Source organism: Psittacula echo (genome assembly GCF_963264785.1).
Source record: "Psittacula echo genome assembly, chromosome: 2".
In the NCBI taxonomy this organism is placed as follows: domain Eukaryota; kingdom Metazoa; phylum Chordata; class Aves; order Psittaciformes; family Psittacidae; genus Psittacula; species Psittacula echo.
In genome coordinates this window covers 98,252,228-98,324,316 of record NC_137737.1, presented here as the reverse complement: position 1 = coordinate 98,324,316, position 72,089 = coordinate 98,252,228, and the positions used below count along the sequence as shown (strand labels likewise).

The window sequence follows — 72,089 nt, the reverse complement described above, 5'->3', positions numbered from 1 at the left end:
CCTGCTTAGTAAGGTTCCATGGGATACAGCCCTAGAGGGCAGGGGGGCCCAAGACTCTTGGTTGTTATTCAAGGATCACCTGCTCCAAGCTCAGGAGTGTTGCATCCCAACTAGAAGGAAGTGCAGCAGGAGGGCCAGGAGACCTCCATGGATGGATAAGGAGCTGCTCAGTAAACTTCAAAGGAAAAAAGAGGCTTATAGAAGGTGGAAGCAGGGACAGGCGGACTGGGAAGAATACAGGGATGCTGTCCGGGAAGCTAGGGACCAGGTGAGGAAAGCTAAGGCCTAGTTAGAATTGAACTTGGCTAGGGATGTTAAGGATAACAGGAGGGGATTCTATAGGCACGTAGTGAATAAAAGACAGACTACGGACAATGTAGGCCCCCTCCGGAAGATGTCACGAGAACTGTCTACCTGGGATTTGGAGAAGGCTGAGGTTCTTAATGACTTCTTTGCCTCGGTCTTCACTGGCAAAGGCTCTGACTGCACCACCCAAACCTTGGAAGGTAGACGCAGGGACTGTGAGAATGAAGACCCTAGGCCCACTGTAAGAGAGGATCTGGTTCGAGACCATCTTAAAAACCTAAACGTACACAAGTCCATGGGACCTGACGAAATCCATTCACGGGTCCTGAAGGAGCTGGCGAATGAAGTTGCTAAGCCACTGGCCATCATATTTGAAAAATCATGGCAGTCAGGTGAAGTTCCAAACGACTGGAAAAAGGGAAATATAACCCCCATTTTCAAAAAGGGGAAAATGGATGACCCGGGGAATTACAGACCAGTCAGTCTCACCTCTGTGCCTGGCAAACTCTTGGAGCAGATTCTCCTGGAAGGCATGCTAAGGCACATGAAAAACAAGGAGGTGCTTGGGGACAGCCAGCATGGCTTCACTAAGGGGAAATCCTGCCTGACCAATTTGGTGGCCTTCTATGATGGGGCTACGGAACTGATGGACAGGGGCAGAGCAGTTGACGTCATCTACCTGGACTTGTGCAAAGCCTTCAACACTGTCCCACATGACACCCTTGTCTCTAAATTGGAGAGACATCAATTTGATGGGTGGACCACTTGGTGGATAAAGAACTGGCTGGATGGCCACACGCAAAGAATTGTGGTCAATGGCTCAATGTCCGGCTGGAGACCGGTAACGAGTGGTGTCCCTCAGGGATCGGTGTTGGGACCGGTCTTGTTCAACATCTTTGTCGGTGACATGGACAGTGGGATTGAGTGCGCCCTCAGCAAGTTTGCCGATGACACCAAGCTGTGTGGTTCGGTTGATACGCCGAAGGGAAGGGATGCCATCCAGAGGGACCTCGACACACTTGTGAGGAGGGCTGATGCCAACCTTATGAAGTTTAACCATGCCAAGTGCAATGTCCTACACCTGGGTTGGAGCAATCCCAGGCACGGCTACAGGTTAGGCAAAGAAGAGATTCAGAGCAGCCCTGTGGAGAAGGACTTGGGGGTGTTGGTCGATGAGAAAATGAACATGAGCCAGCTTCAGTGTGCGCTCGCAGCCCAGAAAGCCAACCGTATCCTGGGCTGCATCAAAAGGAGCATGACCAGCAGGTCGAAGGCGGTGATCCTGCCCCTCTACTCTGCTCTCGTGAGACCTCACTTGGAGTATTGTGTGCAGTTCTGGTGTCCTCAACAGAAAAAGGACATGGAACTGTTGGAACAAGTCCAGAGGAGGGCCACGAGGATGATCAGGGGACTGGAGCACCTCCCGTATGGAGATAGGCTGAGAAAGTTGGGGCTGTTCAGCCTGGAGAAGAGAAGGCTGCGTGGAGACCTCCTAGCAGCCTTCCAGTATCTGAAGGGGGCCTGCAAGGATGCTGGGGATGGACTCTTCATCCGGGACTGTAGTGACAGGACAAGGGGTAATGGGTTCAAATTTAAACAGGGGAAGTTTAGATTGGATCTAAGGAAGAAATTCTTTACTGCGAGGGTGGTGAGGCACTGGAATGTGTTGCCCAGGGAGGTTGTGAATGCTCCATCCTTGGCGGTGTTCAAGGCCAGGTTGGATGAGGCCTTGGGTGGCATGGTTTAGTGTGAAGTGTCCCTGCCCATGGCAGGGGGGTTGGAACTAGATGATCCTAAGGTCTTTTCCAACCCTAACTATTCTATGATTCTATGATTCTATTGTACAGTAAAATGAGAATGTAAACAGATCACTTGATATGCAGAAACAGGATGAAAATTAGCATCTTGCCAAAGGCACCATGAGGGAAATTTTATACTCATCAGTCCCTACTTTTCCTTCATGACAAAAATCTCATGTTTTTTACAACAGGAGAAGGAAAATCGAGTCCTGGCTGCAAAGCTCCACCAGATATGAGAGTGGAGAAGAAGGGGTGAGCCTGAGCATTGACTGGGACAGTGGTGACACACTAATGAAACACTGGTGGGAGTGGAAAAAAAACAACCATGAATCTGAGCATCTTTGCTTACAAGGTTCCAAGTTTTGAAGAGCTGTATTGAGAATCATAAAAGAAAAGAAGAGACCTGGATAGTAAGATGAGGACGACAGTCACCATATACACAAGGTAGGAGAGGAAACTAGGGGCTGACTGTTCCTGCTGAGGCACCTTGGTGCATCCTCCTGAGGGGCCACTGTGTTTCCCACCCAAATCACATCGCAGTTCTGACCAGCAGCTTGCTGATACACCTGCTTTACCCCAGCGTTTCTCACTTAAACCTTGTTGCTGCCCCTTCAGTGGCATCTTGGTGCTTTCCCCTAAGTGTTTTCCACTCTAGCCCCAGGATCACCTCAGGGCTGGCCCTCAGCCCCTGTGGGCTGCCCAGGGTATATACCTGCCCCTCCATAGCCATGGGGCATTTCCTACCTCAAACCCAATCCGGCTGTGCCAGCGTGGGAGCTGAGGGATGAAGCAGTCCCCATCATTGGCCTGAAGCACCTTTCCTCAGAGTTTCTGCCATTTTCATTGTTCCTTGTAGCTGCACAGTAGGTGCATTGGCTGATCTGCACCACTGTGGTGTTGAAACCAGACAATTTCTCTGATATTTGGCTTGGTTTCTTCATAATATCATTGAGAACAGTACGCTTCGTACTCTTGCACTGATGTACTGTGAATTATGAGGATGAAAGTATGTGTGCACTTCCTAAGCATGCTACAGGAGGGAACTGGATGGAGGAACCATGCCCTAACTTAGCTCTCTTGATTTCTTACCCTCTTAGGTATAAGTGGTATACACAGAAAATTAAAACAGTTTTTCAGCGAGGCTATGAAAAAATATTCCTATCAACCACTCTAACAGAAGAAAAGAATGATATTTCACCAGAGGCTAGTTAGAGCATCATCCCTGGCAGCTCTAACACGTTTTGACTGGTGAAGGTCTCAGCAGAAAACAGTAGTAGATTTGTGCACAAGTGCAAATCTGTGCATGTGTAAAACAACTGATATTTCAGTGAGCAGCATAGCACAAAAGAAGAACAGTGCATGTTATTCCCAATAGTAACACAATAATACTAAAAGGACAAGATGTTACATTTTGGAAAACAGAAAATGTAGACATTACCTTGTAAAAGACCTTGTAATTTTCTGCTACATGCCCCTGTTTGCACTAAGGCTGAATTGCCACATGCTTGGAGATAGCCAAAAAATTCCCTACTGAGGAATACTGTGCAGGTGGACAAGCGCATGAAAGATCATGACACATTTAAGCAGTGGTTAAATATATATATATATATATATATAAATAAATGGAAACTACATGTTGGTAGTATTTTCTCTTTAATAAAGGAACTGGGGACTTTTGCAGGTTAGAAAACACTAGAGTATCAGAAAATTTTCTACTGCCAGATATTAATAACACTTTTCCCATATTCATGAGCCATTAGATTTCAGACAGAAGAAATAGTGCAGTTGTAGTGCACATGGGATTTATTAGAGAAGCAGTTCAAGGACTGTGGCGGCAGTAGGAGCGATAATGGGAAGTTCATATTGTACCAATTATTTTATTATCCATTATTAAAGAAGACATAGTAACATAGTAAGAGACACTCTGTTTATATCACTTTGTGAATGAGGTATATCACCTGCAGCTGGCAGGAAGAATTTGCCCTTTCATTAGGAACAGGCTAAAAATTCTCAGATAAGAATGTTCTGCTCAAGAAAATACTGTTCTACTAGATGGGCTGTATTGGAGTTGTTAGCTACAGCTGCAGGGTACCCAGGAGCATTCGGTGCACGAGCCTTCAACGTAATGAGGGGAGATTTGCTTTCATTAAATAACACTGTCTTTCCTGGTAGTAAAACAGATATACAAAGCAAATACTAATAAACTGCGTTGCAAACGTTATAGGAAAATCACTGGAAAATGAGTATTTATTGGAAGAGAAATTGATCATCACTTCTTTATGTCTCGTACATGCATGTGACTCCTGCAGAATAAACCTGCATGCATCATGTCAGATGCTGAATGTTTCCCCTGCCTGTTTGATATTTCCAATCTCATGTGATACAGACCTATGGCTTGGTCCACCTCCTGGGACATCCGTGGAGCTAGGTAAGAGCCTCACGAGCCTCACTTGCAACTGGTAAGGGTTATTTAAACAGTGTAAAAATGATCTGCATTGTAGCTGAAATTATTTTTGTAAGGCACCAAATACTTGTTAACTTGAATAAAATTATGTGGGCTGTCATCATAGCACTTTAGAGCTTCCCCTCCAAAGAAATACTCTGTGTTTCTGCTTTAGTACAAGCAGTAGAGTCACATTAAACAGAGAACATGTTGTTCTTTTATTTGGATATACTCTGAAAATGGATGTTAGCCTTTGTGCTTAGAGAATGCATGAATTCACTTGATTTCTCTCAAACAAAGCTCAGTATGTGGAGAAAGCTTGGCGTCTTATCTTGGAAATGGACTAAATTGCAGTAGCAATAGCAACCTTAGCTCAGCCTTGCACCATGGTGCCAACATGCTAAGCAAATAGAAATACTGTGTAGCAAAAGATGCATAAGAAGAACATAAACAATTTGGCATTATAAATGATGACACTGTGTACTTGTCAAATAAGAGTGGTAACAGCCTTGCCTTCAGCAGAGTTGCAGGGCCATGCCACCCTCAATGTCTGCTGTGCTGCACCACATCCTTACCCTGATAGCTGAGGGGAAAGCATCAAACAGTGCTCTGTTGTAAATCATGCACAGCAATCATGCTGGTCAGCAAAGCTTCTCCCAGCAGATTTTGACAGAACTTGCCATTTCAATTAAGCCTTTTTCTGCAAAAAGTGACACCAATTTCAGCAAAATTTCCCACAAACAGGAAGAAAATTATAAATGGTGCTTCATTGAATGAAAGTCTATTTCCTTTATGAAACTTGAGAAAACATAGCAAAATAAATTCCATGTTTGGATTATTTGATGCTAACAGTTTACTCTTGTCAGTACTCCTAGTTGGAATGTATTGCCTACAGCTGCCTGCTTGATAAAATAAGTGGCTCTGTGTGAGCAGTAATCTGGGAGCAGGTCAGCCTATCTCCACAATATGACACCAAGAGGAGAGGGGAAGATACTTACTTAGATAATTCTGACCCAAGACCCCACTATACTCAGTGGGACCACTTGCTTGGAGTTCAGCAGAACTTAAAAGGAACCAAGATTCTAAAGTACATAGACATTAATAAATGTAACTAATGTTTTCTCAGTGGTTATGTATTTTTCTCAAGCGCCCACTTCAAAGATTATAAAAGAAAGTCAAGTACTTTGTTAGAAAATATCCTTTCCACTTGCTTGGTCCTTGAATCACTCACTACCACACAAGCATACCAAGAGCTGTGGCAAAGACCAGGTATAGCAGGCAAGCAGCCACAAGTGTTTCAGATACAGTAGATTAATAAAATCTCAGGCGTTGTAGATCTGTTGCATTTTCAGCTCCTTTGTTTGCTTTTGGAATAAACAGGAATTTTTAGGCTTAGTTCTCAGAACCTAAAATCCTGTGCTGGACTGCTGGGTTTTTTTGTGCTGAGCAACCTGTGCATGCAAAACCCTTGAGCCACTTGCTCAAAAAAAAAAAAAAAAAAAAAAAAAAAATTAAGTTTAAAAAATGAAGATAAAACTTTCAGAAGAACAAGTGGCCGTATGCATGTGCTATTTTAGGAGAAAGCTGATAATCTGCTTTTGCAAGTTCTCTGAGGAATTAAACCCCTGGTACCACAGTTTTCTGTTGTGAACATAAAATGCTAGGTGTATTAGCAAGAACTTTGGATTTTAATTTCAAATTAAAAATTCCTCTTTTTCAGTCTGAGGTGAATATACTGATTTTAAGATAAATCCTGCCTGGGGAGAGAAGGCAGCCCACTAAGGAGCACAAGGGATCAGATAAGCATGTTAATAATGCAATTATTAAAATCCAACAAACAATACAGAGTGAGTAAAACGATTACCAAGAGGAGAACAAGCGGACGTTGTTATTTTGCAGCCACAACTGCTGATGATGTAATTCATGTTCACACAAAATTCTTTAAACTGAAAATTGCAGAGACAATTTTGGTGTGAGTCCTAAAAATCTTAACTCTTTACAACATGAGAAGATGATGTACTGAGAAAGAACATCATCAAAATGCCATCTTCAGTCCAATTTTGCTCTCAGCTGGGTTGGTGAAAGACAACTGGACTGGTGGTGCCAGAAGGCAGCAGCATTACGTAGAAGAAATAAGGGCAATGATTTCTGCAAATTGCTATCGAAACTTCTGAATTCTTGACCAAAAAATTAGACATCTGCCCACAAGGCTTCAGTTAGTGAACTGTTACTGCAGCAAACACTGGTACTAGACATGCAGGTAGCAATGCGCGCACACACAGAAACGTTTTGCTTGAATAAAATAGAAAATGCAGAATAATGCTTCATAAATAGTTTTCAGATTACTGCGAACAGCTGTAAAACAAGACACAAGGGAGATGTAAACACATTTCTACAGCTTTGTACTCTCTGCAAGATGAAAGCTGGGATGAATTGAGGCCGTCTTCCAGTTATACTTCCTGCTTGAGGAGTTCTCACGACTTCTCTTCTTTAAAGCATAAATGGTCATAACTAACAGTAAGCCTTGGCTTCCAGTTTTGTTGGGGTTTTTTGTGGTTTGCTTTTTTCTTCAACTTGTTTTTACCTGAAAAAATATGGTAGTGCATTATACAAAAGAGAGAGACACTGCCTAACTTCACAAAAAAAAGCTGGGTTAAAAATAGCACTGGAAATTATGAAGTTATGCTTGCATTACAAATGGAAGTTTGTACTTTTGACAATGAACTGAAGACTATCCATAGTTTCTCTTGCTAAGGAAATATCACTGAGTTACATTGACTTTTTTTTTCCTTGCCATGTCTTTCTGCTATTAGACATTAGATTTAATGGATATAACTAACAAAATATATATATCTTCCCAGATAAAAAGATTTTTAGAGTTTTTAAAACACATCTCTCACTGTTGAAGGCATCAGGATTACAAAACGCTCAGATTATTTTTTTATATTCAAGAAAGTTCCAAGAAACCTCCGGGAGCTCCACAGAGCTGTCTCTCATTTTTTAACTAGTCCTGGTGAGGAAAGAGGAGGGAAAAAAAAGGGAGAATAAGTATTTGGAAATAGAGGATTCTACTGTAAATTTCAATATGATTCTAATTAGCTTTGGATGGTTGGCACCAGTTAGATGCATATCTGAAGGAAGAAAAAGTGAACAGTGAAGAGCATTTACATAAAGAAGCATAGGTCTCTCTCCATATGTTTATACATGCACATTTATAGATTATGTATATATAAAAAAAATTTTGCAGAACCTCATAAAATTGGATAAAGTATACAGGGAGCCAACAGGTTCAGCACAGACAAGTGATTCTATTAGCCAAGTGGAAGAGGTTCATGTGCTGATGTCTTTTGAGTAGTGCTCTTCATTCCAAAGAAATATGTTTATCAGATTTATCAGGACAGCTCAGAGTTAAAAACAAAAGTGAGGAATTAAAGTCTGATCTCAAATTTTCAACATCTCTCAAAAATAACATTTTCAAAACATCAGAACAAGATTCATTATCAGTTTTGTGGGTAGTTAGAGAATTACTGGCAATTCAGTCTCCCCTGAATCCCCCTTGTCACACCCACCTCTTTAATTTGAAGAACTTTGTCCCAGAACATTTTACAGAAACCGATGATTTCATTTGCTTATTTTTGATGAGACTCCAGCTGCAAGCACAGAAGGCGCCAGCAGTTTTTCAGTGATAGAAATAAAGATAATTTCTTGTGCACATAAACAGCAGTATAGAGACATTTTCAGCATTTCAGCTGTCCCAAATAATGCATTTCCTTGACAGTATTTATGAAGACCATTGCTACCATGTTGACACATATTAAAAGAATCAGTTTATGTGGAATTCAAGAAGCTTGTTTTGTCTATTTAAACCAAAAGTAATAGACTGACAATTCTGTAAATACATTTTGGAATAAAAACCATGTAAGGTATCACAGGAGCAAAAAGTAAAATTATGCTATTGCTGATTTTCACATGGATTTGATCAAATCCTAATTCCTTGGCTTTAAACAATGAAGTGTTGACTCTTCAGTGGGCTCTTTTCACTTCTCTCAAAGAATTGAACAAGTACAAAATTATAGAATCTTCTAGGCTGGGAAAGACCTTTAAGATCATCAAGTCTAACCATTAAACTAACAGTGCCAAGTCCACCACTAAACCATGTCCCTAAATGCAGCACAAGCCTGCTCAACCTATGGCACATAGCCTGGGAGTTAGTTGATAAAGTACTTTGTAGCCAGAGTACTGGAGTCAGTAGTTTATGGCTGCTATTTAAAGAGGTTACTCAGTTCGTATGGTAACATTTTGTTGATCAAAGGTTTACCAGTGTAGTTCAGCATCGCTAATTGAACTGTGCTGTGGTCAAACACAGGGCTTCCTCTTCCTTCCAGAAAGATTCCCAAGAGAATGCATAATCTGCATTCTCCAGGGTGAGCTTCCCCTCACTCATTCCTCAGCTGTCTTTGCAAGAGAATGCACAAACCTGGTCACCCATTGCTCTTTATGGACCAATGTAGTCAACCTGCATAAAGAGAGGAGTACATGTATTTGGAACACAAGAAACATTAATTTAACCTGACATAAATTAGGAAGCATACAATTACATGAACACTATTTTTTGGACAGTGTGAGAATGAAAATGGTTTTTATAAAACAGAAGCTGTTTATCAGCAAAAATATCAAGTTCCTTGGGATAGCTTAGAAACAAATGTGTATTGAAAAAATAAAAAAATAGAGAAGAACTAAACAGTATCTTTCTTGGAGAAAGTTTTACCCTCTTTTTAGTGCTTTACTGGAAGTTTTGTGAGTTATCTTCCACATATTTTGGTATGGCTCTGATAGGATTGACTCAAAAACTGAAAAGACAATTCTTTTAATATATACACTGACAGCATATAACTGAGTTCTCACAATTGCAAAAATGAGTTATTATTTGGTATTACTATTTTACAGTTACCCTCCAGAAATAAATTTTGCTGGTAAATCAAGCAAAAAGACTAATCTCAAAGATAGCCCTGTTAATTTGCAGACATCACATTACAGAAGGCAAGCACACAGGGCAGGGAAGCAGTCTGGAATCTATCCTTGTAATACACTCTAATTATAACTTGTGTGTCATCTTTCCAGTAACATGTGTGTTTACAAGAAACTGTCACTGACTTTTGACATATGTGAGAGCAATTGGGTTTTTTAGCCTATGGGAACTGAGGAGTGTCTTTTCTATTTATGTTTTTACTTCTCAGTATGCTGCATACCGTCATTTGCTGTACAGCTCTAACATGGGTGAGTAGTCTAGGTTTTTTTGGTAGTCAGCAGAGAGAGTTGACCTCTGGAGGCTATTTTAGAGTACTTAAATTCATCTTTGTCTGTTGTTTACGTATGGAGCTTAGATTCCCTAGTAAAGGCACATAAATCAGGTAATTTCCCAGCATTAAAAAAATGCTGCATCATTAAGATTTCAATAGTGTATATTGATCTCATCAGTAAATGCAGATATTGGTCAGAACTTGCTTTTAATCTTTTCTGTTGAAGTGTCAGCAGGAGCTTTTAAGCAGCTTTACCTGGTCACAGTATTTTTAATGACTGATTCATATAAACCAAAGAGAATGAGTGATAGAACATAGCCTTGAATACCACCATTCATATAAATTACTGGGAATTTTTTTATATATGTGTCTTAAAAATATTTGCTTTTCTAATCTATTTTACCTGTTAGAGAGACTCACATGAGTAATGAGGTGATGTATAAAGAATTACATCCTTTGCTACTGATTTTGCACTTCGTTCAGATCCAAAGTATAGCTATCATGAGTCAGAATTTAAATTCCTTGAAAAGGAAAGTAAACATGATGGGAGAATTTGGAAGAATCATATGAAGGAGAAATCATATTTTGAACTTTTAAAACTAAAGTCATAAAACCACAGAATTGCTTTATTAATTAATACGAATATTACATAGGTGATGTTTAACTTGTTGAGAAGCTGCCAGGTAAGGTAGGTACTCGGTGAAATTTTCACTTTGTGATTGAGTTCTCGATAGGAGTCTTGACAAAGCAGACAGACCTCTATGGTTGTTGGTTCCTCAGATTTATTTTTAAAAGCTTTTTATACATAAATTTGATTTTGTACTGTCTAGCATCTTATTAACATTTTTTTATCATTCTGCTTAATGTGATCTGAAACATTTCCATTTCCTGGACTGAAAAATAAGGGCACATGGGTGCACACACACGCATAAACACACAGAAACACTCTCCATTCCCAAAACACTAGTGAGGAAAACAAACTGATGAAACTGGAAGTTTCAAAGTTTAGGTAGAGAATCACAGAACTGATTTGACACATCATATTTAGATTCTTTAGCTGTTCTCTAAGATTAAAAGCACCTTTTTTCAAATCAACATTCTCTGAGAAACATGAACTAAGCAAAAGGCAAATAAAATTGGATGTTTTCAAAGAAGTAGTATTCCAATAATAATGAAGAAATTCCTGCCACTCAACGATACTGAGAAGACTGTATCTTATCTTTTCACAGCAGTTGCCTGCAATGCACTGACCTAGAAGGTCTTTTCTAGACCTGAATTTCTTTATATGTCTGACAAAGAAATTAATTTGAATAATTTTCAATTCTGTTCACTAATTCTAAGCATCTTTACAGCATTACAAATGCTGTAAAGGATGTGTGTAAAGGAACGAAGGAAAATATTCTTCATTATTTTAAAAACCAGCCCCACAGCTGCAGCTGATTAGTAATTTTCAGAGAAAAAGTAAGCTTATTGCAAGCCATTATGAGTTTGAAGTAAATAGTATCTGGGTTTATTGCTATATCTCTATTTTATGTAATTAATAAAATTCTATATGAAAGGCCCTGACTTTTAATAACTCATTATGTGAGTCTAGCAATGCAAGAAGCTAAACATCATTATTTCCCACTGAGATGTATTTCTTTAGCACAGACCCTTAAGCGAATTTCAGGGATGATTAATAGGGGGACTCAGGCAAGCACTACTCAAATCTGTTTTTCTTACAAATTTTCCTCTAAACACCACTTCAAATTTTGAAGATTACTGTGATGAAACTGTTTTTATTATGAAAGACTAGAATGGGCTAAGATGACTGATTATTATAATTTTTGACATGTCAAGTAATAGTGTCATCAACTGAGTAAGGATGCAAGTTACAAATTATGCTTCTTTATTTTTCAAATTTCATTTCACTATTTCTCATTACTCTCAGTGAAGGAGATACCAGGGCAGATGCACTGCCAAGTGTAATGCTCATTACCCTAAGCAAACCTACTCAGGAGGGATACCCGGGCTAATGAAATGTCAGCTGTAAACAACTGCTGCTTAAGGGACTGACTTAATACTTATTCACAACAAGCATAGCAACAAAACCTGTTGCAATTATTCTTAGTATAAAACGTACATTTATCCTAAAGGACCTAACTTTGGCCTAAATTCAACAAATTATTTAACCTGTGATTCAGACTAATTACTGCTCTAAGCCAAAATTGTTTTCATCCTGCCTTCAGGCAGCAGTTGCATTTTGGCTGTTATGGAACCAAGTAGACAACATGAAGGGAGCTGGTCAGTCAGACCAAACTCCAATTAAACTGGAGACTCAAACTCTACAATACACACATTTCCAGTGGTTTTACCCTAACCGCACTTCAATCTGGTTGAGGCACTGAATATACATCAGCTGATGCAGGACATGGTGTGTACTTTGGTGCATATCTCGTCCCCAGCTCAGCTTCAGCTGGAAAGCAGCCCTTGGGCTCACCCTGAGTGGAGAGAACTGAAGTAGAGGAACAAGGGTCAGCTGGGGATTTGCCTCATAAACACACTCTTGATCTAAATTAATATGCTAATATAGATATAGCCTAAGTGAACCCCTGGGTTTCTTTGCATTTACCCTTACTTTATGTATATTTTACATCCCTCACTCCTTAATAAGAATTTAGGCAGAAATTATTGGGAATAAATCTTCAGAGCCTAATTTTTGCAGGCTTAAATCTGTGGCTGAACTGTGCCCATAACCTTAGGGCAAATAACCTTATCCAAAGCTATTTGGATTCATTACATTCTACTACAGGGATTCTTCTTTGCACATAATTCTTTAACCAGCTTCTTATCTCATTTAAACTCACTGGTTTGCCCTTCCAACAGCGTAGATCCTCATTGTCATTCAAAAGAATAAACCTTTAAAAAAATACAAAAGACAATTTGTTTTGCAGGGGTTTTAACAATTCTGTATGCACCTGTAAATTCTGCTCAAGTTAATGACTTTAAGGTCTGGTGGAGTTGAAACTAATTCTTTCTTGGTGTGTGCCTGTGAGAGAAATTTAACTCGGCAAATTTGAATCCAGACATCTCAGAGCAAAATATGATTCCATAGAATGGCCGTCATGGAAAGAAAGCAATTTTTAGTGCTTAAAAAATACATTTAAAAGTATGAGAAGTCATTCAGTGATTGTCTGCCTTTGCATTTATGGTGAAAAATAGGAGACCTTGACCCACGTTGATTGATGATTATTAATCGAGCAATGTCACTTATCCTTCAAGTGCTTTTGTACTGCCCTCAACCTGACAGAGTTCAGTTTAGCTTTGCTTTATCTGAAAATTCGCTCATGTTCTTAGATGGAAATGCATGAAATCAAGAGATGGCCAAAGTAAAAGACATTAATTGTGGGGCTTTTATTAGACTATTAGTGCTAATTCTAATCAATTTTGATTAAAAAAGGTTTTGAAACTGTCATATTTTTTTGCATAGTTTGTGACGAGAATTAATGTTTCTAACACAAATTTTAGTGCCCAGTTTGGCATTTAATTCAGTAGATTTTCATTGCTCTGAAAGTATTTTTTGATTCACCACCTAAAACTATTTGAGGTGCTGTCAAGTTTTGCATTAACTACAGTATTATGGCAATTTCTATGATACCTTGTATTTCTGTGTATTTAGTGTACAGCCTTAACAAGATCCACAATGTTAAGGTGGAATGTAGGAATATGGATGCTACTTTTGAAACAACAGATGTCTAATGAACTAACCTGTGGACCAGGGCTAGTCCTGACTCCTTAGTGTGAACTTCTACATATGTAGCCCACAGGCAAAGCAGAATTTAGATCTTTATGAACCGCTATTGTATCTCAGCCAGTTACTCATGTGAAAGCAGGTGGGTTCTTCAAATGGAAAGGATCTTGTTCTGAAAGAATGTGGATTTGATCCTGAGCATGATGGTTTTATGTGGGGTGAAGAATACAAAGTGTCGATGTCACTGTGACTGCTGTTGGGCCTCTTGGCTTGGCTTCTCATGCCTCTAGCGTTGCAGCTCACAGCCTGATTTCATCTGCTGCTGTTACAGATCTTACTCCTGCCTGCTCACGCGTCCCTGCATTGCACCAAATATCCGAAACCAGTAAAGTGATAAATATCATGGTAGGATCAATAATTTTAAGCAACTTCCCTTGTCTTTTTAGAGTTCTTGCTGCTTTATCCTCAAATTTAATGATGCCTTTGAAATCATAATCAATTATGCTTCTTTTCCAACATAAATATAATCTTCTTTGGGTAATCAGTGATGAGAAAAACTTTATCCCAGAGAAACAGTGTAGCAATGTTATTTATATAAGTAAAGGAAATCCCTGAAGAAACAGGTATTTATAGAAATTGTACCTTAAAATTAGAATTTTTTCAGCAAATTACATCTCATTACACTATGTCTTTCTTGGTCAACATGTTCTGAGTTTGAGCATAAAGATGGCAGCTCAAGTATTAAAATCAGTCACTGCAAAGCCATCAGCTTTATCAGTCCTACAAAACATCATCCCTCTCTAATATTATTTAGGTTAATTTACAGAAAATGTGGAAACCATTATAAACCAAATTTTGCATTTGATTCTTTCAAGCAACTTGGTGGAAAATTTTCCCTTTGACTTCAATATTGCAGAATCAAATAACTTTTCTTTTTTGCAGTGCCAATGGCTTATTTACACTGGCAATACCACCTGTGTAGACCTTACAAAAAAGATTCAGGATAACTGATATACTGGAAATCACCCCATGAAATAAAATTCTGACCACTTTCCCTGAAAATTACTTGTGGGATGCTATTTCTTTCGTTACATATATATTTTCTATTGGTTTTGTGGTACTTTAACTGAATGTTATGGTAATTTAGCTGAAGTTCACTGTACTGCCATTTCATGTTTGTCTTAGAAGATCTTAATGAAATGTCACAAGATGGCGTCAGTAAAGGGGTTTGCATTGGACTGAACCTTTAAATCAACCCTAAAGTTTCCCTGTGTTGAAAGATTTTTTGGCAATGGATGCACAGCCATCATCAGTAAGTTGGTCCACAGCCTCTCCTGCTTCGGGTTACATTTCTATGCTCTGCTTTTTTCTCATTTTTGTTTTTTTTTTCTCTCTGGCAGGTCATAATGTCATATGCAGTGCAGACTACTAATGTTCACTGCGTAAGAAATGACCTCACCCCAATCTTTGCTGTGAAGTGGGCCATAATGCTCTTGCTCTTCCAATCACGAAAGGCAACAAGTGCTCTTTTATAAATCTTCCCAAGAAGGCAAGAACTCTACTTCCAGTGGTTTAAATGTCATTAGTGATAAAAGTGTACTGATTGAAAGGAAATTGTTACACTTTTTGGTAGCAATAGCATGCTATTTATAGCAAATTATCCAGAAGGAAAGGAAAAAGAGAATTAAAACCTTTTGATGTTAAGACCTGGTTATTTAGCTTTAGACCAGGGAATGCTTTCACAAAATGTCTTCCAAGGCTTTGGTGGTACTACCGCTTCAGCACATGATTATATGTTCTGCTATTTCTACAGAAATCAGTAAGATATCCTATGATATTCCTATCTATAGGAGCTATATAGCTAGCTACACGTACAAGTATTTTCCACATGACTATCTGAGTACCAACTGAGTATTTGCATTTCCTTTAAACATACAAAGTAATTACATATTGTTTCCTCATAGACACTTGCCAAAATGTTAGGAATATTAACAGTAATTTAACCTTTTAGGAATATTAGCAGTAATTTAACCTTGAAGGATTTTTTTCTGGTTTAGCACAAATAAAACCCATGAGAGTTTTTAGAACTGCTGATAAAAGGCAATTGTTTAGGAGGATCAAATAGCTGCATGTCTGAGTTGGAGCTCAGGGTTTCTATTCTTACTAACTGACTCACTTTTACTTTGTGGGAAGAAAACTATTCTTTGTGCAGTTGTTTTTTGAGAAATGATAACCCACAAGTATGAGCAGGGAACTGATACACAGCTCACTTCACCTGTTGCCATCAGATCCAGAAAGGAAAACTGAATTGTGGCTGTTTTCTGCATTAGGTATTCATATGTCTCTGGTCAGCAATGTATCTGCGCAATTGAAAAACTCCCTGGGAGTAATTTAGTAATAGTGAGGGAGGGGGAGAAAGAATTCCAATTATTTCCTCAGTATAGCATTAAAAACTGAGTCAACATCTCTCAGACCTAGTCTTACAGCTGTAAGCCTTTTCCCAGCTGGTTTCTGGTGTAGCTGGTTTCTTTTTCTGACTTACAAATATACCTAATCAAAGCTGAAGAATCAGTCCAGCCTGCCCTGTTTAGAAAGACAATATAATATATTATACAGAATCTTGCAGGGGATAGCTCTTATATGCAAAATAGGCTGGCTTTTTCCTTCTGTCCTTCAGTTTGAAAGTCCAGTCAGGAACAGAGACTGCAAACAAAAGGAATTACTACTATTCACTCCTGGTTTTTACCAAAAATGTAGAAACTCCAACCACAGAGAAACCCTCAGTTGTGCTCCCGTGCCACTTTGCCATTCTCCAGTACTGGATCTTGTCACATTGTGAAACAACTTATGAATCAGAGAGGCTGTACCATAACACAGAGAGCAGGAGGTTTAGCAAACAGATCTGTTTCTTTCCTGCAATTTTCAAGGCTTGTTTCAGCATGTGAGTCTTTATTCAGTACCTACTGTCCCTCAGGGAATTGCTGAAGAGGCACTATCACACAGGTAACACTGTGTATTGTACCTTTACTGTACTTTTCAGAGGATAAGGTATAAACATTCAATCAGATGTTGGGAAATGAAGATATGGTAGCACATACAAAGCCAATTTTTTACCTCTGAAACAAGCGCAATTCTGCTGATAAATTGTAGTCACATTTCCCATATCATGTAATCACTGTGAGTTTTATGGAGTTCAGCTACTGAGTAGCAGTCAAAATGCAAACACATCCACTCATAAACCATTGAATGCTCTTATGGGGTGTTTTCACTGGATTAGCTGCAACTATAATTGAAATAGTACTTTACCTGATGTTAAATTGGATTATATTACAATTCTTGAAGCAATTATCTCAAATACCAATTTTTTGAGTTATCATGTGATTAAAAGATTATTCAATACCACATCCAGGGTGCAGCCCTGATTGACACAAGAAAAATAAACAGATTTTTATTATACCTTCTACAATTAATGATAATAAAGTAAGGAAGTTAAAGAGTTCTTATTTTCCTTAAAAGTATTTGAAGTGGATGAAGTAGAAAACCTTGATTCACTTTATACTGTATAAAAGTATGGAAAAAGGCAGCATTAATTTCATAAGAAAGCGCTAAAACTCAACTTGCTGGAAAGTGAACCCATACCTTTACACAGGAGAAGCTGGATATGCTGTCAGTGACATTGCTGAATTCTTTACACCATCATCTCAACAAATCAGCTCTTAAAAGAAGCTTTCATTTAAATTATAACCCCATGTTTAATCTATTACTATGAGAAAAAGGCTAATAAAATTATGGTGGATCATTGCCATTTACATTTAGAAATGTAATCCCTTTTTTACACATGCAGATCATAACTGTTTTCAACATATAGATGCCCTCATACACTTATGAAAACTTAAGATTTCAGCTTTAAAATTTAGTCCAGGTGTTTGGTTTAAGTGCTTCCAAAAGCCAAATTATTTTTCTCCTTGTTCCGGTAAACATTTCAATATTAGCAGTAATTTAAAATTGGTTACCCCAAACTTTATTTTACATGCATGTGACCCCAGCAAAATAAAGCAGCCTCTGCCTCCCCTTTCAGCTAGAGAAGTTCATAAACTAGTAGGCTTTCAGTAATGTAGTAGGCTTTCAGTAGTAGAAGTAAACTTCTACTAATGTATTTTCAGCAGTTCACAAAGCACATGATAAAATCAAATAACATTTTGTTTTGGTTTAGCCAAGAATTTTAGGAGACAGTTTTATCTATGTATTCCAGCATGTATTTGCCTTTCTCGTAATAGCATCATGTTGCTTAGTCATGGCTCAGCTTAAAATCCGGTATGATCTCGAGATCTTTTTCTAGAGCGTTACTATCTCACCTGTTGTTCCTCACCTGGGTGTGTGGAGACGCTATCCTGCCTTCTAAGTGGCATCAGTGCTCAGTTTTTCTCAGACCCTTTTGATTTCTAATCCTGCTCTTGAATGTATTGACAATAGTGGTGTCTGCAAATTCACTGAGTGTAGTCTTTATTCTCCAGTCCAGATAAATGCTGAAATTACTGAAAAGGACATGGCTGACCTAAAATTTTTTTGATTACTGCACTTGATACATTAGTTAGTTTTGACATTGGACTATTGTTAAACTGGGAAACTATTCAGAGATGTTTTCACCTATGTATGTTGTAATTTCATTTCTGCAGGTATGCTACCTTAGTTTCTCCAGTCACCATTTTGATATCAAAAGGGTACTACTAGTACCAAATGAAGAAAACATATTTTTGAGTTTTCCAATCTAATGTCTTTGTTGTATATGTTGAATTAAAGGCAGCCCTTATGAGAAGTCAGAGAAATTTATCAATTTTTAAAAGGCATCACTTTAGCTGCTGTGTAATGAAGCACCACTAACTATTTAATTAAAAAAGAAAATAAATGTATTGATGTGATTTAAAGAAATGAGGATGCATCATTTAACCTGCATTACCCTCTCTGGAATTTCAGTCAGGAAACTGTTCAGCCATACGGATTTCATTACTGAAATCAATGGAAACATCACTTTGTGTAACAGCACCTTAAACAGGAACAAACGGCAAGATTAGCTTTCCTTTCTTATATATTTTTTTAAACACTATTTTTGCTTTGTCACTTTCTGCCGTCACTCTCTCTGCAGACTCACCAGGCTCCCTCTGGTGGTTACCTACCAAAAACATTGCTTCGCTTCGGGCTCCATACAAACCCTCAAATTAAAGGCTGATTTCATTGGCATTTCTTGCTCTAATAATAATTAAGAAACTATAAATTTATTAAAGTATAAGGCTCTTTGTAGCCTACTGTTGTGCAATCTAGATCTTAATATGTTTTCTAAGCTAAGAATATTTGAAAAATAAATTAGGATTTTTGTTTTCCCTCAAGATTTTAGGGGTTTGGAAAGTGAGAAATAGATGATACAACTAACCAGTAGGTTAATATCCCATAATATCCGTGTTAATGATCCAAATAGAACATCTAAATCCATTATTTCAGTTAAGTAATTTTTAGTATCTCTCTTTACTCAAAATTCTCTGATACTCTGAATGTGTTTCTCTCAGTGGAAGTCTCTTCTACCTCAGGTGTGGATACAGATTTTCTCCTAATTGCAGGGATATTGAAAATTAGCATAGGAGAATTTCTGACTGAAATCTCAGTAGATGCAGCCCTCTTTTGAGCTGATAGCCAGCCAATTTTAACATTACTGATTATTTTTAAAAGATTTTTTATAATCTTTTTTCCATAATGGACATCACAACAAGTCATCTCAAAAGGCACAAGAAAAAGAAGCTATCTATTTTTAAATTAGAGTATCAGTATTAATAAAGTCTACTTTACCTGCATCACACTTGCAGATGAACAGAATAAGACTAAATAATTTCTCACTGAGGTCAAGCTTCTGACACTTCTTGCCTCTTCAGAGCTTCTTGTGGTTAAAATACCTGTATCTCATATCCAAGAAACAGCTAAGTACAGAGATGATGAAAAATGGATGGATGGATGGATAGATAGATAGATGGATAGATAGATAGGTAGATAGATAGATAGATAGATAGATAGATAGATAGATAGATAGAACAGGTAAATAGATTCATTTACATGTGCACATATATATACTTGGCACCTATTTCATGGCAGCTGCTGTACGAAAAGGCTGGAAAGCACAGTACCCGATGATGACTGCTCATTTATAGGAAATGCCAACATGCCAACACGAGTTTATCAAATGCCGAGAAATTGACTTGTTCTAGACTGAAACATGAGTGTAATTCTTGGAAAAGCATTCTTGAGGCTATAATTGGCCTTGAAGTGTGGCTGCTAGTGATAGGGGATTCAAAAAAAAAAGTAGATATTAAAATGTTCAAAGTTGTCCATAGTCAGTTACTTGACCGAGCTCTTAAAGTATCCACATTCTTGTTAAGCCATCCTCATACATTTCACAGTAGTTTGCCCTCAATACGAAGAAGCTACCTGATCTTGAAGTATTCAAAACAAAAACAGTGGTCTCAAGTAAATTCTGATTGTGTTAGAATAAACCTGTTGCTAGTTCAGTACATCACTGCTGGTGATTCATCACTGTGCAGGTATACAATTTGCTGACGTACAGTCCCCCTTTCTGATGTTTATGATAGTCAAGGTTGTGTGTACAGGCACAAAACTGCTTTACTGAAAGAAACTTACAAATGTAGTTTCACTGACCTTATGTCTATATACAATGCTCTCAGAGAATTTCTGCTTCATTTTTAGTCCTTAACAATGGTACATTGTTCTCTACTTTCCACACATATAGCCAAACTGTTGCAGAAAATAGGTAATGTATTACACAAATTTTGACATTAAATATTTCTGGTTTAGAGATGACTAATAAAGTAAAAATTAAACTATTTATATGACTCATATAAGTCAATGTAAGCAGCCATGAGTTAGTTTCATATTGATTGATTCGAGTCAGTCTATATTAGGTCATGCAGTTTTTTAACTTGATTAGAAATTGTTAAGTAGCTGAGAGAAATGAGAATTTACTGATTTGTTTTCAATAACTTAACATAACAAAAAATTCAAGCATTGCAATTTTCCCTCAAAATTTTTACAAGGAAATAAATATTATAAGAGCCCAGAGCAAATTTATCCTAAGACAGTAGAAATACAAACACATTCTCTTCTATCATTAATGTGTAATACCATACCTCTGAGCCACACATTTTTCTACATACAGTGCTGCAAAGAACTTGTATGACTGCAAACATCTTGCTCTTAGAAAATATTACAGTACAAAATAATAAGGAAATCCAGTAATCACATGAAAACAAATCCCTGAAGTATTTTAGTTTCATTAATATCAATTTGGATAAGCTCTGCTGAAGATTTAGACAGCACTACCCCGGGTTCTTTGCCGAAGAAGTATCTTTTATCTATTGGTTTGGGGTTTTTTTCTACACTGAGAAAATCAGAAAAGTTAATTCTATCTCCAGAAATCAATTGATAGATACAGCTGATAGTGGTCTTGACTAGTACATGATATTTTGTGTGAGAATAGAAAAAGAGCATATTTCATGAATAAAATCATCCTTTCATGACTGAAACAGTTTAACGAACATCAGCACATTCTCATAAAGACGAAAGGAGCTGCAGATTAACTGTATGCATCTGATTTGGAGTGAAAGACCTCAAAAATAATATCACGAAGGGTGTTGATGACTGGAAGTGGTCACAGCTTCTCTTGCTTCATGATAGGGCTGATAACACACAGGCCCGGGCTGTACACAGGACTGACAGAGTGGGACACTTAAAGACAAACTGTGCATACTCCACCGTTGCATCTACTTTCAGTGCTTCTTTAGGACAGCTTGTGTAATCCTTTGGATTCATTAAAAATGATCATTGTACCTCAATGTGCATTGCTGTTTTCCTTCCAGGAGGACAGGCACAGGCAATCTTTGTATTCTGAATCAAACTTTTTCCCTCAACTCCCACTGCCAAGTGAACACCTGTGAATCTGAACTGCTTCCAGCAAGGGCTGCGAGTCTTCAAATATTAAAATGTGCCTGCAAGAGGAAAGAGAATAAACTGTTTTCCATATCCACAGTTCAGAAAGGAGCATGTTTAAATCGCTGCACTAGAAATGTAAGTCAATAGCAAACAGCTTTCTGATTGTAAATGACAGCTGAGCACTAAACCAGAGTGTCTGCGAAAGTGGTGAGGTTTTCATCTGTGGCATTTTTTAACGATAAAAAGGCATTTATGAAGATTGGCTATATATAATGAATCATTCTTCTCTCTGATTTCTGTTTGCTTTCTGAGATGCAGGGCAATTAGACTAGAATATCTTCCAGCAGAATCCTCTTTCATGGTGCTCTGCATGTACCCAGAGAGTCTTGGGTCATGAGGGAAGGTGAGACAACTTCACCTATATTTTTGGTAAACATCAAATAAACTCTGAGTAATAACATCTCACATGAACTCTTAGAACAATGAAAACCAGAATCAGTCCAATGATCTGGACTCTGAACCCTCTGGACCCTGACCCAGAGCAAATTAAAACACTGTACAGCTGTACCAGAATCAATAAGCCCCAACTCAGGTAGCTACCAAAATCAATAAAGAAAAGTCTGGCTCAAACAAAATCAAGCTTAAGCTGCCTCCATCCACTGCAATAAAAAGTTTAACTATTTATCTGAAAGCAAAACCAGTCTCTATCAGAAGAGAAGATGAGAATTAGAACAAAGATTCACCAAAAACCAGACAGCTGACAGCAGCACTGACAGCTTCTGCAAAACCTATGGAAACTATGGAATGATTTTTTCTGTGTTGAATTTGTCATTTTGAGCTCTATATTTTAATGTCCTTTCCTTGAATTCTGACACAAAGTTGTAACAGTAGTAAAGTGATGGGCAGCATACAAACCTGTAAAAGAAGACAGCCTTCTTGTCATCCCTGGGAGTTCATAACTGAATTCTATCAGTTCATTTCATGGGAAGATAGGATGTATGTTTTGTTTCTCTTCCTGCCTCACAATTTATATGATGACTGTCTGCCATATAAAATTAATAGAAATAGAAAACTAGCAGGTTTTGTCTACAAAAGGCTTGGTTTTCTGTATCTGTGCAAGCTATGTATGTGTAGTTGTACCATTTTCCTTGAAACTATAAATCTCTGCTTACATAGCCACCCATATAACAAATTTTTGGTGTTCCAAGAATAATCAAAATCACATGATTTACACAGTTTTTGGACATGATACGTGCAGAAAAATGGCAAAACCCTAATATATATTTTTTTTTCTTGCATAGTTGTATTTGTAGCGAACTCCAGGCTCCTCAGCAATGTGGACAAATTGGGTTTTGCTTCCCTTGCATATGTAAGACTGAGTCAAACCAAATCCAGGATGCTGCTGACACAGAAGCCCTTTCTAAGCAGTTACAGAAAGCCTGAGAAAGCCAAAGTTGCTGATCCACCTGGATGTTGTCATCGAAGTTGCTGTCACCAGGATGGAGAGGAGAGGAGCAGCACCAGCCACTGCTGGGAAGGTTGCATCATCTTTCCTCTGCTGGCTGCTGTCCTCCTACCCAGCCGCTTTCTTTGTCCAAAGAACTGCCCTGGTGACCAAGGTGTCCAAAGCTATGCAGTGTAGCCCTGGCCTGTTTACTTCCATCAGCTTGTTCAATCGCTTTGGCAACTGCTTTCTTATCCTGTGCCTGGAGCTGACCCCAGCCAAAGCAACCTGCAAACTCCCCCTGGCTGCTTTACCAGCAGTGAACACCTGCTTTGGCAGCAGTCGTGCTTTCCAAGTTACCTCTTTCTACTGTGATCTCCTCCAGCGCAGGTAACTTCGATGTTTCCTATGTCTGAGGTATGTTTCTAGCTTGTATTTTATTTTTTCCTATATAGAAACATGAAGATCATTTTACAGGACTTAACTCTTTCTATTCTTGCTCTATTACCTCAAACCAGTCAGATGCCCATTTTATGAAGCTGCTTGAAGGTAGAGTAAGTGTTCATTTAAATGACTTCTACAGGAGTTGTGCCCATGACCTGGACGCCCGCTGCTCTCTCCTGAGTTTTATAAGACCTGCTCTATTGTGCTGTATTGTATTACAAGCTTTCATCAAAGTACTCTTGATTCTGTTATGTCAAGGAATATCAGGTATGGATGCTCTCTGTTTTAAATCAAACACAGCTGTGTTTTTATGCACAGGCAAGATGCTTTTACAGCCAACATTTAAAAGCATCCTATGGGGTAATTGTCACAAAACAAGGAAAGCAAACCAAGCAACCCTTTTCAACAACTTTAAGGCAAGAGCATGTTGCTAGGCCATTGTTAATAGCTTTTGTCATTTTTACTGAGAAGATTGCTGGGCATTGAATAAAGTATGGATACATGCTTTCGTATAGAATTTCTAAGTTGTATTATTAGAATACTAATTTAAAGCACTTAATTGTAATATGAAGTACTGATGTGATTTTGGAAACTATAGCTTCAAATTTAGTTCTCTGCTTTTGACTGCCTGCCCTTTAAAGGCTATTTTAGAACTGATTTTTAAGAACTGGAATAGAGAACTAATAGAAAAATAGTCAACATAGAGAACTAATAGAAAAATAGTCAACATAAACTGTGAGGGAATGACAATGACTCTCAATTGAACAGGGGCAGATGTTCTTTCTAAATGTCAGCAAGGAGCAATAAGCTTAGGTTTCTTAGTGACAACTCTCTGCTACGGAAATCTGAATGTAGTGACAACTGTGACCTCAGGGTTACATTATTCCCAAGAACATAGGTAGAAGGGGGGATTAATGCTTATAGATACTTGACTTTTCCATACTAATAACTTTATAGAAGGTGAATGAAAGGTGAGTTTACTCAGCTTTTCAATGAGATTTAAAGTTCACATCTGCCTTTATAATGCAAATTTCTATTCAAGAAACTTGTCATAAAGAAAAATAATGGGGTATGGTTGATGTGACTATTGTGTCTGATGTTCTTTCACAAATACAAAGAGTCAGTCTTCAAAATATGCCTATTTCCAGCCTCGCATTTTATAAACAAAACGTGATCAAAACTGGAGAATATTTTTGCAGCAACGAAAACTGGTCAATCAGTTCAGGGCCGAGTCGTCAAAAGATTTCTAAAATGCTCAGGGCTACTCATATGCTTTAATATAAGTACACTTTAAATTGTTTCTCTGTACTGACACTGGGTACATTTTAGAGGCTTGAACTTCAACTGCAGCTTGATCTTCACTACAGGAATAAAAAAAGAATTTTCATAAGATTTTATTGAAACACATCTCTGAAGAAGTTGTATGTCCTATTATACACATTTAATTTCTGTAGAATGATACTATGTATACAGACATACGCCTATGTACATGTTTGTATAACTGGCCTCTGATTTTTGTGCCTCAACTATTCAGGCTACTCTAAAAATGAAAAGTGGGACTGTAGCTAAAAAGTGGAGGAAATCTGTAATAATGCACAGTTTGTTTGTTGTTTTTGAGGTGTTAAGTACATGCTCATTTTAAAGTACAAATGCATTTTACTGACAGCATTTTGATTACGTATTTGTTATAAATGTTAGATAGTCACAAATTTTAATAGTAATGAATATTTTAAATCAATTTGTTGCATTGTTAAATGATTTCTCTTTCCTGAAAGAAAAATGTACCACTCTAAGTCAAATATTCTCGTTATTAGAACCTCATAAAAAAAAGGTATCTGACCATTGGAGTGAGCAGAAAGAAGGACACCCTTATAATGTTTTTTGTCAGTAATATCTTTCAGATTAAGCTACTGAGGAGTAAACATGTAGGTCTAGACTAAAGGGGGTACTTTGATTCTCAGCTCCTTTATAGATCTTTTTTATTTTTCTTATTGTTTGCTATGGAAAATTATGTAGGCAAAATACTTTGTTGGGGGTAATAACACCTGATAAAGACAACTGTGGAACCTGGCCACAGACAGGAGAAGACTGCATTTAACTTCCCACTCTTCCTGAAGTTCATAAGCTATTTTAGTTTTGACAAAAGTAGATCTTTTCATGTCAAAAGATGTTTGGGAATAGACTCAATAAAACTAGAGTCAAGGAATGTGTGAGGCACATGCTTAAGAGATAAATATCTTCTTTTTTTTTAACTGATTTTTTTCTCATACTTTTGTAAGTAATTAATGTATCTAATTATATAATTATTTGCACTGAATTCATAACAACTTTTCCGTTGGAACTTTTTATTGCTGAAAGATTTTACTCAGTCTAGATACAAGTCAACACCTGTTTGTTCACAGCAACCTTAACAGGAATCATGAGTGCTATCCATGTGGGAATTTTCCCTCACTGACGCAAAAGCTGAAGCCTGTAGGCCTGGTAGAAAAGCTGCAATATAGTTGCATTCTGGTTTTTATCTCTAATGCTCAGGGGCAGTCTTATAAGAACTCCATGCTTTACAATACATACGTACCAGAAAAGAAAAGCTTGAACTGCAAAACCATCTAAATATCTAAAAGAAACTAATAGAGCCAAGGCTCCTATCCAGATCACAAATGTGATCTTCAGGTTGCTTTTCCTTAAAACTGATTTAGGTTTTGTACCTACTTTTCCTGCCCACTTATCTGTAAAACAGTCTGCTATTCTTTGGTCACTATTCAGGCTATAATGTTGAAAAGATAGTATTTCCTAAGAAAACAGAGGCATGAGCTATGAGAACTAATGCAGCATTTCAGGTAGAGAGCTGCGATCAATGCAACATTAGCATTAACTTCAGCAAGGCTAGGGTTGAACTCCTGATACCCTAGGAAAGAGTGATGTCTGGCAACGAGACAGGATTCAAAAGCAAAACATCAGTGCATTCAAAAACATTACTTGTATCTCACCATATGAAGGAATTTGCAGTGGCAAGCACAGGCATTGGCAACACTGAGGAAATCTGTGGAGACTTCCACTCATTTTCACAATATTCTCAGAGTGCTTCCAAAAAGTCCGAAACATCTGGTGCATTCTAGAAATGTTTAACAAATCCTTTACATAAGCAGATACTAGTATATTTGCATGGCAATCAAACTCCTCAACAAAATGATGAGGTATGAATGTAAGAAAAAAAAAGTATTTTAGGAATCTTCACTAATGTACTTTTGCTTAATAACTGAGTTACAACAGACATGGCAAATAGACAAATCCAAATAAAAGTTTCTCTTATCTATAGAAACCAAACTGTGCTGTCCCATCATGTGTTCCTTTGGACATAATGGTCCAGGCCATACTTAAGTCCAATTAAAATCCAGATCTGTGCAAGTCCTTCGCTCTGTGATCAGTTGATGTGCAGCTGCTCAGACACCTCAATGTAAGTAGCAAAAAGAAAGGTACAAAAGCCCTGTCAAACTGTGGGCTGCAAAGCAAGCAAAGGCTTCAGCAGCCCATTGAAGCAGCTCTGTCTGTCCCATTGCTCCCACAGGAGCATTGAACTCTTGAGCAAGCAGGCCATGATGCGAGGAAGCTGTACCTCTGCCAGCCCAGGCCTTCAGCTGTGTGTCCAGCGGGGCTCCATACTACGGAGGGGCTTTTCAGCATCAGCTGTCAAGATCCCCAGATCCCCTCCAGATGCCTTCAAGATCTCAAAATCCCTAAAGAAAAGATATAAAATGTAACATAACCAGAGGTAGCTCACCTACTAGCAACTGAAACAAATGGCTAAGAAACCTCGGGCAAACTTGTTTAATTCACAAGGTCCATGTGTCTGTGTGAAAATTTGCACGCTCTCGCATCCATATGCTAGAGGAACTTTTCTATTTCGTGCAGTCCTGCAAAGCTTAGCTTTTCAGAAGCTGTCATTCCAGCACCGGTAAGAACTGCCTCTGTGGGGATGGAGGCGGGTGGTAGGGTTTGGGAACACAGCCTTTATAACCGGAGCCTGACAAGCGGCCAGGCTTTCTTTTCTGCTTTTTTTTTTTCTGGAGTTAGTAACAACCTCTGCCACCTTTTGTCTTGTGAGCTACTGCGCTGCGCGGAACGAGTAATAGAAACCTGTGAAGGGATGAAAATAGTCAGCGTAGGCGGTGCTTAGTCCGGACTCACTCTTGCTGCCGGCTACCTGCTGAGGTGGGTTTAAGCAGAAGCTTAACTATTTCTGTCTCCCCAAGACAGTTCATCTAAGCCGAGCTGGACCTGCCTAGCGCCGCTCCGGCTGTGCTGGAAGCCGCAACTTCTGAGCCTCCCTAGGCAAAAAGCATACGGAAGTTTTTTGAGGTGAGGATCGGGGCCAGCGCTGATCGGCCCCGCTCCACTCCGCTCTGCTCTCTGCCCGGCTCCGGCTGCCGCGCCGGCGGACAGCCCGGCGGAGCAATTGCAAGATAAACCGGGGAGAAAGGGGGAAGAGGGAGGATAAAAAAGGCGAGGAAAAATCCCCCCAGCCCTCCTTTCCCCAAGGAGGCGTCCCCGGGGCTCTCAGTCTCCTGGCTTAAGAGGCCGCCGCGGGCGACGAGGCGCGGCCGCTCCGCGGGGCGGGAGCAGCCGTAGTTGCGCGGAGGCAGGCGGAGCAAGTTCTCGGGGGGGTTGAGGGTTCCGTGGCCAGCCGGGTGGTGCACAGAGCCGGCTGCCTGCCAGGGTCAGCGGGGCTGCGCCCTTGTGAGCCGCAAGGCACCCTGCCCAGCGGCACCCGCAGCCTTCCCTTCCTCCCCATTCCCTGCCCTTCTCTTTCCTTCTTTTCCTCCCCGGCACCTCCCGGCCCTGGTGGGGGGCCGCCGCCCCTGGCTGGGCGCGAGCGGGGTGCCGGGGAGCGGCGGCCCCGGTTTTCCCCCGCGGAAACTTTGGCCGGCGCGGAAGGGGGAGGATGGAGCTGGGGGAGGCAGCGGCAGCCCCCCTCAACTGGTCCCGAGATGAGACAGAGCCGCCCCGCGGGGAGTTCAACCTCTCCGGGCTGCCAGTGACAGAGGGGAAGCCCCTCTTCGGCATCGGCATCGAGAACTTCATCACCTTGATCGTCTTTGTGTTGATCTTCGCCATGGGGGTGCTGGGCAACTCGCTGGTGATCACGGTGTTGGCAAGGAGCAAGCCAGGCAAGCGCCGCAGCACTACCAACATCTTCATCCTCAACCTGAGCATCGCCGACCTGGCCTACCTGCTCTTCTGCATCCCCTTTCAGTCCACAGTCTACGTGCTCCCTACCTGGGTGCTGGGTGCCTTCGTCTGCAAGTTCATCCACTATTTCTTCACCGTCTCCATGCTGGTGAGCATCTTCACGCTCTCGGCCATGTCGGTGGACCGCTACGTGGCCATCGTGCACTCCCGACGCTCCTCAGCCTTGCGTGTTTCCCGCAATGCACTGCTGGGTGTGGGGCTCATCTGGGCGCTCTCCTTCGCCATGGCCTCACCTGTGGCTCACCACCAGCGTCTCTTCCACCGCGAGGCCTCCAACCAGACCTTCTGCTGGGAGCAGTGGCCCAACCCTCGCTACAAGAAGGTCTACGTGGTTTGCATGTTTGTCTTCGGATATCTACTCCCGCTGCTGCTCATCTCCTTCTGTTATGCCAAGGTGGGGCAAAGCAGGTAGAGGTGAAGGGTATGTAAAAGCAAGGGGGGGGGGAGGCACACACAATGGTGGTGGGTGTCCATGAGCTGTGGGGCCATCTCCGGTCACATAGAGGGACATGGCACTGTTGGGAGGTGACAGGGCAGAGGTGAGTCTGTGGTGCAAAGGGAGAGGGTAGGTTTTACAGCTGAGGGATGACTGGAGCACAGGGGCACGTGTATGGCGCAGACATTTCAGGACAGGGGTTCCACAGGGCTAGGAGAGGGGGGTGTTCTGGCAATTACTGGTGTCCCTCTGACAGACATACTTGTTGCAAAGTGCTGAGAAGCTGCAGCACTGTGCTGCTTTCTCTGTCAACACAGCTCTCCTATTTTCTTGCTGTGCCGTATGAGTTTAACTCGGATAAAGTACAACAAAGTGACAAGTTGTTTAGGCTTCAGATGAAGCACTGCAGTTACTTAAAATGCAGTGCACTTAAAAATGACACAAATCCAACAGTTAGGTCTGATCCAGTGAACGTGTTCAGAGCAAAAGATGAATCCCACTGCCCGGTCTCTGTGAGCCCTGTCTTGTCCCAGTTGAAGTGTACGTGAGATTTACTTCTGACTTCAACAAGGGCAAGGTGGTGCTCGGGAACAGTGCATGGGGACACAGGTATTAAAAAGCAGTAAGTGAGCGTGCCTGAATAAGAGTATTTAAGGACTTTTCTGCTCAAACTGTCATAGTTTTCTGTGAAAATTAATTGCAGCCTTCAGCATATGGTCCACTGCTTTCTGCTGCACAGAAGCTGAAGCTACAGCTGCTGTCCCTGAGTTAGGCAAACATCCTCCTGTTGCTGTGCCAGCAGCCTTCAGGAGAAGGATTCCTCTTGAGGCAGTAAGTTACATTTGAGAGGACAGGTCTGCTCTTGCAATTAAAGACTGCTGAACTGTAAAGACAAGTTAAATAGATGTAATTTAAACAAATAATTTGATGTTCAGTTTTATATGCATTTCATGTAAATATTTAATATTCATATTTATATTTCTATCTGCATCAGCTTAATTGTGATGTGCAAATTAAGGCTAGAGTGGCATCCAACTCTGCTAAAACCAAGTTAGGCAGAACTCAAAGAACAACCTTTCTAAATTACTGTTTGTAATGCAAAAGTCTGACTTGGTAAATGGAGAAGAAATACATGCTTTCGTACATAAACTTGAGTTCTGGTTTCCCTGGCTGAATACACTGATGCTTCATCTACAGTGCTGAATATGACTGAGCTATGAGAGGGATGAAACTTGCTGTAGCCACAGATTATCAGTTTTAAGGAAAGATTACCTATTTCAGGGAAAATGCTATGGAATGTGAGCAGAGGGAGCTTTTCAGCTATTAAGAATTATTATATTTTTCAAAGCCAATGCATCTTCAGTTTCAATATAAAGTGGCAGCCTTCAAAGTCTAATTATATTACAGGAGATTGAAAACTAGCTTTTCAAAATTACAACAGTCCTGAATAGTATAGGGGGGAAAACTGAAATAGACTTAAACAAGGTACAGGCATAGTAAACATAACACACCATCTTGTTACAAAGCACCACTACAGAAGTAGATCACTTAATATTAGTATGAATACAAAACAAAACCCCCACAAAACCCCACGTCAACAAAGCAACTCTGTGGAATATGTTCTCAGAACAAGTTCACAAAATCAACGCTGCTAAAAGTTACAATTCAAATCTTGTGTGTAAGTTATTGCCAGGCTAGGATCTTGCTCTTGCTTGGTGATGTGTTTTGAGTCTGTGTCAGGCTAGAAGATCCAACCCGAAGGGGATGAGTTTTAGGAGATACGTAGAAGATATCTGGTATTCCCATCGGTGTCAATGAAGCTAAGAAATGCCATGACTTGTACATAGCTTTTGGAGGTATTGTAGCCTGCGGCATAAATGCTCATTCCTGTCCTCACTAGGAGCCACTGGCAAATCTCCAACTACAGTGCTTTGGCACATGGGGCAAGGTCAGGGGAAATTAAGGATGGCTAATTGAAAATCGGAGCTGAAGTTTTCAATTTGCCAAAGCCATTACTACTCTCACAGGTCTCAAGCAAAGTGGTCACTGCAGCCTCTTGCTGATGTCACTGAAGTACTGTGAAGTACAAGTGTTTGGGCTTCTGAATGCATGCAGGGTTACTGCTGTGTAATAGCCTTAGAAGTATTATAGAAATAAATGCATTAGTTTCTTATGGACTTCACTGGTTTTCATGAACTGTGGATTAGCTAAATAATGCTATATTCTGATACACTAGATTAAGACAAAGGAGACTCATTTCTCTACTTGAATATATTGCCTTTTTCAGACTCCTCTAAGGCAGTTCTGTTTCTTTTATAAGGAAATTGCAATTGAACTTTCAGTTTTGAAAGTCTCATTTTTTAGGCACTCTAATAGGGAGCTGAGTTCTTTCTCTCAATCTCTATTAAATTATGTTAGGAGAGATTTGTGTTTTCCCCAGTGGATAGCAATACTGTTAGAGCCTACGGAAGTGCTGACATAGTGCTAGATATTTGGAAACAGCGTCCCCCCATAAAATCAGAGATGGAAATCTCACATGACATGCTCTTAAAGCAGAGATTTATGAGATCGTGCTCTGTGTCCTGTGTGTACAGCTATCCATTTCCTGTCTCCCACAAATAACTTTTGTTGAGTTTCAACCAAATTTGGCAGAGGAGTGAAAATATCAGAAAGAATGATATTTCCTTAGTTTTGTGAAAACAGGAGTCAATGAAGAAGGTGGAGAGTCTGCATCATCCTCTTTCCTTTCAGGAAAGTCAGTCTGCACTCAGCTGTTAAACATCAGACAAGCCATAGGGGGAAGAGGTCTGATGTAGCATCTACTCATGGAAGACACACACCTTCTTGGGAACACACAGTCGAGAGATCACAAATCCATAGCTGACTAGCTTTTGTTGGCTCACAGAACTACTCTTGAAAGGAACTTACTACTCCACCCAGAGGAGCAGTGATTATATAGTTATTAGCTGAGTTACAGTGCTGTATTTTCTTAATACTGACTTTTTGCATGTGTTTTATAACACTGCTACGTTTGCTCACTGACGTGGTCTCAAAGGGCAAAGTGATAAATACTTCCCAGTGAGCTTCTAACAACTGGCATCTGCCAGGGTAGTACAATGTGACAACTGATTTTGGGTACTTCTGCTTTTGAATACCCGGTTATGAGGATTTATAGGCTTGGTTATAAGTAAGTTGTAAAAAGTAGGAGCCTCAACATAAAATACAAGCTTACATGGTTTTTGGCTTAAGATATTATATTTTAAATTTTGATGAGCAATGAGGGAAAACTTTACTAAACCACACTGAAAAGAAAAAAATTAATGGTATGACATATTAGCAGTACTATTAAATGAAAGAGGGTGAAGGATCTGTTGTGACAATAGAAGTAGCAGCATTGCTTTGAAGAATGGATTGCAGGCAATGGCACTTGAATTTAAATCAGGTTCATACTATAAAATACGGTTCAGAATGTAATGCTGACATTATGGCTCTGTTAAACAAGCAGTTCATTCTTATTAGATAATGACCTTGGGCGGGCTTTCCTGATGCATCATTTTCAGTGGCTGATAATGAAGGTGTAGTCAGTGGAATTATATCCAGACAGACAGGAAATACACTTTGCAACAGTGTAGACTTCAGACTTCTACAGCATTTGGCAGATTTACACAAATAGGCACTGATAACAATCTTTTTTTCTCTCTCCTATATTGGAAAAATCCTTTTCTCAACTTGATTTGTTCATAGTTGTGTATTACAGTCTGGACCAGGCTGAAACGTCATATACTTCTGTGATCCTGAAAATCTTACACTCTCTTTCCTATCAGGATAACTTCCCATAGCACCCCACTCTCATCTCCATAAAACAGGAAAGCTATTCCTTCCCCAAGAATCAGATAAGATCTCCAATTGACAGGTACATGAAAGCTGGAGTTGGAAAAGTTTCATGTAAAGGGTGAATTTTTCCACAGAGCTGAGTTTTTGGAAAATACAACAGGTTGTTGAGAACAGGTTGCGACCTGTTGTTTAGAAAGGTGCATATTTTATTACATGAATTAAAAATGCACATGCAAATGTAGTAGTGGATATCTTGAAATACTTTCTTTAGAGAAACAGCCTGAGACAAATTAAGAGGCACTTGTAGAATACTTGCTCATTCAGGTGAAGTGACAGTGGCTGTTAGGGATACAATTGATTATTCATTGGCCCAGAGAAGAGGTAATTTGAAAAGGACAGTGAGGTGTCTTTGATTTCCCTTGTAGTGTTTGTGCATAAACATGGCTCTTAATATCCCTCCACAGGGTTCTGTGTAGGTCTCTGAGTGCTGTTTGACTGTTGTTGATAGGTAATTAAATTCTGCCTACTTCTCTTGCTGCTGGTTTGCATACCATCTGGTACACTATCATGTAGAGCCAGCATGTTTTCACTGGAGAGAAATATGTATATAATCGAAAGAGGGGAACTTGAGAAGGATTCATTGGAAGGTTATCCTTTAAATCTTCAATGGACAACCCCTCCCGCCCCTCATATACTAAATTTAACACTTTCATCTACTGCATCTTTCTTTGGACTACAGAGAGACACAATGCAAAGATGTGTGCTAAAAATTTCAGAACAAAAGATAAAAATATTTGTGATTTTGAGAGAAGATTTTGCAGTTCTAATTTCTGGGAAGTGTTTGTCTGACTTTAGTTTTGGGTTGTAAGGGAAAATCACAGTTCAGTACAGTCTGTGCATGGTGGGAGGTTGGATTCACAGAGGCCCAGTAGAAGCAGCACATCGTTGTAAGTTATGTCAAGTAGCAGTGATGGGAAGTGAACTTCACTGTATTTCTCCCATGCTCTTTTTTGTTTTACGTATTTCACCCATGAACTAAGCAGTACACAGTGACAGCAGGTGAATAAAGAGTGAATGGGCTAGCGAGTCTTCTCCCTGGTCTTCTGCTGGATCTCAGGGGCTCTTATGTCCTTTCTTTCTCATCTACTCCTGGAGAAGAAAGAAAAGCTGAAGCCAAAACAGGCTTTTCTCAGAGAAAACCCATTTATTTTTCTCCTGCTTTTCTGAACTCAGGTCAGTGTTGGTAGAAGCCTGGCCAATGTTTCAGAATAGGGAGTACGTGTAGGGCTAAGTCATTCACACACAAACATGTTAGTGCACAGGTAAGCACAAATGAACTGCACTTCCAATGTTAAGTGGTTACAAGTAATTTTTATTTCTATTATTGTTCCTGGTTTCTATTGTTTTATTGTTCACTGGTAACTAAGAGTAGATACTTGAAAAGTGGAATCCACTGATTATGATTATTCACAAATAACTATCATTTCTTTTAATTCATTATGTAAGTTTCTAAGATTTAAATCCAGAGTGAGATCAAGTCTGTAGGTCATCTTGTCTGGTGTCTATCCTGGTAGTGGTTAGCTGTGCATTCTAAAGAAAACAGGGAAAATATCCCCAGATAATGTAAGAGAATTTGAATTTGTACACTTTTCTCCACCTCAAGAAGTCTCTTTATAAGCCCTAAAGTTTAGTGTTATATTCCTGTTAATGTTGGATGATCTTACCTATTAGATTATTCTCAGTTCATCTTAAAGCTATGTAAGGTGCAACCTAACATCATCATTATCTAATTGAGCTCTACACCTCAGCACTCTTTCTATTCCTCTGATTTTAATGAAAATCTCGAGTTTAATTCAGCATCTCTCTTTTTTTATTTAATTCTGTATGGTTTACAACTTGTTAAACACATTCAGCTGAAGAGATATTCCCTGCCCCACATGCCTACAAATCATGCCATATGAATTTATTAGATTTGGTTAATAACGATTGCAGGTAAATTAGGGTGTGCACCTCTATGTGACCACTATCCAAAATCTTATGTATAAATCATTATGTTAAAATTTGGACCCTGCTCTTGGATGATGAGCCTTTTTGAGACATATGTAAAAAAAATTATTTGTGAAAGGTGCATGACAAATATCACCAAATTCTTGATAAAGGGTATGCCTCATTTGAGATACATTTGAGTATAAATTATTTTTGAAAGCCTAAGCTTCTTTCAAAGATCAAATAGCACCAACGTCCTGATTATATTAACCAAACATCCATCTGAAGAAAGCAAATTATGCAGGTGACTCAGAAAAGCTCTGACTAAAAACACATACTTTTTGTTACATGCAGTAAAGGTCATTCTAAATTAACAAGCACTGACATTTTCATGGAAGAATGATTGCTAATTCTAGGTGTATGATAGGTTTCCGTTCGTTGCCTTGTTCATTTGTAATATATATTTGTTATGTAGTATATCTGAATTTTTATAGAAGAATTCAGTTGTTGCCTGCTTCATATTTGTTGATTGCCGCAGATGGAGATACTTAATTCCTTTGGATTTTGTATTGTGCACTTTTGAAATGTGTAAATTGCATCAGAGATGTTTGTAAGCAATTCATCAGTACTAGAGAGCCTACCCTAAAATACATGGGTTTGAATTTAGAAAGCGCTGTAATACAAGATACAAATTAATCTTTTCAGGTTCTTAATCATCTGCATAAGAAGTTGAGAAATATGTCAAAGAAGTCAGAAGCATCCAAGAAAAAGGTAGATTGCTTTCATTACCATTATGTACTTGTTTATAGTTGGTTTATGGCTAAGCTAATTTAGTATCAAATTGCTTGTTGCAAAGATGTAATGGAGAGAAGGAATTGAAGTATTTAATGAGGTATTAAGTGTCTCTCTGAACTTAGCAGGATTGGAATATATTTTGATCTGAGTTTTTCATCTCAGTGCATTAAGCCATCACTTAAGATCCCCACATTCTGAACTTCAGAGCCTCTGAAATTTACACATGAATAGACAACCTCTCTCTGGTACTAAATTGGGTTGTTTGTTTTTTTTTTTTGCCTCATAGGCGTTTTCCCCTAACTTGTAAATATTCTCTTTTTTTAAAAAAAATTATTTTTTAAAGTAGTTGAATCATTTATGAATCATAGAATCATTGAGCCATTGACCACAACTCTTTGCATGTGACCATCCAGTGAGTTCTTTATCCACCGAGTGGTCCACCCATCAAATTGGTGTCTCTCCAATTTAGAGACAAGGATGTCATGTGGGACAGTGTCGAACACTTTGCAAAATCCAGGTAGATGACGTCAACTGCTCTGCCCCTGTCCATCAGTTTCATAGCCCCACCATAGAAGGCCACCAAATTGGTCAGGCAGGATTTCCCCTTAGTGAAGCCATGCTGGCTGTCACCAACCACCTCCTTGTTTTTCATGTGCCTTAGCATGCCTTCCAGGAGAATCTGCTCCAAGAGTTTGCCAGGCACAGAGGTGAGACTGACTGGTCTGTAATTCCCCGGGTCATCCATTTTCCCCTTCTTGAAAATGGGGGTTATATTTCCCTTCTTCCAGTCATCGGGAACTTCAGCTGACTGCCATGAAGATCAAGGCAAAAAAGTCATTAAGAACCTCAGCCTTCTCCAAATCCAGAGTGGCCAGTTCTCCCAATAGCTTCCGGAGGGGGCCTACGTTGTCCCTAATCTGTCCTTTATTCGCTACGTACCTATAGAATCCCTTCCTGTTATCTTTCACATCCCTAGCCAAGTTTAATTCTAACTGGGCCTTAGCTTTCCTCACCTGGTCCCTAGCTTCCCGGACAACATCCCTGTATTCTTCCCAGGCCTCCTGTCCCTGCTTCCACCTTCTATAAGTCTCTTTTTTCCTTTGAATTTTCCTCAGCAGCTCCTTATCCATTCAAGGAGGTCTCCTGGCCCTCCTGCTGCACTTCCTTCTAGTTGGGATGCAACACTCCTGAGCTTGTAGCAGGTGATCCTTGAATAACAACCAAGAGTCTTGGGCCCCCCTGCCCTCTAGGGCTGTATCCCATAGAACCTTACTAAGCAGGTTCCTGAAGGGGCCAAAATCTACTCTCTTGAAGTCCAGGGCAGTGAGCTTGCTGCACGCTCTTCTCACTGTCCTGAGGATCTCAAATTCGACCGTCTCATGGTCGCTGCATCCAAGGCTGCTCTGGAGAGTCGTATTTGCAACCAGCCCTTCCCTGTTGGTGAGCACGAGGTCAAGCATGGCACCTCTCCTTGTTGGCTCCTCTATTACTTGCAGAAGGAAGTTATCTTCCACACAATCGAGGAACCTCCTGGATTGCTTGTGCCAGGCCGTACCATCGCTCCAACAGATATGAAGAATTACTAAATTATATGATGAGACTTTAAAATAATGTTTATTGTTCTTTGTGATAGAAGTCTAATAAGAAAGCTTCAATGATTTTTCAATTCTGTTGATTTTCCACAAAACATTTTTTTCTGCTATGTTCAAGACATAAGTTATGTACTGTTACAAGTAGAATCAGGAAAGGTCTTTAAAGCAGAATATAAGCTTTGTGATTTAGAACAATATTTGATGTGTTTATATATTGAATTTGTCAGTAAATATAACACAGTTCTGATTTTTGAGCAGATTTGACCAAAGTAATGATTTGAATAACTTCTCAGTTTATGAATGCGGAGCCAGAAAAAACCCTTAGGCTATATCTTTTCATTTGGTCTGATCAACTATTACCATATGGGCATGCAGACTGTCTCCAATGTAAATGAAATATACATGGGCTCTACAGGAAATAAGTAATCTATTATTTACGCATTCCCTACTTTTTTGAAAAATATGCTGGTCAATAAGCTTTAATACCTAGAATTAAAACAACTGAGGTCCTGATTCTGTAAAATACTTGACATATATATTTTTACACTTCATGTCATCAAGGCCAAAAGGTCATTTTCAAAGGTGTTCTGCACATTGCCATCTCTACTCTCATCTAAATTATTCTCAAACTGGAAATAATCTCTGCATTTACTCTAAACACTAACCCTTAAAAATTGCAAGTAAAAATCAGATCTGGCTAGGAACTCGTTACATAGCTTCAGGGAAAAGCATTATGTATATGCCCAAGACTGCTTGGACATATTAATGATCAGAAACCAAAGGGAAAAAAACCCAAAGGGCAGCCCAAACTTTTTTTTTGCCATAGCAAATACATTTTTCATAGAATCATAGAATCACAGAATGGTTTGAGTTGGAAAGGACCTTAAGATCATCTAGTTCCAACGCCCCTGCCGTGGGCAGGGACACTTCACACTAAACCATGTCACCCAAGGCTCTGTCCAACCTGGCCTTGAACACTGCCAGGGATGGAGCATTCACGACTTCCCTGGGCAACCCATTCCAGTGCCTCACCACCCTCTCAGTAAAGAATTTCTTCCTTATATCCAATCTAAACTTCTCCTGTTTAAGTTTAAACCCATTACCCCTTGTCCTGTCACTACAGGCCCTAGCAAAGAGTCCCTCTCCAGCACCCTTGCAGGCCCCTTTCAGATACTGGAAGGCTGCTATGAGGTCTCCACGCAGCCTTCTCTTCTCCATGCTGAACAGCCCCAACTTTCTCAGCCTGTCTTCATATGGGAGGTGCTCCAGTCCCCTGATCATCCTCGTGGCCCTCCTCTGGACTTGTTCCAACCGTTCCATGTCCTTTTTCTGTTGAGGACACCAGAACTGCACACAATACTCCAAGTGAGGTCTCACGAGAGCAGAGTAGAGGGGCAGCATCACCTCCTTCGACCTACAGCCTAACTCATGCTTTTTTAAAGCAAAAGTTTTCATTAGTGTGCTCTCTCTGGTTACTGTATCTTTCTTCTTTTTCTTCTACAGTTTTGTTAGAAACGCATTTCAGGCTTAATTATACATTTATGGCGTTACTCAAAACTTTATGAAAATTTCAGTAGTAGAATCTTGAAACTGATGTGCTATATGTGTGAAAATAAGTTAGTGAAGGGTACAAATGTGCCTAAATGCTATTTGTCATGCTTTTTGGTCATAAAGCGTCAATATTTAACATCATGTATTTCAGGTGGGTTTTCATGTCTTATGGGAAACCCTAAGGAAGCTCCCATTAGGTAAACAAGAGCTGCCCTTTAGTGTTACTTTGGTTGCAAGCCATAGTGATGATTTTGGTAAGGTAAACTCTGAAGTTAGGATTAGGAGGACTAATGGGATATAGCAGATGTTTTGAGGTTCCCTAATACAAAATTGCTTATTCTGCAGATATGAAAAACCTTAAATAGTTACAAGAGGCACATGGTCAGCCTCTGTTTTGAGGTGCATCTGTATAATTTTTTGAAAGTCAGTGATTTTCCTGGTATATTCTGAATTTTGAACACACTGAAGTAATTTGCCTCTTTTGAAGTAATTGTGGAAATGGTATCCAGGCAATATGTTTTCAGTTGGAATATTAACACATTTAAAGGATCAGAGAAGGAATTGCTCTTTATTTATACTTCCTTGTTAGCACATAGTCTCCTGATGAGATCTGAAAGAGATAATACGTGTGTGGCTGTTTGATAGTGGCAACTGACTTAAACTCCACAGGGCTAAGTAGGTGAATGGCTTGTGGAAACAGAGGAATCCTGGAGACTAAACAAATTATATTTTAATACAGATACAATGTCGTTTGTTTCTGTTGTGAGATTTTACTAGCCAACAGCATAGGTTACTTTGACCTGTTGCCAGTGAAATCAACCTTTATATTTTTCTGTAAGTTTCTGTAAATTCAGCCATGTTCTGATTAGATAGGTCAGTCAGAATTATTATATCTAATATATTCAGGAAGTAAAGACCAAGTTCAATAAGCTAACCAAAAGACTAGATAGTCTGTGTGCTGGTACTTATCACTCTGGCCACTGGTTTACTTTTGCCTGTGGAGAAGAGCCTAGCTTATCTGAAAAATTATTTTGTAACTTGTTAATATAGTAATGATAATGGTCCATAACATAATATGCTTTTGGAGGCTTTTACTGGGAGAGTGATTTAGTTGAAAGAGATACTTGTTAGAGGAGTAAATATTAATTAGTTGAGCAACTGCAAAGCAGGAATTGCTGTTTCTGAAATAAGTGAAAGCTAAAGAAAGCAATTGACAGTCAAACTCCACTGTGCCCTGGCAGAATACCTTCAGCACCTGAAAGATCTGTACTGACTGACGCTGTAGTTGTCTGGATGGATCTAATGAACTTGATGGGACTGTCTCTCATAAATAGTGAGAGTGGAGTCAGGAGACAGCACTTAGGATATTTTGTATTCCCTTTTTCAGATTTTGGTGCTTGGTGGTGAGCTTTGATTTCCAGGTTGGTTTTGATAATTGATGATGACCAACGTGTGAAATTTCAAGCTCCTTACTTTTCTTTCTTTTTTTTTTTCCCCTAGTTGCATCCCAGAATGTTGTTGCATGATTCCCCCTGTGGAAATTTCACGTTTAAAGGAGAGACTTTCAAAAAGCACCTTCTCTTTTTGCAGACACTTGAGCAAAGTGTTTGTCTGACTGCTCTAAGCTCTTCCACTATCTGCCCTCACATATAATAGATCTCTCTTGAAATTATGGTCAGAAATCCTTGTACACCACACTCAAATATAGATCATTAGATCTGGATGAGATTTCCCAAAGACCCATGTTATCATTATTTTACATCAAGCTTATACTTTTGTCTAGGGAATCAGGAACGTAATTCTTTTACTTTCAAGCAAAGCTATATATGCTTTTTACTATGGCATTTTCAGGGCTAAAGTTCTTCTTGCAGTAGTCACTATCCAGACTAAAGCCTATATAAGGCAATGGAGTTAAATCAGTAATAAATAGTCCACAGTGTGTTCTTTCTCAGCATTTCCCCATGCCACTCAGTAATGGTTTTGAAACAGGTTTAAAGCAGATTCTTCAAGTGCTCATCAGACATCTGTGTTTTCCTTTTCCTGTCTCAGACAGCACAGACTGTGTTGGTGGTGGTAGTGGTTTTTGGCATCTCCTGGCTGCCGCATCACGTGATTCATCTCTGGGCTGAATTTGGAGTTTTCCCACTGACTCAAGCCTCCTTTCTCTTCAGAGTAACAGCGCACTGCCTGGCTTACAGCAATTCTTCTGTGAACCCGATTATATACGCCTTTCTCTCTGAAAATTTTAGGAAGGCCTACAAACAAGTCTTCAAATGCCAGATAGGTAATGAGTCACCTCTGAAAGATGCCAAGGAAAATAGAAGTCGAATAGATACGCCGCCATCTACCAACTGTACACACGTGTGAACTTTGAAAAGTCATAAAATGTTGGCTTCTCATTTGTGTGAACCAAACACCTAGAAAACAAAGCACAATGAGCTTTATCCTGGGTTTATCTTGATGAAGCTAATTGGTATTTAATGGACTGAAGTTGCATTTGTAGCAAAAGTTTGTGAAACTGGTATGAAAGAAAGATCCTTTGCATCTTAGCTTTGTCAAATGAAGCTCTTGGACCTTTAAAAGATAGTTGAGAAAAAATGTCAGAGATATATCTGTATTTAAGCACATGATGTGTAAACATTCTAATATACAAGAAGGAAACGTTGACATGGACAAGTAACCTTCTGACATCTTACTCCATTGAAGTGAAGAGATGGCTAAATTTTCTGTCTTACAGATAATAAATACTTTAGTACTATGATTTTAGAGAGGAAAACTCTTGTTCTCTCTTCAGATTGTTTTGACAATGCCTCTTCACTTTTTAATGTAAAGATGGGCTGTGATTCAGAGTTGAAATAACCTGTGTACAACTTGAGGCAATTGTCTTAGAGAGGAAACACCAATTATACCTGTTTATCTGTCTTTTTAATGTAACATACTGAGTAGTGATGGAGTTCTTTCCACTTCATATGGCTGCCTTTTGTGTACGCTAGGTAAGGTTTTGTTTATGGCCTGTATGTAGTTGTACCAAAATGAGGATCTATGTCTATCTGAGGGAAAGTTTTCTTCATGTGTTGCATGTGTGTGTATGTTTTGTTAACTTTATACACTTTGAGGTGGAGGTACGGTTTTAAATGTGCAATATATACATATGTTTTAAAATATTATGTTGTATAAAGTGACTCTGGGCAATGCTTAAGTGTTCAAAAATAGTATTACCTTAAAATTTGTAGCAGGGGCTTGATATTGTGTAGCTGTAAATTGGAAAAATTCAGAAGGAGGCATTTAAATCAATACAGAATACATAAGGTAAATGAGCCAGTTCTGCAAATTCTTAAATAAGATGAGTAGTTTCAGCAATTTTATAAAAGTACTTAATATGTCGTTATGTGGTAAGCCACTAAAGAAATAGTGGAAAGGCACTCAGTCCTTTCAGAACCTTCCTGTTAGCTGGAATGAGATATGCTTTTACCTTTTTAAGTTGAGTAAATTAAGTTGAAGAAACCTCCAGACATCCTCTCAAGGCAGGGATATCCTCAGAGTAGGATTGCTTCCTTGTTTAGGCAAATTTTGAAAATTTCTAAGGATGGAGATTCAACAGTTTTGGGGGGAACTTGTGCCAGTGCCTAATCACTCCCACTAAACATTTTTTCTTATCCCCAGTTGGGATTTCCCTTGATTGTGACTTGTTGCCTTCTGTCCTTTCACTGTGTACTTAAGTCCTCTCTCTAACAAATACATAATTTAAGATGGCAGTTAAATTTCACCCAGCATTCTCTTCATAAACAATATGTCACTCTCTGTCTCTCCTTATCTGTTGTGATGCAGCTCCCTAGCCAAATTAGTGGCCTTCCACTGCCCTTTCTCCAGCATACCATCCCTCTTGTGAACTGGTGAGTTCAAAACTGAACAGAGTGTTCCAGATGTGTCCTCACAAGCACTGAGTAGACTAATTTTTTCAGAGTGTTGGAAGCACATCAGCTATGGAGGGTTAGCTCACATGAGAAAGTCTATGTTTATGTGTCAGTGTTGTCTGCTTGGAAACAGTAAAACACTATTGAAGTCGTGCTATTGCATGCATGGTGTCTGTGTTCATTCTTTCATATGAAGACACTGTTTGATGATATTGGTAAGAACACAAAATACATGAAAAAAAAAAACACCTCAATTGGAGAAGAAGGGTTTATTTGTGCAGGAAACCATTTTTTGGATTAGGATTGAGGTTAGGAAACAGAACAGTGTTGAAGCTTTCAGATCCTTGGCACTCACTAATCACTCAAATTTTTAAAGCACTATCAGACTTCACGTGAATTTATAACATATTAGGACATTCTACAGCTTTGAAAATCGTATTTTTCCTTTAAAAAATGCTTGTGGTTTTATTGCATTGAATAAAAAAATTACAATGTAAATGTGTAATCGCATAAAGTTAATGTGCTGAGTTTATTGTTTCATCTGGAACAGACTTTTTTTTCCTTAATTTTACATAGTTTTAAACCCAGGAGTTTGACAGTAAAGGAGCTACATCTGTTTGCAGTTTTAATCTGCAGCACCACCCAGTTAGAAAAGCCCCACCTGATTCCTGGTGAGTATTACTGAAAATTCCACCTAACTTCTTAAAGAAACCTTAAGAAACAGCTGACACTCCAAGGTTGAATTTCCTGCCTAAAAAACTCTTTTGTTCGTCAGTGACTCCAGTGTGACTTTGATGTACTCAGCTGTGACCCAGAGGCTGTGACTGTAAAAGCAGTGTTAACATATGCTGTGAAATGCATCTAGCCCTTGAACAGCTGGATGGTCAGGCAGGAGCTTGTCATGCCACAGAAATAGCTAATTTGGGCAGAAAATTCGGGAATGGGTGCTAATGGTGCCATACAACTGAAAGTTCTGAGCCCACTGGCAGGGATTGTTCTGATGGAGGACAAAGCAAAGTTCTCACCTTGCTTACATGCCTAATATGTTTTGTTTGGGTTTTTTTACATCTTTTAAACCAGAAAGGTTAATTTCAGCATACATGTAGTAAGGGGGCAGGTGAGTGGGGACACACAGAGAGAGAAATAATATTTCTCTGGGTACGGTGGAATTTTCCACTCATAAATAAATAAGCCCACTGAATATCACACTGTTTTGTGAATTTGAAAATATGATTCTGTACAGAACAAAATAGGTAACAGGAATTGTAATTCAAATTCCTCTCAAACCAATGCACGGTACATGTGTGTAATTAAGCAAATATATAAATTTCTCTGAAATGTCTTTAAAATTACATTTCTCATAAATAGAAAGAATTGGAGAACCCCAACAGAAACAGCTACTCATGTATTTCTTTCATAAACTCCCTAAAATTTCATTGAATGGACACTGCCAAAATGCTGCCTCTTAGTGCTGCTTCACAAGAAGTCTAAAACATACAATGCACTTTCAACATTGATGGTAGAAGTAGTGTGTCCTATCAGATAAGTAGTAGTTCTTCAGTCCATCTTAAAACTGTGTCTTAGGAGGAAAATGTAGAGGTCTGCCTTTTTCATAGGTTTCTCTGCAGAGTGGATGAGAGACCTGTGGAGAGGTAGGCAGGCTCTGGAAAGGAGCTCATTTCTGTCCATCTTCTGAGGCTGTACTAAAACATTGCAGCAGGTTTCTAGCCAGTTTTGCATTTTGTATGGTGTTTTCTGGGGTTTACCACTTTTGCCTTAAAATGATGCAGAAATCTCATTAAAACACTGCGTCAGTGGAACTTTGAAATTGTAAAGATTAATGTTTAAAGAGGCCGAGACATTATTCTGTCAGGGTTCTTTGTGTAATGTCAGCTCGGCCTGCTTGTAACTAGGCGTTCGAGGTATGATACTAAAGATTATAGCAGTGCTCTTCTTCAACTAACTATACCTAAAATACATTTCTAAAATACGTGTGGATGCAGATGAACACTGTGCACTGCTATGCATGAATCAGATCTAAGGTCCATAGCCAAAATGAAAAACATTAAATGAAAACATTAACTTAACCAACATACTGTTCATCATGTGCATGGAAAATGATGGGTCTTGCTCACCTATATGTTCAGCTGTGCTAATTTCACGGGTAATTGTGTCACCCTTTTAACTAATTTTGAAGAAAGTAATCATTTTTGTTGAAAGCAAAGCTCATGCTTAATGGCTGCTTCTAAGTGAGTCATTAAACTACAGAGTTTTCTAAAGCATGTACTAAATATTTATGATATGTAATAATTTAAACCTTCAGAATCACCTAAAATTTCTATCTTGTATCAGAAAATGTAGAATTTCCTAATATTTTTTATATGTCTAAGGTATGTAACAAAATCATGTGCTATAATCGATTACAAAGATACGAACAAACTGGCTGAAATTATCTGTAACAGATGATGACTGCGTAAATAGCTAATTTTAATTTCCCATCTGCAATCTTAATATTCTTTCAAAAATTTTTTTTATGAAATTAATCGGATATGGGATTATTTACTCTTTTTTCTGAAGTCTTTTTCTAAATTTAAACATTAAAAAAAACGTATTTTGAAAACCATGTTTGAAGTTATAGTCCTTTGAGCTTTGTACTCACTTTCACTCAGTAGGCATACCTCACTCTTACTTAAAAATCTTACTTTTTTCCAGAATCTTCATTTTAAAAATAATGTCACTATTTCCAAGAGATAAACATTAAGCTTTGTATAATGTTTCAGTGAAGTAAATTGCACTTTAAATCACACATTGTAGGGAAAGCAAGGGATCTTTTTATAAGATAATGTTGTGAATACATTATTTCAGACATTGTTATCTTCATGGTTGCTTCACAGTACAATGTGTCACATTGAACCTAATGATATTTATGATATTTTGGGAAAGAATAAAGCAGAGAAAAGAATAGCTGTTAGCTTACAGAGCTCATGTTAGTGTTATGTATTCAGTACATGTACAAATGTTGAAGAAATTCTGTGTTTGTTTCAATGTGTAATGAATGTAAAGTAACATGCAGTTGTTTTAAGATGTACTGTACTTTCCATGATGATGTTTTTTCCAAGTGATGTTTTCAATAGGTCTGTACTATCTCTGCTTGTCTCTATAATATGAAATACAAACTGCTTTTCTTACAAATGTTTATGTGAGAACAAGTGGTGCCCTCAGGAAAACTTCCAGAAATAACAGTGTACATAAAACTCAATAGACTTTGAGAGCTAGGTGTCATTGTGGGTTGAAAATACTTTTTTGAAAATTTAGCTGATATAAAAAACATTGTCATTGTCAACTACTTAAGTGCAGGAGCTTGATCCTCCTTTCATACATGCTGGTAAAAGTCAATTGAAGTTGATGGAATTCACTGATATTTCTTATTCAAGTGCAGTTTGAATCTCTGTAATTTACAGGCTGCTTAAGAGACATACAAACAGAGCCAGATCCATGTGTCTGAATATGAAGAGAAACAAGACTCTCTAATGATGTGAAATCCAAACCTATTTTATGAAAGCCTGTAAGTGGCTCCACTTTTGGAAGGAGGCAATCACATCAGTGCATATTTGTTTGTAGATTTGCATTAACATTGAGCCTATTAACTGGGCTATTTCAAGGCAGTAAAAATAGCGAGATGAGCAGAATATGATCAGTTCTACACCTAATGAAGTGTACTTTTAAAAACAAAAGTAAATGCTACGGCATGGATTTAAAATTATGTGGACTTCAATCCATCAACTTTACTGTGCAGTTCTTAAACAATCATTTGTATATGCATATGTACTTGACATTTATAGATACATTGGTGCACCTTGGCCAGATACATTGGCTGGATGCAGACTGAGGTCTTGTTTTATAGAAATATTTACTTAAGTGAAGCATTCTCGATATGGAAAGCTTTGCACCATTTCCATGTCATGGTTATTCTATTCCCTCATAAACATCTAAGCATATTTAAAAATTTGCTGAGAAAAGTGAAATCTCTCCTTTACTAATAAATCATCTGAGCTGCATAGATATTCAAGCACAACCTGTAGAGAATTTATCAACTTGATTAAGTTTAATATTCAAATTCTGACAGAAAACACGAAAAACTTGCTGATGGCATGTAAATGTGACATTTCTAGATGAGGTGATGGCATGACAGTGTTCCTTTACATTGAATTTCATACAAGCAAACACAATTTTAATAGAGTAAAATGAAAGTCATACATTCAGGAACGAAAAACATGAGGGGAACTTCAAGAATTTATTATTGTACTGGAAAATGATGAGTCTGAAATTGTCAGTTAACTAAACATAACCTCCAACTCTATGTAAATTAAAGCACTTGCATATGTACTGCCTGGGAATCATGAATTCAGAACATGGGGTTGTGTCACTGGAATCAACACTGCAAATGGGAGGTTTCACAGAGACATTTCCTAGACGTTCTTAAAAAAATCCCAACACCCAAGCTGAAAACTGTTAGGAGTTCACCATAGAGGGTGTGGTGGGTTACCCATGGCTAGTGCAGGTGCCCACCAAAGCTGCTCTGTCACTCCTGGAAAGTGGGGGAGAAAATATAGCTAAAGGGTGGTGGGTCAAGGTAAGAACAGGGAGAGATCACTCACCAGTTACTGTCATGAGCAAAACAGACTGGACTTTGGAGAAAAATTAGTTTAATTTATTACAAGTAAAATCAGAGTAGGATAATGAGAAATAAAAATTAAATCTTAAAAACCCTTTCACCCACCCCTCCTTTCTTCCCAGCCTTAACTTCACTCCGGAATTCTCTTCCTCCTCTGCCCCAGTGGCACAGTGAGGCGGGAATGGGGGTTGTGGTCAGTCTATCATGTTTTTGATTCCGTGGTTTGCACCACAGGCTGCTGGGGAATCTGTGCTCTAGCGCCTGGATCACCTCCTGCCCTCCTGCACTGACCTGGGTGTCTGCAGGGCTGTTGCTCTCACATGTTCTCACTCCTTTCTCTGGCTGAACTTGCTCCTGTACAGAAACTTTTTCTCCTCCTAAATCTGTTACGCCAGAGGTGCTACCACCATTGTTTGGCCTTGGCCAGTAGTGGGTTTGTCTTGGATCCATCTGGCGTTGGCCCTATTGGACACGGGGGAACCTTCTGGAAGCTTCTCACATGAGCCACCCCTGTATCTCTGCCCCCCCCAAAAGCTTGCCGTGAAAACTCAATATGGTTAAGAAGTGGCCTAATTACATCACATACTTCTGTACCCATCTAAGCACAGAATACCTGTTGCTATGCCTCGCTTAAATGAGTAAATGAGTTCACAAGATCCTGTAAAGTGAAATTAAACTATAGGTTAAATCTGTAAATTATGCGGAAGTCCTTTCATTAAGCCATGGGTATAAATAAACCTAGAATGCTTAATGAACAAATGCAATATATTTGTCTTGCTTCAAATCACTTCTGGGTATTTCTCAAAAGTGCATATGGTAGCACTTCTGTGAGAAAAAAAATGTGGCTTTTATTAAAGGGTATTTAGACCTGATGATAACAATGGCTCCTTCTGCCTTTAGTTTATTAGAATTCTTACTCAGATTTCTGTAATTAGTAGTATGAAAGCTATGCAGATATGAAGAAAAAACATCACAAAGGTGAGCTATTATTCAGTCTGCAGGTGATCATCTGAAGATGTATATAGAATAATGCCACAAGTGAGCTACATCATGAGAAGATCCCACTAATAATTCTGCTTCCCAGCTTGCCTACCTGCCATGTAAGGCTTCTTATGGGGTTGTAAGGTGGGAAGGATGATATGAATGTGGGCTCTGTTCAAGACTTCCAAGTATTCCCTAATGAAGTATATACAGAGCAGGGGTTTGTGCTTTGTTTTGTTTTCCCCTCACTCCCAGTGCTACTAGAGTCTGTTTTGTACTTTGTAAGTAAACAGCCCAACCAAAATCTTGATCGTCAAGGGGAATCCATTTCTGTACTTTCAACTCTGAAATCTGTTATCCTACGACATCACAGCAGTCACAGGGAACATCTCTCTCCTCCCCACTGTCTGCCACCTGCCACCTTAAGTGACATTCATCTTGTTCTAGATGTTAAAATAAGTTAAGCCCTCAGTTCTGTATCTGTAAAGACAAAATGTGTTGCTATAGATTCAAGCGTGTTCTGATAATACGGCCTCATACACTAAATGAAAAGTGGGACCTAATTATTAACATCAGAGTAGGAGAAGGAAAGGTAGGATGAGAGGAAATAAATGGTGAAGACCATCAGTATTTGTGAATGGAATGTATTTAGGGCTCCAACTTGCAATCTCTGCATAGGTAATGCTTTGTAGTTTGTAGGCAACTTGTCACTATAAGGAAAGAGCAGAATCTTCTGGACTTGGGTTACTATTTTTTACATGTATTTATCTCTCCATGTCTATAATAAGCCTTTCAGAATCATATTTCTATTACAGTGTCGCTTGTTGCTCTGCAGAGTTGTGCTGAGATGTATTCAGCTGTTCTCGCATTCATATGAAGATTTAAATATTCTTTTTAACTCTTGTGATGATCTTAAAATAAAAAGGCTTAATTTACCTCCAGTTCTGAAGACACCTGACTGCAAGGCACAGTATGTATAAATCACTGTTAAGCATCCAGGGAAATAACTCAGTAACACTTGAAATGAGTCTCAGGTGAAAATGAGACACAATTCAAATATGACTTAATTTTTTCTAAATTTGGATTATTACAGCTTATGTGCATGTGTTCCACTGTTTGGAAAGAATACTTGTACTGGATCCCATGCTGGAAAAATTCTTACTCAAAAAGTAATGCAGAACTATACGTGAATATGGACAGAAAACATTGTCCTGATAAAGAGCTGAAGACCATTTTGTTATGGATGAAATATAAGGATGTTTTGTAATCAGAGAAACCTCATTAACATAATTTTGCCCCATCCAGAAGGTTTCTGTAATGTCAAATGAAAGAGAATCTTATATTTAAATTGTTTATTCAATAGTTTTCATTAATATATGAAGGCAAGAGTTTGTTTCTCTTTTTATAAGACAGCAATATTATTGATGGTTTAGTTGAGTACAAATAGAAGTAAACGGATTTTCCTACTTGAACCTTAAATTATCTATCCACTCTTAAATATACTATTCAGTGATCTTTCCCTTTTTTCATTGTGAAATATTGATTTTTGTGTGATTTCAAGTCACTTCCATTAGTGTAAAAGAGCATGGTAGTAAAATGGCTGCTTCATGGCCGATAGGAAGGAAATTATTATAGGAGGAGCTATGCTGTGCACATTGTTTTGGTTTTTAAATTTGGCTTAAACTTTAATTGTAACCCTTTTCTTTTATGTATGAATGCTATTTGCTGTATTTAATTCTGCCTGTCTAAAAAGATGCAAACAGAACATATTATTTGCTTAGTGACTGAGATTTCTAAAAAAGTGCGTGTTAATCGAATTAAAGCTCATAGCACTGAATGCCAGTTCATGTCCTTCTTTTCTGACCTGCAAACAAACCCCCACTCATTACTGAAAAATACACTTCCTTTAAATTACTCTTACCCTACCAACAATTATTGCACATGAGAGAGAAAGGAGAAGGGGATTATTTTTTAAAATGTATTTCTAAAGCCAAGAACTGTATTACACATCATTCCAAGATGCAAGAGGGTAAATGAGTAAAGTGAAAATAAGGGTGAAATTGATCTATTACTGCTGCATGTTTATGTAAATGGCTAAGTCAAATGCAACCCTTGTTTTCATTAGAAGAAACAATGAAAACTTTGTGTTGACCAAATTCTATTATATTATCATTCTAGTTGTATTCTAACTTCTAATATACTTCACCTGAGCAAAATCGTAGAATCACGGAATGGTTTGGGTTGTAAGGGACCTTAAAGATCATCTAATTCCAACCCCCCTGCCATAAGCAGGAACACCTCCCATAAGATCAGGTTACTCTAAAACTCATTCAAAGTAGGGACATGTAGGTACCAGAATCAACTCCTGAATCAAGGTTAGAAGTAGAGGTAGAGATTTAGCTGGAAGGGGATTGCTGGAATTGATTCTGTGTGAGAAGAGGCATGGGCTGAAACCCTGAAGGAAAGCAAAATATAAACCCATAAATACGTAACAATAAAAGAATTTGAAAGAAGTAAGTGGGATACTGGGGATGCCAACTGACACTGAGCAGTTGGAAAGTTCTCCAGCATGCAGATTTTTGGGATGGACTGCTATATGATTTAGGAGGTCAGTAAACTTTCCTCGTATGCTGTGAAAAAGAGGAAAATCTCCTCTTGAGCTTTTGATGTCATGAAATCCGACCTTCATATCAGGAAAGCTGCAAGACTATCAGTATGAGACTTGACCCCATTTGCTGTCTCTTTAACAATACAAAATTGAGGTCTTAAATTCCTTCCGAAAACTCCATGGAATTCCTACTGAAAAAAAAAAAAAAAAAAAAAAACAAACCAAAAAAAGATAAAAGGTTGATCTAATTTGTTACAGTTCATGGGTTCATGTAATAATGATGCATTCAGAAGTATCTACATGATGCATGAACGTTCCATTCCATTGTTTAATATACACTGCACATAGCATAGTTAATCCTAAAAAAAGAGCTGAAGTGATGAAAAAAATCCAACAGAAAACTTTGCATGTTGCCATCAGTAATTCAGTTAAGGAATTAGAGAATAGCCTTTTAGAGTAGCAACCAACACATATTAATCAGACTTTTAATCTAGCTTCAGCAAGCAGGGGACATTTGTTCTTTCCTCCCTATTTTCTACTTTTATGTTAGTATTCCTTCAGGGTTTACTTTGTCCTTCCCTTCTTTTCCCTTTGTCATATTCTTATTAAAAAAATCCAAATCACATTTCTACAGCTATATTCGTGTTGTATTAGAAGTGTACTTTTGCAGTGGGTGTTAGTAGTAGTAAACCAGCCACATTTGATTGTGTCTATTCCTAAATATTGCTGAAGTGATTACCAGCTCTAACACTGTGTAAGCAAGAGACACTATCAGTTTATCCAAATGTAAGTGACCAGCCTAATTCAAATAAAGTTTCCACAGAGACATCAAACAGATGTCACCAGAACATCTCATTTTGCAAGCATCATCATTTGATTAGGAGCTCTGAGACATTCTGTTCCATTAAACCAGGAACAGGCAGGCTGGAGTAGGTGTCTAAAACATTACGTAGCTATGTGTGTCTGTTTACTGTACTTGGTCATGCATAACCCTCACTGCTTCTAATGGGGTTTTTATTTTTAAGTCAATTGTGTTACAAGGTTTTGCCTCTAAGAGCTTTGTGACTGCAGCTGCAAGATTGCTTTGGTTAGATCACTGAAAGTAAGTACCTGCTGCATTTTGACAGCTTATTTTGGTATAGATTTCATCAGAGTTTCTCCCTTTGTTATTGTTTTGCATCTTAACTTCTTATTGTTTGTAGAAATCTGCTTTTATTGATGTTAGAGATAGCATTCTTTGTAGTGCAGATCTGCTAATCCAGCAGCTGTGGGGGACTTCTGTTAGGGACTGATCTCCCACAGTCACCTGATGGAGGGCAGTGCTTCGTTACTCCCATTAATTTCGGCATACCTTAAAAACTTTTGAGTGCCTTGAATTATTTTTTTTCCTGTACAAGTTTAGCTCATAGCACATCCTAAACAGTGTGTCGAATACATTCTGTTATTTTATTGGAGTAGTGCTCCTGAAACCCAGAAACAGGTTTCCACAGTACTTAATGCTGTCCTTTCAGAGGATAAAGAAGATGTTCTCCCAAACTATTCCTAAATCAGTGCCAGCAAAGCTAAGAAAGTTGGGGTAAAAAATAATGGAAAAGATTAGCAGTACAACTGTTATTTCATACTTTAGTAAGTCATTCTGTGATTTTGCCAAATGCAGGTATTTATTGGTTTGCTATGCCAGCTGTTTACATTTATGAGCTCAGGAGCTAAGTGAGAGTTAGAGTACACTGGAGGCAATGGGAAACTTCTGTGGTAGTTTAGAAGTGATGGCAGATGATGATTTACCTGTGCAGCAGGTGAGGTAGATGAGAGGATCTAGCATGTCTTCTTTCTAGTAATGAAACTTTCGGCAAACATTTGGGTTTGTTTTGTTCTTTTCCCATTTCCCCTCTGCCAAACATTGCTTTTCCCTTTGCTTACCTCTGCAGTGGCTGCACTATGGAACAACTGTCTGCCTGATCTTTTCTCACTCATTATCTGTTTTCCCACTAAGTCTGTCTTCCCCCTTCTATTTGCTGTGTACAAAGCACCTCTGCCTCCATTCTGTACAAAGACAGAAGTGAAAGTGAAAACAGGCATATTAATTGGACCTTTTATTTGTTATCTCAGTATTTACCTTTGAATCTGATGAGATACCCTACAGAATTTTAGCCTTATTTAAAAGAAATAAGCTTTGGTAGTTGATCCATAGAAACTTTGCTGGTTGTTTAATCCAGAAACACACAATAATATTTTACAGAGGACTAGCATCCCTAATTAGCTGCTATGTAATGCCAAATTTGTGCTTATGGGCAACAGCTCAAGATCACTCTTTCTGAAAGCCCTTTAATTCCTTAGAGCCATTACTCAGAGGAATTTCAGCTAAAAGATTTACTGGCTCAGTGTCCTCCCTGAGAGCTGGATAGCCAGGGAGTGTTCAAGGTACTCCATATTCAGCTGAGGCCTGAAATATGAAGCAGTATCTTGCCAGTTTCCTCCATCTACATAAATTAATTTTAATGCGGTAGGTTCTCCATGATCCAGAGGATTTCTATTTTGATCATTATAGTTCTCTTTCTCTCTTCAGTGAACAGATTATAGGAAATGTGTGTTCTTTGAGGCATGTATTTGTTTGAGACCTGTTCAAATATCTGCATCTCCAGCTCTGATTTCATTAGATTAGGGTAGAAAGGCATGTGCTTGAAGAATGAAGTATCTCTGTGGTGAAAACATCAGTTCAGTGTGGAAAAAATATCTATGGCTGTCTAAGAATTCTGTGGCCCACATGTGTTTCCTGAGATTTATTGTGAAACCCTTGAACAGTTAAATTAAACAGACCTTTTCCTTCTTAAATAACCAGCAGGGAAAATCAGCAGGGAAATCTGCTTTCTGTCACCTGCTGGGCACAGACCCCTCCTGTATGCCTGGGGTGGGCAACTGCAGCAGCTTCAACAGTCACTCATGGCCAGTCAGGATCATAGGGATGGGGCCAGACTCAGGCTGGGCTGTGCCATGGGCAGGCCTGGTTCAAGAAGGCCCATGACCAGGTAGGGCAGGGAGCTGGGGACAGGCCATGCTCCAGCATCACTGGGGCAGGGACTAATGGCCTCAAGGTCCTGGGCTGTGAGCAGTTGAGGAGAAGCCTGGTGAGAGACAGGCAGGGCTGTGGATGCCCTTGGGACCCTGAGATAAATCACTGGCATTTTTATTTACTCATCAACACTTTAACCATAAGATGGAGCTGGTAATTAACTTTTACTAATGATCCTGAGCTGACTGGACAACTTTGGAGGAATGTCGCATAAACCGTGTGCAATGGTGACTGAACAGGTAAGTGTCGTGTATCCAGACACATTATTCTGGATGAAATTTCCAAATATTCTTTGTCTATTAGGAACTGAGAAATAAAGTTTAGTGAGTTGGATATATGACAAGACTGTATTGTAGAAAATAGCATTTCCCATGTAGCCCATAAATATAGGGATACTGTAAAATTATGTCTGTTTTTGCAATGTACAAAACTATATCACTCTCCATTACATCAGCCTAAGGGCACCTTTCTTAAGAAAGTATTTGCTTAATCATGTTTGCAATGTTATTGTTTGTTACCTAGCAGGAGCATAGGAAGCAATAAAAAGTTAATGACAGGATTATGGATTATTCTACTTTTATCAGTTTGGGTGAGAAATAATAAGATTATTAATAGAGCTAGAGCTCTAGATAGCCAATAGGTTGCTATGTATCCAATTTTTCTTCTATGGTGCAAGTATAATGATTTGGGCTTCATAATGTGTCATTTTATCTGTGGTGATGACTTACACATTATGTGGAAACACACTTTCAGTTGTGTTTTTATGCAGAGCAATATTAATTTCTATTGCTCTGCAGATATATTTTATCATGAATTTTGGTTGCAACTGGAACAAGGTATTTGGAATATTGCATGTTACTGTAAGCATAAAATAGGCATAAACAAAGCCAGCTGACAAGGTACCTATGGGATCTGATGACAAAATCTGGTGTTAGGCTCCTAGTCCAAGATCACAAAGGCCAAACCCTTATCGTACAAAACACTGATACAAACGCATTTTGTTGACTGCTTAAAAAAAAATTGCCAATTATTACTAGAAAGCTTTTCACTGGGTAAGGTTCTCCAAACTGTGTAAAACACACATAAAAGTATAAGCTGTCATTAACCCTATATTGTGTACTCTAGAATTTCAACAGATATGCACTTGTATGTTCACATCTCACAGGAATCAAACTTGTGTTGCTGAGAGATTGAATGGTGCCCACAGGCAAATGTAACAGTCAAGCAACAAGGGAGTGCTGTAATAGGATACATAAAACAGAAATACTGCCTCTTCGAACCAAAAAAATCTCCTAGCAAAAAAGACCTTGGCAAATTCTGCTGATAGAAATGGGAACCTAAGACAACATAATCTAATAAAAAATACTTAGTTAAGTAAAAGACTGTCTAAAGCTCATATGCTTTGCACGCCAGAACTATTGAAACTATTGAAACTCCTCCTGGTTGCTCCAACAACATGGCAATTCACAAAAAGATTCCAAATTATGTGAGAGTCAACTCTTCATAAATTACATACTTAAGGCCTAATGATGCCTTAGGCTTGTATAGTATTTTATATTTGCTTAATGCTAATGCCAGTTCTAGTGACTTCAAATGTTCTATGGGTAATGTATGATGGGACAAAATGGTGCATTCTCAGTTAGGTAGCCAGCTTTCATGATTTGCTTTTTTGCATTGCATGTTTGCATGCCTCTATCCAAGATAACAGTTATTACCTTCCAAACCAACAGTGAACACTTAAGAAAAAACTCCACCACTACAGAACTAATTTTAAAAACAAATAATAGTAAATCCTAACTAGAAATATCAGATTTTAAAATCTATTTAACCGAAAAGTCTGAGTATGTGGTTCATTCCTAAGTTCTTGATGTTAAAGTTTTGATATTTGAAACTGTGTTTGTTTTGGCAGAGCTCCTTGTTTTCCTGCTTTCCTTTTCAAGATGCCATTAGAACCAAGCATTTTTTATTATTCTATTGTATGAGAGTGAGAGCTTCTTGCAAAGAAATGAGACTGTTAATATCAATCTACAGTTATTAATAGGTAGGAGAGTACCAGCATTTTCATAATGACTGAAGTTGTGCATTTGATATTAGTTAGAAAAGCTAATACTAATTAGAGATGAATGCATTTTAAGATCAGAAGGGAACTATCATTTTCTTTTGACAAATCTCCTTTATGACACCAGTTGTAGACTTTCATCCACCTCAGCTACAGGTTTCTCAAGTGAAGGGCAGGAATGGGAGAGGAGCAGAAAGTTTGCACATTAGCACTGATGGGTGTAGTTATATGCCCAGGTGGTGTAAGGTGGTTGCAGTTATATGCTGATGGTTTAAATTGGGATTGCATGAACATGTTCATCTGTTGAGATTAATAACTTTGTATTTGAGTGAAATCAATCTTTGAGAAAGGACACCTTAACCTGATCTGAAGAAATCAAATGACCAACGAAATCAAAGGATGTACTATCCAAACTACTCCTTGCTAGTTTGTGTATTTCTGATTTCAAGGTGTTTGCTGCCTGTTTTACCTTTGATTCTTTTTTTGTCTTTCTCTTCCAGTTGAAGAACCTCTGAGAAGATAGCAGTGACTTGCTCTGAAGCAAGCATGAGGACACTGTCAACTGTGATCAAGTGATCTTGAAATTTCAGACAGATTGTAGGTAAAAGTAGATGTTGCTGTTGAGCAAATTGTTTGGTTTAGGAAATCTAAACCAGAAGCATTTTCTATATCAGTTTCTACTTCAAATTTATGTAGTGATAATGGAACAGGCTCACAGCTGCTGTAAATTTGCATGCTACCATTGATGTTGATAACACCTCTCCAGTTTATGCCTCTTGTAAATCTTCTCCAGGGATTATTTGTTGAAAAAATACACTGAGAAAGTAGGAAAGAAAATATAAACACCCTTTACCAGAAAGATATGTGAAGTAGAAAAAAGAGCATGTACAACAGAGAAAATATCTTGTACTTCCTATAAAGTTCAAATCTTTTTTGAAAAGGCCTTTCTGAGATCTTTTCTTTATTCTTAGAATGGCAATTGTTGTCAGTTACAGAGATGTGTGTGGTAAGTAAATGCATGGATATACTAACTGCAGAAGAGAATGAAAAATGAGCCTTCCAGGGAGAAACAGATGGATTTACAACCACACCAAAAAGACGGTAGGTATGAATTTTTATGATGACTAATATGTTATGGAAGGAGAGGATTTACTTTTCAGAACTCTTTATAGATGTATAAACATTTCATTTTAGTATTTGCTGGCCAGGTTCTTTCTCACTCAGTCAAAACTACAAATGAGAGTTTCATGGCCACCTTAAACTAGCATATCATTAATCAGATTCTTCAGGAGCTTTAGCATATAGGTACCTGAATGCAATTTGTAAAATTGGGGTGAAATATGTAGAAATATGTAGAAATATGGGGTGATGCTAGACGGAGAGTTAGCACTTGCAGGCAGGAGATACAGACTGGGTTTTTTTTGGCAGCTGTGCCTTCTTCGTGTCGTTGTAAAGTAGTTGTGAAGTTACAGCTTTTCATGAGATTTCAGAGATGTCTTAGAAATGCCCACTAGGGAGGGCAATGATTAACAATAAATCTTTCTAGCTTATGAGAGTTTTTTTCTTATTGTCCTTGTCTGTGTTAGATACAAAATATTATCTATCCCTTATTCATCCCAAGGGACTGCTTTGCTTCTATCCTCCACCTTTAAAATTCTAAAAGAAAATACGCCATTTCATTCACATTTAACTCCAGCAACAATCAGTTCTATGCCATCTCTCTGCCCTGCCCTCTGTGCTGCAGAAAGGGCAATTTCCATCCATTTCAAATCCATTTCCATCTAGGCAATCCAGTGCCTTTTACTATATTCAGACCAACAATTCCTTAGCATTCAACAAGAGTGTATCCAGCCTGTTTTTGCATTTATTCATGTCTGCAAAATGATGTAAAGGTCTAACACAACCTTTCTTCTTTCCTGTGGGAAAGTTGTCAGTATACCGATGATCATAGTCTGTAGTTTGGTTTGTTAGGTTATGCTGACAGACTGTAAATATTCATATCTTGCTCCTATATCAGATGAGAAAAAAAGGACTGGCATCAAGTGTACTGCAAGTGCAAGAAATAGTATGCTGCTTGGGTAGATATGTGACGTTAATCAGCTCATGGGAAGTGCTTCATGCAGGTATGTTTTCTGAAAATGGGAATGTTGCATTTCTCCATTATTTCTTACTCTGCTGGAAAAGGCCTTATTTTCCCTTTCCTTTCTGCCTGCTGTTTATCTGAGCTTTGAACAACAAAGTAGCTTAGCTATTGAGTTATTTGACTAGAGGAAGTGTTAACTTTGACAAACATGGACAAAACCATGGTAGAGGAAGTTTTTAATGTTTTCTTCAAAGGAGCAAACATCAAAGACGTATACTGAAAATGTGGATAGGTACAAAGATGGAGTACACTTTGTGGCTGGCTGGAGGTGTTGAAGAGGCTGGCTAGCAATAGCTGGTTGGTGCTCTGTGAGAATAAAATTCGCCTTCTGTGAAGTCTTGCCTTAGAGTGCACAGGGACTGTTTAACCACCTTTTCACTCACCATGGGAAGTTCACTAAATAAATTCATGTTATTCCCAAATTCTGTTTGGATCTTGTCACAATCCAGACAATAAACCCAGACAAAAAGATAGAAACTATATATGTACTAAGTAGTCTCAGAACTTCAGATTCATCCAAAAGTACATTGCAAAAAGTCCCTCACCTGAATACTATGACTTCACTTATTCCAGATTTCCAAAGAAAAAATGTCCACCAGGGCATTTCACTACTCCATCCCTTGCCAGTCACAGTCCTAATTTTGAGCAATATATACTCAATGAAATACAGAACACAGTTTCATTTACACCGGAAATTAACTATTCTTTCAGAGCCTATTAAAACTGAAATGACAATTTATTAAGTGTTTTGCAATTGAGTTAAAGTAAGAATTTTCTGGTAATTTTAGAGGTATTTCTTAGTAATAAATACTAATTCTTAAGTTTTAAAGAGAATATAACTGCTGAACTAGAGCCTGTCTCTCTTGAAACCAAATTGTATTGAAGTTTTGCAGTGTTTATGAGTAGCAACTAGAGCTAGATGTAAAGATCCCTAAATCAGTGTATTCATTACACCTAATATCTGAATTTTAATAGATTTAAATGCATACTATTGATAGGTTATATTTTTCTGGTTTGTGTCATATATTTTTATATTACTAAAAAGAATTTTGAAATATTAACATGACATTTAATGGACTTTCAATTTTGATAAAAATTCAACATTTATATAAATTTATTTAAATGATAGTAACTCTGCATAAGAGTTCCAGCCTCCTGCAGTGGGCAGGGACACCTTCCACTAGACCAGGTTGCTCAAAGCCCCATCCAACCTGGCCTTGAACACTACCAGAGATGGGGCAGCCACAGCTTCTCTGGACAGCCTGTGCCAGTGTCTCGCCACCCTCACAGTGAAGAATTTCTTCCTAATATCTAATCTAAATCTCCTCCTCTGTCAGTTTTAAACCATTCCCCATTGTTCTGTCACCACACTCCCCAGTAAAAAGACCGTCTCCAGCTTTCTTGTAGGCCCACTTTAGGTATTGGAAGTCTGCTCTAAGCTTGTTACAAATGATCAGAGGGCTGGACCACCTCTCCTATGAGGAAAGGCTAAGACAGCTGGGCGAGAAGGCAATGCTCCAGGGAGACCCTATAATAACAGCCTTCCAATACATAAGTAAGGACTTACAAGAAAGGTAGAGAGAAACTTTTTACCAGGTCCTATAGTGACAGGACAAAGGCTGATGGGTTGAAACTAAAAGAGGGTAGATTTAGATCAGATATGAGGAAGAAAGTTTTTACAATGAGGGTGGTGAGACAGTGAAACAGGTTGCCCAGTAAGGTTGTGGATGTCCCATCGCTGGGAAGCGCTCAAGATTGGATGGGGCTCTGAGCAACCTAATGTAGTGAAAGATGCCCCTATCCATGGCAGGGAGTGTTGGACTAGATGATCTTTAAATGTAATTTCCAACCTTTCTATATTTCTATGTTATTCCATATTGTACTTTTTAGGGATTTTAATATAGAGATATAAGATCACAAAAGAATAAGTATTTAAATTGTTTTGCCATTTATGGCTTTAAATAATCATCTAAATTTTCCCTTGAATGCGTATTTTGTGTATTTAATTTGTTTTCAGTCCTGTGTTGTCAGAAGCTATTGTGCCATTGCTGGACTTCTCTGAGGCTGACATGCTTGTTTTTCAGAGAGGAAACGGATTAATATCATCGCACTGTTATCAGTAACTTGATGCATGCTTGTTTTCTACTAGAAAAGATGTGCAGTGCCTTCTTGCGTATTTCTAGCCTGCAGGCTTTTAACTTGAAATCTTTTTCCCTGTTTCTGATTTTTCATTCTGGCTCGCTTTCTCTCTCAGGGTCTCTCTTTCTCTCTCCGTGCTCACTGTCACACTTTTTCTTTTTACAGAATCTGGAAGGGATTTTTGTTTTCTCATCCCCTGGAAAGTTTGTGCCTGAAAGTTTTTGCAGTACCTGACACTGTGTTTGGGTAATTGTTTCTTTTAAAATCTCATGTTTAACTCAAATATAATATGCTGCATCTTGGAGCATAGTGGAGATGTGCTAAATAAATAGACGTGTACATACTTGATGTATTTTATACATATAGTTGATATATTTTCTATCTCTCTTCCTATTTATTTAAACTCATTGAAGGTATATTGAAGATTATTAAGCATTCAGGAATGGTTGAAGTGCCATAGTAGTTGCAGAAGTGGTGCAAGAAGCACAGGGATGCTCAAAGTAGTTAACAAACACTCAAGACCAGTACCTTATAATGATCAAACTCTGCCTTTGTCTGGGTTTCAAAAACAACTGGGGACAAATAAATTACATTAATGTATTCAGGAGCACAAATCCTCTAGAGTAAATGTCAAAGGAATTGTAAACCACAGCATCTTTGAAATTAACAGCTAGTACAAAAAAGCATGTGTCTGATGCTTGGAAGACCAGTCGATTGCTTTTCAGACATAGATCTGGGGGGAAGAATGTGAATCTTTAAATGTCACTTGGGGAGGGGCAGAATGGAAGGAAAAACTGAGAAAGTCACACATGAAGCTGAAGACATCGTCAGTGTATATTTTGAGATCTTGACAGATGTACTTATGATTAAGTTTGGCTGTGAAAAATATAGATGTTATTGCTGGTTTACTAACATGTGACAATAAAATGTCATTAACTTGCAAGTAACTGTGTTTCTTATCAGACTGCCAAGAGGATAACAATCCTGGCTAGTTTCAATAGAAATTATGTGTGTAAAGGTAGAAGTTTTAATTTTGCTCCTATGGAATGAAATAAAAATAAATCTGAAGTTCAATCCTCTAAATTTACTGCCAATAAGTGCCTGCTCATAAAACACTTCTTAGGAATTAAGTGTGTGTTTAAATAGTTTGTTGCATAGTGTCAGAGCTATATTGAAATACACGAGGTGCATGTCTACACTATAATTTGCAAAGGTCTGAAATAACATCAGAATGAGTTTCACGTAAGACAGTCCTACAAAATGGCGGCAGCCTAGCCATATAAGCTGTTTCTATGGCTTGGCCAAGGCTGAGGTCTGTGCTGTGCTATAATTATTTTAGCTAAGCTGGAAATCTAAAATAGTGGGGTTTTTGTTTAGTATAGGTATGAACCACTGCTTTTTATGAGCACTGGACTCTAGTAGTAATGGACGTTTCTATTACTTCAGTAAGGCTAAAGGCGAGAGTGAAGACCTAGTAAAGGTGTTTGCAAGCCAAATGCCTTCTTAAAATGGGAAAGATATTTCTGAATTAGTATGTATTGTTTAATAGTTTGAACATGCAAATAGATTTGTTAAACTATCTGAATACATGTGAAAGGGTAGTATTGTGCAGAGATGAACTGGAATCTGTCAATCTTCTGCCTTCCTTTAAAATAGTTATGTAAGATGGATTTTAAAGAACTTTGTCCGGAGAGATAAATGTTGATTTTATGATAACAGAGAGAGCAGGAAAGATATTAAGTTTGTCAGCTTGGCTGACGTCCACGATAATGAAAACCTAGAAAATACAAAAGGGAAGAAAAATATGTGCTGTCAGTCCTTTCATATTTCACAGCTGAGGAAAAAAACCCTACGTTTTAGAAATATAAGTACTTACATTTGACTAGTGATTAAATGAAGCAAAATAATCTACACAATGATCAATTTTATATGTGAAAGATCTGACATTTTGAAAACTAACCTTTTATCAAATTCTTGATAGTAATTTTTTTCTCTGTGGTGCACTGCTTGAAGCAGCCTGAGTTAGTAGCAAATGTGGGAGATGGTGAGAAGCTTGCAAAGTCTTACCTGACCATTCATAAGCTTTTTAATTAGCCAGAACAGTTGTCAAATTCTTGTCTGTCAGAACAGTTGAAAGATTTCCCTAGGTAGTATCTTGATCAATATAATGCACTGGTTTTGGAGAGGTGTTTGCATCTGTGGGTTGGCCTGACAAATGTCACAGCAGCTAAGGTGAGGTTGAAAGACTGTTCTTTGTGAGACCAAAAGGCAGCTTTATCGCTGTATCCTGGTTTTGACAGTGGCCAAAAGTGAATGCTTAAGAACCAGGACAGGTTATGTGGTAATGAATTCTGATAGTCTTGTGTTCTTGCCCTTTTTTCAGCTCAGGGACTTGAAAATTGGGTGGGGTTTCCATATATCTTGTAAGACACAATTATTTTTTCTTCAGTGTATTTTTCCAAACTGAAAAAGCTACTGAATCTTCAATTCAGTCTTTAGCCCTCTAGAGATTGTCAATTTCAGATTACCAGAAACAGGGACAGTAAAGCAGGGATACCTTGCTCTGTTATTCTCCAAAACACTAAGGAAGCACAAAACTCAACATGCACTATAGCAGTGCAGACTTGATAAAATTCAAGAGGTACTCAAAAGCTGCAAGGGTGGTCCTGTGTCATGGAGCTGTGTACATGGAGCTGCAGGGTTTCTTCATCTTCAAGTAATACAGTGCATGATTGGGCATGACTAATGAAGCAGAAAGCCCTTGGTTTAGTTTATTTTATAAAGCCAATCTAGAAGCTGCTGTCAGTGAGTCCTGAGCTGAAGACTGTCAGTGGAAAGCTGCTCTGTTCTTGTTATTTCAGAGGTCCATGGAACAAGAGCTGCTAGAAAGTATTGTACTGTGCCAAAGGAAAAGACAGTGACCTTTGCTGAAAAGCACCTTACTGAAAAGGTTGTTTACAGTCCTTAGCATCTTCTCCTCTGTCCCTGACTTTTCTATGCACTCCTGAATCATAACAAACTTTTCTATTATATAAACGCCCCAATGTGCCAACTTGCTGAACTTCCTAGCCTTAAAATTTCTGTCGAGCCCTGCTCCTTTCCTGAGTCATTTGCCCTGTTTCTTCTGACTGCTGCTCTGCTTTTCAAGTAACTCTTATTTTCCATATTTTCCCTCCACTCTACCCCACAACTACTAAAGTCACAGGGAGGTTTTTAACAGTTTTCTGCTAAAAGACTGGCTTAAGTGCAGTTCCAGCTGAAGTAAGAAAAAGTACAGGTGCTAATTGTTCGGTTTCCATGGCACCAAAGACTTCAGCCTTTTTCTTTCCTGTTTTGACAAGCCATCTTTGTACTGAGAGACCATGGAGATAGCAAATGGGTTTTATGATGAATCCTTTTGTGATATCAGCTCCTTTGTAATCAGGAAATGACAAATACACAGCTAGTAGGATTGCCAGACATAAGGGTCTAGTAGTCTGCCACTCTTACTCATACCGCAGAAGTGGGCTAAGAGAAATTTTGACTGTATGAATGACAGGAAGATGCAGAACTGAAGATAGGTTGGTAATTTCTCTGTATGAGGTATTTTCCCATTGAACAAACTGGTTATCTGTATGACCTCGAAGTAAGGGGTTGCTTAAGAATGATGATAGAAGTGCTGTAAGGTAATAATTTATGTTACTCATTAGAAAGGATATCCCTGAAGCTTTGCTGAGTACATAGGTGCCTGTACTAGACAGACCATGACAGCTGTATTAGATATGAATTATTTTACATCTCCTGCCAAGGTACAGAAAAAGCTATTGTGTGTTTTGTGTTGACTGCATGGCTCCTGGGGCTAGCACTGTCCTCTCTCACCCCCAACTTGCTGTCTGTTTATAGTATCATGTGTATCCAAAATACTCTGTTGACTGCTGAAAAATGAAGTTTTTGTTAGGGAAAAAAAAAAAAAAAGCTAGATGGAATTATTTGTAACATTTTTTTGCATTCAATTATTAAATGCTACAGAATATATATTCAGCGATGTGTTTATAATATATACTCACTCATATCGTCTTCACACCACAGGTTGTCGGGAGCACATCAATCCCTTACCTTCTCTACCTGTGGGAATAGTCTCAATGTTCATCTCAGTGATGTCTCATTCTCTTTGGAAAATTTCACTGTGAAGAAAGTCAGATTTACCAGTATTTGTTTTTCACCCAGAAACAGGAGTGTTTTTCAGGATTTATTTAAAAGCAGTGTTTCAAAGGATGGGCAGCCACAGTTTTTTTTTCTGCTCCTTTTTAAACCTGATTTTGAAAAGGAAAACACAACTACCAATTTAATGGGATGCTTGCTTTTCTGAAACTGATCTTTGCCACTGAAGATGACCAAAGGATACTATTACCTTGGGTATTTATAAATATAATTCCTCATCTGCAAATACATTTCCTTACAAATTGGACAGTAATGTATTTTATCAGGGAAACAGACTTCTTGTCTCTTTCTACATTGCTGTATATTTTGATGTTGTATTTTATTTCTTAGGCTGGTTATATAAAGCCTGACAGGGAAGAAGTGAGTAGCTTACTCCACCCAATGATAGCAAGAGGCAATATTAAAATAGGGAAAATTATAAGGCACTTCTGTTTGACATCTCCATAACCTGAAAAGTATCTGAAGTTTCGAAAGCCTTGTCAATGAATTTCAGAACTGCTCTTGTGTTAGTTTCCTTATTTTCTAGTCTAGTCTAGTCTTTTCCATTCTTTCTATTTTATCTTTTAATAAAATGTGTAACTATATACAAAACTAATTGAAGGAAGCAATTCAAACTCTTTTTCTGCTCAGAGTACATCTATGTCAGATTGTGAGTGGGTTTTTTTTCAGTGACTCTCAGTTCAAAAATTAACCCTAGTTGTAAGCATTGCCTGTGAGAAAGGATTTCACCATGCAGTAATTTATGTGATTATTTGAGGGGGCTATTAATGTACAGATTACTATGTTATGTCTGATACCTTCTATTCATTACCACTACCTATTTTAGCTTTACTTGTCAACTGTAGTAAAACTTACCCCTTTTCAAGAGCTAGAGTTACTTTTTCTCTATTTCTGTGTTTGAATATTATCCAATATTCAACCCTTATCCAATGTCTATGGCTGCACACTCTCCCAGTTGGATGAGAATCAGGTAAAAATCAATTCTATAATAATGTTATAATAATTATGATAATTTGCTCTAGTGGATCAGTGGGCAGACTCTGAGGCTTTTATCAAAAAGCTCACAGCAATGTGTTATGGTTGTTTTTTCCTAATGTTGTCCCCAAGACAGCACATACCTACCACACCAGAAGTATGAGGTTTTGCTTTTATTGGCACAATGAATTTCTGATTCCTACATTTTTGTATAAAAAGCTTTCTTTTTTTTTTATCCTTTTTTTTTTTTTTTTTTGGCATGGTATCACGATTTCTTCTGAAATAGCTGGTAATGGATTCTTTCAGTCACTTCGTACAGAGATTAACTGGAAGTCTCAAGGGAAGAAAGGGAGCAAGGAGAAAAGAAGAAAAAAGGTGGGGGAGAGGAAGTTGCATCAATTAGTTTCAAAAAGGAATAATTTGTTACATTTCCAGCTCAGCATGCTCATCAATACAGGTGTAGAATCTGCAGGACATGTTAAACACTTCCTTTCTGCTCTGTAAAATTAGGTATGATTCCCTGCAGTGCACAAGAAAAACAATTCCACTATCGATAATCTACAGAACCAGTTCTACCAGACACCTCTGTTCTTAGAAAAAATTCCACCTCTCTTAACACTTCTGACTTACTAGGAGTTGGTACATTTTTTCATCATTTTCTTTTTCAGAAGTTGTTCAAGACCAACCTCATTTATAAACCTTTAGATATTTTTTTTTTTTAGGTTTTGTCCAGACAATTTCTTCCTCACCCTCCGTAGAAATATCAACTATATGACCTTCATAATCTATGTTTGTATCTATGTAATATATGTACCTATGTATTTGATTTTTCTTTATACTGATACAGCAATGTCTAAGCTACATGACTGAACACTGGGGTATACTTTCTAGTAACAATAAAAGTACAAACTTTAGGATTCACAACCTTTCATTAAAACTTTACTCCTTCTTTATTCCTACGTATTTCAACATTTGGTTTAGAAAGCCCTTTCTTGCATTTTAACATTACTGCTGGAGTCTCATGAATCGAAGACCCATGTAGCTATGCAGAAAGATTTTCAACTCCTTTTCTTCTAATTGTACAAATAGATGATACAAGACAGTGTGAAGGAAAAACGGAGTATACTGTACCCTGAGACTGAAAATAGTATCGTTTGGAAACTCATTAAGTTTGAGATAGTGAATGAAACCACATTTTGAAATAGTATGCCAATAGTATTTTTTATTACTAGGTTATCATCTCATAACATGAAATAGAAACTTAAGATCTTGAGCTCAGAGACATGATTTGTTCTTTGTTGACTTTTAGAAAACCATCTCCCTCTCCAGTGAATAATACCCTACTTTGGCAGAAGCCTAACTTTTGCTATGAAAGCACCAGAGGATCTCAGAAGATACTGAAACCATGTTGTGACAGGCATAAAACACTGACTTGGAGACTTGCTCTGCCAAGGACTGCGTACTGTAAACATGTTTAACTTTCAAGCCAAACTGATTTCAGATACCTGTTTTAGATATACTCAGGCTTCCTCAGAAGACTAATGCGCATGATTTATTTAGGAACAGAAAATGTTTTAGGCACATTGCTTATTTTTAAAAGCAATGGCAACACTGAAGCATTCTCACCTCTCTTTCTAGACCTTCAATACCTAGGCTTCAAAATCACACAAGTGAGAAAATGCTTAATAAATATCTTGAGGTGTTTACTCTTCTGCTGATCCTGGATGAGTAGCATGTTATGTTTATCTAATTTTTCCTCTCAGACTGAAAGATATTGTTCAGCAAACCAAGAACTTAAATATCTTTTAACTTTGCCATTTGTTTTTTGTCTGAGCTACATCACTAAGAAAGATGGAAACTGTACTTTTATCACTAAGAGCATTTTACTCTCTGGGATGCATGATGTTCCCCCTTTTCTACTGTGCAGATAAAGTAGGCCTTTTAAATCTGTAAAACATTGTTCTAACTACTGTCGTGGTTTAAGCCCAAGCTGTAAATCAGAACCATGCAGTCTACTGCCCCCCCCACCTTTCTTCCCTCCGCTTCTGGAGGGACGGGGAGGAGAATCAAAAGAATGCAGCTCCCACGGGTTGAGATAAGAACAGTTTAATAACTAAGGTATAACACAAATCACCACTGCCGCCACCAACAATAACAACGACAAGAGAAATAACAAGGGAAGAGAATACGATACTGCCCGCCGGAAAAGACAGCCCGACCGACCAGCGGACGTGCCCTTCCGGGTAGCTCCCAGTTCCATCCCCTGGCATGACGTGCTGTGGTATGGAACACCTCCTTGGCCAGTCTGGGTCAGGTGTCCTGTCCCCGCTTCCTCCCGGCCCCTCCTCCTCCCTGGCAGAGCATGAGACTCACAAAATCCTTGGTCAGTCTAAACATCGGTGTTATCAGTTTTTTTTGTTCCCAAGCCAAAAGTCAAAAACACAGTACTGCAACAGCTACTAAGAAGGAAAAAAAAAACAAAAAACTGACTGCCACTGCTGAACCCAGGACAGTATCCACCCCTTGTTCCATACCATTCACGTCATGCTCAGATCCCACATTTTCCATATACCCTCACTCTCATCTCGGTGCACTGTTATCTTAGTGCACGGACCAATTCCTATAAAGCTACTGAGTCCATTCGGTTCATGATGTTGGGCTCCATCTCTTGGAACAGTCTTTCAGGGCAGAAGAAGCTGTATGCAGTGTTGGATCGTTGCCTGCTGATGCTGATCATTCCTTTACTGTAGAACTCATCCGGTTCTATCAAAGTTCATTCTCTGTTGGGATGATGGTCGGAGGGAAGTCAGAGCCAGTCGCTGGTGCCCTGCAGACTTCTAGTTGATGGACTATAGCAGGCAACAGCGTACAATTGAGTTCATTGTCTGTTTTCCCCTAAAATCAAATCCCCTTGAGGTACGCATCGGACTTCCCCATCTTCCCGCATTACCCACCAAGTATATCCAGGTCCCTGAGCAAAAGCAATCCCACGAGTGGGTTTGCCTTTACCTGAAGCAGGAATAACCCAGACTGTCTTCCCCAGCAAATTCTTCATGTGCACCACAGGAACTTTGTCCCCCTCTACAATATGTAAAAGTTCTGACTGGGCTGGGCCAGCCCTGTTGGCAGATCCTCTGGTGTTGACCAACCAGGTGGCCTTTGGTAAGTGTGTATCCCAATGCTTGAAAGTTCCCCCACCCATTGCTCTCAGTGTAGTTTTTAACAGCCCATTGTACCGTTCGATTTTCCCAGAGGCTGGTGCATGGTAGGGGATGTGATATACCCACTCAATGCCATGCTCTTTGGCCCAAGTGTCTATAAGGTTATTCCGGAAATGAGTCCCATTGTCTGATTCAATTCTTTCTGGGGTGCCATGTTGCCACAAAATCTGGTTCTCAAGGCCCAGGATAGTGTTCCGGGCAGTGGCGTGGGGCACAGCGTATGTTTCCAGCCATCCGGTGGTTGCTTCCACCATGGTAAGCACATGGCGCTTGCCTTGGCGGGTTGGTGGGAGTGTGATATAAGCAATCTGCCAGGCCTCCCCATATTTATACTTCAGCCATCGTCCTCCATACCAAAGAGGCTTTAACTGTTTGGCTTGTTTAATTGCAGCACATGTTTCACACTCGTGAATAACCCGGGCAATAGTGTCCATTGTTAAGTCCACCCCTCGATCACGGGCCCATCTGTATGTTGCATCTCTGCCCTGATGACCTGAAGTGTCATGGGCCCACCGGGCCAAAAATAATTCACCTTTATGTTGCCAATCTAAGTCCATCTGAGCCACTTCAATCTTAGCAGCTTTGTCCACTTGTTGGTTGTTCTGGTGTTCCTCAGTGGCCCGACTCTTGGGTACATGGGCGTCTACATGACGTACCTTCACCACCAGGTTCTGCACCCGGGCAGCGATATCTTGCCACAGTGCAGCAGCCCAGATGGGTTTACCTCTGCGTTGCCAGTTGCTCTGCTTCCATTGCTGCAACCACCCCCACAGGGCATTTGCCACCATCCATGAGTCAGTATAGAGATAAAGTACTGGCCACTTTTCTCGTTCAGCAATGTCCAGGGCCAGCTGGATGGCTTTCACCTCGGCAAACTGACTCGATTCACCCTCTCCTTCAGCAGTTTCTGCAACTTGTCGTTGAGGATTCCATACAGCTGCCTTCCATCTCCGATGTTTTCCCACAATACGGCAGGACCCATCAGTAAACAAGGCATACTGCCTTTCACTTTCTGATAGTTTATTATATGGTGGGGCCTCTTCAGCACGCATCACCTCCTCCTCTGGTGACATTCCAAAATCTTTGCCCTCTGGCCAGTCCATGATGACTTCTAGAATGCCTGGACGACTGGGATTTCCTATTTGAGCTCGTTGTGTAATTAGTGCAGCCCATTTACTCCATGTCGCATCGGTTGCATGATGTGTAGAGGAGACCCTGCCTTTGAACATCCAGCCCAGAACGGGCAACCTGGGTGCCAGGAGGAGCTGTGCTTCAGTGCCAATCACCTCCGAAGCAGCTCGAACCCCTTCATAGGCTGCCAGTATCTCTTTCTCAGTTGGGGTATAGCTGGCCTCAGATCCTTTGTATCCCCGACTCCAAAAGCCGAGGGGTCGACCTCGAGTCTCCCCTGGAGCTTTCTGCCAGAGGCTCCAGGTAGGACCATTCTCCCCAGCTGCGGTGTACAGTACATTTTTTACATCTGGCCCATTCCGGACTGGTCCAAGGGCTACTGCATGAACTATCTCACGTTTAATTTGCTCAAAGGCTTGTTGTTGCTCAGGGCCCCATTTAAAATCGTTCTTCTTCCGGGTTACATGATAGAGAGGGCTTACAATCGAACTGTAATTCGGGATGTGCATTCTCCAGAACCCCACAGCACCCAAGAAAGCTTGTGTTTCTTTCTTATTAGTTGGTGGAGACATTGCTGTTATTTTGTTGATCACATCTGTAGGGATCTGGCGACGTCCATCTTGCCATTTTATTCCCAAAAATTGAATCTCCTGTGCAGGTCCCTTGACCTTACTCCGTTTTATGGCAAAACCAGCTTTCAGCAGGATTTGGATTATTTTCCTCCCTTTCTCAAAGACTTCTTCCACTGTATCACCCCACACAATAATGTCATCAATGTACTGCAGGTGTTCTGGAGCTTGCCCCTGTTCCAGTGCATTCTGGATCAGTCCATGGCAGATGGTAGGGCTGTGTTTCCACCCCTGGGGCAGTCGGTTCCAAGTGTACTGGACGCCCCTCCAAGTAAAAGCAAACTGTGGCCTGCATTCTGCTGCCAAAGGAATTGAGAAGAATGCATTGGCAATATCAATCGTGGCATACCACTTGGCTGCCTTTGACTCCAGTTCATACTGAAGTTCTAGCATGTCCGGTACAGCAGCACTCAATGGTGGTGTGACTTCATTCAGGCCACGATAGTCTACTGTTAGTCTCCACTCTCCATTAGACTTTCGCACTGGCCATATGGGGCTATTAAAGGGTGAGCGGGTCCTGCTGATCACTCCCTGACTCTCCAGACTACGGATCAGTTTATGGATGGGAATCAGGGAGTCTCGGTTGGTGCGATACTGCCGCCGGTGCACTGTTGTGGTTGCGATGGGCACTTGTTGTTCTTCGACCTTCAGCAACCCCACAACAGAGGGATCCTCTGAGAGACCAGGCAAGGTGGACAGCTGTTCATTTTCCTCAGTCTCCAAAGCAGCAATACCAAAAGCCCATCGGTACCCTTTTGGGTCTTTGAAGTACCCTCTCCTGAGGTAATCTATGCCGAGGATGCATGGAGCCTCTGGACCAGTCACAATGGGGTGCTTTTGCCATTTCCTTCCAGTCAGGCTGATCTCAGCCTCCAGTACAGTCAACTCTTGGGATCCTCCTGTCACTCCAGAGATATAGATGGGTTCCACCCCTTGACAGCTTGACGGCATCAGGGTACACTGTGCACCGGTATCTACGAGAGCTTTATACTTCTGCGGGACTGATGTGCCAGGCCATCTGACCCACACAGTCCAGTAAATCCGATTATCCCCTACCTCCACCTGGCTGGAGGCAGGGTCCCTCTAACAGTCGTCACAACGTTGGACACCTAAGTCGTGTTGAAAGGGAATTATTCTTCGTTATCACAGGAGCTGGAGTAAAATCAGCTCTTCCGCTCCATCTGGGAACCTGCTCACCAGAGACTGAAGCCGCAGCTCTCATGGGATGATTAGTCTTGACCCTTGTTCCTATTTTCAATTCATGCACCCGTTCCTCCAAAGCTGAAGTAGGTTTTCCATCCCACTTCGTCATGTCTTCTCCATGATCCCGCAGGTAAAACCATAGGGTGGCCCGTGGTGTTTGCCTTCTATATCTTCTGTCTTGAACAATAGGACGTCTTTTGTTAACAGCTGAGACGTATGTTGGTACACGTGAGGAGCTGGATAAA

The 72,089-nt window shown here is 39.1% G+C and overlaps 1 protein-coding gene across 1 annotated transcript; it reads left to right on the top strand.

Annotated features, from left to right (window-relative positions):
* Positions 1–28,394: 28,394 nt before the first annotated feature.
* On the top strand, positions 28,395–41,263 carry GALR1 (galanin receptor 1; the record flags this gene model as incomplete). The annotated part of the gene is made up of 3 exons (XM_080611469.1): positions 28,395–29,096; positions 35,664–35,729; positions 40,946–41,263. 3 exons carry the CDS (start codon positions 28,395–28,397, stop codon positions 41,261–41,263), a joined length of 1,086 nt encoding a protein of 361 aa, XP_080467595.1.
* Between the last annotated feature and the right edge of the window lie 30,826 nt (positions 41,264–72,089).